Raw genomic sequence first — 63718 nt, forward strand, 5'->3', positions numbered from 1 at the left:
ATAGTCATATTTTTCTGGCCTACACCAAATCCAGCTACACTTTTAAGTGCTTACAAGGTTCTTTAGTAATTTCAAACACATAAAATGAGTAACATTCTTATTTTACTTAAACCAAATATCCACTGTCCCTGACTGAGGTGGGCTCAATAACCTGTCTTTCAAAAATGATACATTTGATCCATATATATTTTGAATCAAGCTTTTCCCAACACTTTCAACTTAGTTCTCTCAACTTGGTTCTCCAGTCAGGGACAAAGCCAAGAACAAAACTGAACCTGTGGACTAGGCCTAGCTAACACTGGCCACCAGCTGTGATGTGGAAATCTCTCCCCATTTGGGAAGCTCTGGATATAGCAGTAAACAAAGGGTCAAGCATAAATTACGTCCACAAAACGGAGATTCCTGTAGTCTTAGCTCATGAAAATTAATTTTAAAAGATAACAAGATGTTATAATTATTTTAGTTGTGAAATGTGAAATATCAAGGGAGTTAAGATACCAGGGAACTTCCCTGGTAGCCTAGCAGTCAGGAATCCACCTTCCAATGCAGGGGATGCAGGTTTGATCCCTGGTCTGGGAACAGGATCCCAAACTGTGAGGTTACTAAGAGTGTCCCAACTACACCCCAGCGCAGCAAACGAAAAAGGAAACCAGAAAAAGAATTCTTGAAAGTAATTTCAACTTTTTTATACAAAATTTCCTGATAATCAAAAGTCATCCAAGGGCCCTTCAAGAAGTCTTATCCTATCCATTGGCTGATGATGGTGAAGGTGATCAGATTCAGGAATATTTACAGATTTTTCCTTTGGAGATGCTGTTGCTCTTGGACTGAATGCCATCAAAACCATTATGACCTGGATACAGAGCATCTGCTGCAAACCTGTGTTTCCAGCCTGGCTTCCCATTTTTTCCCAAGTGCATACTTGAGGAATGAAATACTCATTTCATGTTAGCTGTGAGTAAACCACATTGGAAGCAAAGCAGACCACAAATTATTTAGTATCTCCTGCCTTCCTGTTGCTGACCCTACTCCATTTCCTGCAGCGTTCTATTTTCTTTTTAAGAAAACATTTCCCTGCATAATTCTCTTCTCCCAACATTTGGGAGAATGTGGGCTTTGCCCACCCCATCCTCTACCCTTTGAAAAAGACATCAAGCTAAGCTCCTGGAAATTTCAGGGGAAAAAAATCAGTGTTGAAACTTAAGACTCAGAGCTTCCCTGGTAGTTCAGATGGGAAAGAATCCACCTGTAATGCAGGAGACACAAGGGATGCGGGTTTGATCCCTGGGTTGGGAAGATCCCCCGGAGAAGGGAACGGCTACCCACTCCAGTATTCTTGCCTTGAGAATTCCATGGACAGAGGAGCCTGGCGGGTTACAGTCCATGGCGTCTCAGAGTCAGTCACAACTGAGCGACTAACACTTTCACTGACTACTATTCAAAGAGTAAATACTACTTTCCATGTACATTACCCAAAAGGTCAAATTTAAAAGGCCACAATTGATCTGATTAGCACCCTCTCCCCTTTCTTCTTGTCTCCGGTTCCAACAATGAACCTTAGAAATCATGGCCACTGGCAGATTGTCAGGGGCAAACTGAATGCACGCTTTACTCGTAAGTGTGGGGGCTCTGACTCCAAGTTTCTCTTAGAGAAAACCTGCATTTGAATGAACTGTTGCCAATGACTGTGAAGTAACCTTGAGTGCCACTCTTAAAAATAAATGGACATAACATTTCCAAATGTAAAGAGCCACACTTATTTTTATATACCAGATGAATTCCCTACTTAAAACAAACTAATTCCAAAGATGCTTTACAATCTTTATTTCTGATTGCTATCATCCAGCACCTTCTCTTTTCCTCTAGTTTTTCTTTTTCCAAGTAAATTCTCCAACAGTCTAATGGTTCTACCTGATACCCTGGGTGAAATTCTCAATCTGATCTTGCTAAATTAGGTTACTATAAAAAAAGATATAAAATGTATAATTTAAAGAAAAATATATTCTTGGATAAGAAATCATCTCTATGATGTATACACTGTTATAGTCTATGCAATTTTAAATTGAGGAAGCAGTTAAACTGTGCTATTTTATAGATGATGGTGAAGTCTTAAAAAAAAAAAAAAGGTAATCTTGGGAGTTCCCTGGTAGCCTAGTGGTTAGGATTCTGGGTTTTCACTGCCATAATCTGGGTTCAATCCCTGGTTGGGGAACTGAGATCCTGGAAGCTGCACAGCATGCCCCCCAAAAAAGATTTTTTCTATATCTTTTTAAAAGACTGCCATCAGAGCTTTGTTCTCAGAGATATGATTATCAAAACAAAATAGGAAAAGAGAGAATATATATTATCTATACACAGAAACTCATGTTCTCAACTTACTTGGCAGAAGAACCTAGTCATTTTCATTCACTACAAAGTTCTACTCCAAGTAAATGGAGTTTAAGCAAACATCAAGTAACTTCAAGTAAAAAGAGATAATGCAGACATTTAGTTTTCAAAGAACACTTGTTTGACAGGAAAAGGCGTTAAATTTTTTGGTGTCACTAAAATTTTTTAAAGTGTGGCATCTATGTTTCTAAATTAAAGAATGTTTTAAAACAACTTCATGAGCAGACAAAGGAATATGGCACTTCCAAGGCTTTGTCTTCCATCACGTCTAGTCACAGAAAAGAACTTTAAAGACACGCAGGGTTCACCTGGGCACACCTGGGTCAGACACATGAGAGACACTACATGGAGCTTATATTCAGTGAGGGCTCTGGGGGAGCTGGAAAGCGTTTCAGACACGGCAGCAGTGAAAGCTCGATTCTGATAAATCTAGAACGTGTTTTAGGTTAATATTTGTTATCCACTTTACAATTAAGTAACTTAAGTACTGCATAAAATTTTACACAGGGGAAATATTTTAAAGTTCTAAGTACTTCCTAATGTAATATGAAACCACTTTTTTTTATGTGAAGGATTAGATAATTGATGTTACATTTATAAATGTAAGAGAACTGAAATATCCCTAATTGTTTGGACAAAACCAAACCACTTAAATTATAATTTTCAGACTGAACACAGGAAGGAGGCAACTAAAGGAAAGGACTTCATAACCCTAATGCCAGAAAATGTTTCATATTATACTTTTTACCTATGTCCTTCTTCAAGTCTGAGGGCTCCAAAACATGCTAGTGAAAAAAAAGATCAAAATTAGCATTAACATAAGGATTTTCAGTCAATATTACAAATAGAATCACCAGGAGAAAAAAGGTCAGAATAAAGAAAACTCAAATATGTGACTTAATGAGAAACCCTTGAGATATACAAAATCAAACTGCACTACTTACCAAACCTCTACACCATCTCCTGATACACATCCAGGGAAAAAATGTATCATAAACAGGCAGAGCAAACACTTTAACAGCCCTCCCCTAAGTAACAGTTCAAAATGCAAAATTTCAAGACAAAACATAGGTCAATAAAGTACAATTATTTTGAAGCCTCTGATACAATTTCCAAACTAATGAATAAACTTCCAATTTACTGCTCCTGAGGATGTTGAAATATTTTGAAAAGGGGGAAAAACAGCAGAACTTAAATGTGTGTGAGAGGGGGGAATCTACATGGAACATGTGGTAGGCGTACGCTGCAGGGAGAAAAGGGAGAGAAAACACCAAAATTAAAAATAAAAACCTTTCTCCACTTTACTCTGGAGCTCTAATTTTTCCCTTCTAGTTTAGTGAGGTCCACAGCTCTGTTTCTGAACAGACCAGATCTTTAACATTTGAATGAATCATGACTCCACTACAAACATTCCTTCGTCATCTGTAGAAGCAAAGCTGTGCAGGTTAAGAGAACTCCTGAAAAGCACTTTCAGCAGCAGCTGACACGTAGAAGCACTTAACAAACGCTAGCCAGTGGCATTAAACCGAGTACATGTTTACTTAAATTTTACTTCCTCGTTGGCTATTATTTTTTATTTTTGCAAGGCAAAAAGCAAGGATCTCCCTGATGGGCTCTGTGAAAGGCTGGAATTTGAGCCCAGACTTTGCCAATGTATCTAATGATACTTAACTTTCAGAACAGCTTCAGGCAAATTTTTTCAAATGTTCTTTACGTAGAAGGAAGTAGCTGATCCAAATATGAGGTAGCACTCTTCCTGCCTGGCATCAACTATTACTATTAATAATAGGAGATGAAACACAGTATACCATATATTTTTATACACACACGGTGTTATGTATATGTTAAATGTGGTGAACTAGCTTTTCAGGTTTGCTGTGGGGATAATCAAAGTGGTCAGACTCTACTAGCAAGTACAAAACCAACTTAACCTCTTTTATCCCATTCCTCTACAAAATTACAGATTTGTATATAAAGAAGCAAACATGTATCAATCACAAAATGTAGAAAATATTCAATGATGCTAAGGACAGGGCAACAGAAGCATACAACAGCAAATAAAATTTTCACAAATTTAAACCTTACATTCTAGAATACACCAACTATTTTTAGCTTGTAATTCAAAACTCCCCACAATAAATCTAACCTAAAGAAAATGCTTTTCCTCTCGCTCTAAAAAGCAAAATGTATTTCTACAGAAAGATAAAAGTGAAAGTAAGTTTTCAGCACTAATACATGCTTTATTACAAACTAGCTGTACAACCCTGGCTGTCATTCAACCTCTCTGGGCCTGTTTTCCCACTGAAAACATAGATACTAGTGCCTAACACGGGGTTCCTGTGAATGTTAAAGATTATATAAAGTACCCAGCGGCATGTAGCTGGTACACAGTAGGAACTCAATGAATAGGAGCTACTGCTTGACCGGTATGAGAGGTGTTGGATATCAAGTCAAAAATTCAAAATATCAAGAAGCCTTTCTGTACTTTAATTTCCCCAGGAAGAGAGAGCATCAAACACAGGAGGCAGGTCTGACAGACTTTGTCTAAGGGAGGCTATCACCATGACTGAAGTGTAGATTTAGACAGTCTCACAAGTATGGACAACTGTTGCTATATGGACACGTACTGCAATAGTGTAACAGTGCCTTTGTTTTCAGAAAATACAAGAGTATGTGAAAAATCTATGCATCCACCTGTTCAACTTTTAGGCCAACTAGGCTGTTTTTCTACTGGTTGGTCTGTGTACTTTCAAGAAGTGGAATTCTGAAAACTTTAAAGCGAAAGATTGCTCTTTAATAGTCAAGAGCAGAGAATTTTAAATTCCCTTTGGGTCACTTGGTTCAGCCTCAAAACCTGATGCAAACTCCTAAATCCATATGACTAAATCTAAGCCTTCCACATTTTCTACTTACAGATTGTTACCCACTGGATCTAGATAGTAAGTTTCAGTACAACTTCGTTGGCAAATTGCCACTTAAGTGATTCCAAGTATTCCACGAAGTGGGCCACTGGTTGATATCTATAAATCATTATACATGGCAATTATCATAGTTCAACCATATATCCCTGTTATTTTCATGAATGATATATCACATTCCAATCCATGTCTCTTTAGAAAATGGAATAATCCCCAACGTAATTGCTAATAAATAGTGAGTTAGAGCAAGGTGGACAAAGGCAGTCTAACTTTCCTAAGGTTACCAGTAAAGGCTTGAGCAGAATCAGTGTCAGAATGGGAAAGGAATAAAAGGGCTGAAAGGAATGATGAAGATGCCTGGGAAGCATATAAAAGGTCTCAAATTTCAAGAATTTAGATTTGACATCATTATGTAATGGGAATGTATGTATTTGTGTGGTAATTATTACAGCAATTGTATAGGACACAATAGTGAGAGACATCAAGTAGGAAAATTAGGAACAGAGTTGTGACAAACTAGAAACTGACTTCTTAGACACACAGCAATGCCTCCAAACCTGTAGGTCTTAGATTTAGGGGTATATCAAGTCAACTAAATGTGAATTTCCTCCCTTAAGAGATTAGCTCCATAATGGGAGAAGACTGCCTTCTGCCCACTGCATACTTTTATTCTTTAGAACATTATTTAGCATAAAAGTGGCTCTCTAAAAGTATAGTCGAAATCTGAGTGTAAATGCTACTGTAATTAATTAAATAATTCACTTAAGAAGTATTGCTGAATTCCCACAATCTTTTAACACAAAATTTCCAATCAATTAACATAGTCAAGTACAATCATTAGTTCCCATGGCTAGTCTGATAAATGTCTTTCTACATTTAATCGTGCAAGATTAAGAACTACAATCCTAGGATAATAGAGAAAGTAAGTAGAAGACCTCAGAGAAGAATCAGTATGACTTAATCAACAGAAAATCCAACAGAACAACTATTAAGATTGCAACCCGGAAGATCAAAATGTGCTCCCCAAACACGTAATTCTTTCATGGTTATGTAAGAAGGAAATGGCAACGCACTCCAGTATTCTTGCCTGGAGAATTCCATGGACAGAGGAGCCTGGCAGGCTTTTTATAGACCATGGGGTCGCAGAGTCGGACATGACTGAACAACTCTCACTCACTATGTAAGGTTTTGTTCCCTTTGCCAGATGCTGCCTCTTGTTATCCCTAGCGCCAGCTGAGTGCCAGGAACACATGTACTCACTAAATGTTTGTTAAGTGACTGGCAACTGTTTTTCAGCATTATCAAGTTTCATGTGATCTGGAGATACGATAAGAGGCTGCGAGTGGAATTAGAGATATAAAATCCAGTGGCTCTGACAGTGGTTAAAGTCCCTAAAAAGGGACAAAAGATAAAGGAAGAGGGCATTACAAGGAACAAGGAAATAACACGCATAGTGGATCAGAGCCAGCAAAAGACAGAAAGTTTTGAAAGTTTCTCAAATTGTGTCAAATTTAACAAGATGATAAAGAATAATGATCAGGGGGGAAAAGGGCAACTGAAATGGCCTTTAGATCATTGCTGTCATTAGCAACACTGGTTTTGACTGAGCAGCAATTAAAATGATCTGTAATTATGAATCTCGTAGGCAGAACACAGCTGGATGGAACCCCAAAGCAACTGTGGGCACCTTGGTTTAGATGTCTATTTGGAATTCTGAACTTGGTCTTGGTGCTAAGTACAACTAGAGCCAGCATGACTTTGATTAATACCTTCCACATCCTAAATCCCAGCTCTGATACTGCAGAACTGTTTATTCACCAGCCATATATACATATATGGGCTGTTACTATCAGTGAACCGATTTCCCCAAAGTTCACAGGCAATCAGAATGCCACTCAACTTTGCTTATGCATGCTACCTATAGGCTTCTTTCTCCAGGAATCAAGGTATGTGGAGAACAATAAGGCAGTAAATTCTGGTTCCTCTATCTTTAATCTACCATTGAGCCTAGGCAAATCATGTTACAAAGTAAAATGGAAACAACATTTGTCTAAAACACACACACACAAACAGAAAAATAACAATTGCAGGTAATCAGAATGATGTTAGGGAAAAAAGGATAATCAATATTACACAAAGCCATGGTTATATGTGCACCCAGCATACTTCATGACCTTCCAGCAGCCACTTCAAAGACATAAAAGAAAGCCAGGGAAGGTACAAAACAGGGCAGTTAAGAAGTGTTCACAAAAATAAAGTGGCTTTTACCTTCAAAGAGTAAGAACTCCAATCTGGAAAGAAAGTTAAGATGATAAAATTGAGTTCCATGTAAAATCAAAGTGATTACAGATAAAATACCATAGTCTGGCTCGATTTTATTCAAAGTAACTTAAATCCTGAAACACTCACTAGGAAATGTTTTAAAACTGGTAAAAAGAAATCTCATATCACAAAATGTTTAGTAAACTAATGACAAAAGCCTCAAGTACAAAAAAAAAAGATAGTTAATTGTAAATAGGTTTAAGAAGGTTCAATTGATGAAGGCTACACTAATAGCAGTATTTACAAAAGGGAAGTTTCTCAGTTATTTCAAGGTTATCATTAATCTTACTATCACAACACAAAGTAATTCATACACTGCTATTTCTTTGAAAATAGTTTTTGACTGCACCCATAGTTCTGAGCTGGGAAAACTAACACTGTCTATTATTCAACATTTCAAAGGAGCCCAATAACAATTAATGGGTACACAATTGCATAAAGAGTGCATATAACGAGTAAAAGCCAGGAAGCAATACACACATAGAGGTGGTTAAAATGTGAGCTCTGGTATCAGACCAACCTGGGTTCAACTGAGACTGGTCACCTCTAGTCAGGAGGCCTTGGACCAAAATGTCTGTTTTCACATTTATACTTACTTTACAGGGTTAATTTGTTTAGTTGCTAAGTTGGGTCCAACTCTTCTGTGACCCCATGGATTGTAGCCCACCAGGCAAAGATACTGGAGTGGGTTGTCATTTCCTTCTCCAGGGGATCTTTCCAATCCAGGAATCGAACCCACCTCTCCTGCATTGTCAGGCGGATTCTTTACCACAGAGCCATCATGGAAGCCCCTTACAGGGTTAATAAGTTTAAATTTAAGACAATGACAGCCTGTTGGAAATATTCAACATTAGCTTTTCTGTCAGGTTTGCCTCTGACTCAAATTACAACCAGTTCAATGTGTTAACATCAGTTCTCTCTTACTAAGAAGTCCTGGCAAGGAATTATAGGTCTTAGAACTTAAAAAAAGAAAATGTTCATAGGTGAAAGATAAGAGATAATAAGAGTGTATTATCAGACACTAAATTAAGCAGTTTTGTTAAGACGTAACAGAGTTTGAAACAGCTTGACCTCATGAAGGGTCTTATGAATTACAGGCAATGGAGAAGTTATTTTCAGTAAATCCATCCCATTTGAACAAAGCAACATGTGTATGTCGATCTTCAGGGAGGTAAGAAATATTTCAAAGAACTGTTCATTATTTCAATCCTGACCAGGCATTTCTCACCTAAAGGCTTAGTTGTCAGTAAGGGGGAAAAAGAGATAAAAACATAAGGAGACCTACCTTCACATTTGTTCTGTCAGATTCATACGGTCACTCCATCTTTATGTTTTAAAGTTTGAACTGTATGGTGAAAATTCTTAAAATCAAGTTACTCTGATCATATCCACTGGATACTAAACTTAAGTTTAGTTAAAAAAAATTCATGATATATACATTTTACAAGCTTTTCTCTCTAGGAGAAATCTAAATCATACACATTGTTCCTGTATTCCAATTATAAGCTGAGTATTGTATTACCAGGAAAGAATACCTTTCAAACTTTCAAAGGTGTTTTTTCTGGAAGACTTGATTATTACTATTTATAAATAGTAAAATCAACCCTGAGTATTCACTGGAAGGTCTGCGCTGAAGCTCCAAATATTTTGGCGACTTGAGGCAAACAGCCAACTCACTGGAAAAGACCCTCATAGTGGGGAAGACTGAAGGCAAAAGAAGGAGGTGACAGAGGATGAGGTGGTTAGACAGCATCACCGACTCAACGGACATGAATTTGAGCAAACTCCAGGAGACAGTAGAGGACAGAAGAGCCTGGTGTGCTGCAGTCCATGGGGTCGCAAAGAGTCAGACATGACTTGGCGACTGAACACCACCATCACCATTTATAAATCTATTATTACCTCTTGGAATCCTCTCTAAATTCTCTGAGGATAATGATGACTTACTATTTTGTATTTCTAACTTCTGAAACATAAAACACTCAGTGGTTGTAAAATGAATGGAAAACACATCAATTATCAATGTTAGGGACAGACTAGACTTAACCTTTTCAATAAACAGTTGATTTCTAGCTAATTACCTAGATTTGGTTGATAATATATAAGATGAATCTATATAATTATATCCCTTCCTTATTAACAGGTTGATCAAGATGTTACTGTACTTTCTGAAAAGAAAAAGAAAAGTTAATTACTTTTATAATACTTCCCAAAGACAAATTCCAGTATGGGGAATTTTTGGTCATTCCTACTGTAATACTGAAAGCCCATACTACAGAGAAAGCAATTGTACATTTTGCAGTTTTTTAAGGCAAAAAAATCATATAACTTCAATAAAAATAAGACTACAGTTAATTTTCAATACCACATGTCATGATGAAGTTTCAACTTGGGTTTGCTATTTATTAGATTTAAACATTTCCCCCAAATACCTATTGGTAAACAAGGTCACGTAAAGTACATACTGAGAACTGATGCAAGCATTCAGCTGCTGGAAAAGTTACTCGAACTTCTTTCTTCAAGGCTACTGCATGACACATTTACAGACTGAAATGCGCTGCCCTAGACAGACTCTCTGGGTAAATTTTAAGAAGTCCTATCATTGCTTTGACCTGCTTTGCAGATTTAAATGTAAAGCAACACAAAAACTGATATACAAATATTAGGTAATATTTCAAATCATTAATAATCGTCTGGGGAATAGTCTACACCAAGCAAAACTAACCATGTGAAATTCAGTTAAAGACAGCTAGTTATCTTAGAGCCAGATCACCTGATCAGTTAGAAGCGCAAGTATGATAAATACAAAGCCTTCAGCTAGTCTCTTATATAGTGCCATGTTACTGTCATGGTGACCTTAAATTCAGGACTGGTGGGTACTGGGAATCCCTGATTCTAATCTGAAATACCCAATTATTTTTAAGCAATGGGCCAAATTACAGAATTCTAGAAGCAGGATACACAGAATTCTAGAAGCAAGACACTGCAGTCCTTAATAGGATTTTAACACAAACACTGGTATCTGTTTACCTATACACTGTTTTTTTTTATATGGCTCAGATTTTCATGAAACAGAATAGCAGAAAAGTCTGAATAATCTAAAGCCATTATTTTTTTTATTAATTTTTAAAGACCATTTTTCTTTTTTATTCAAGAGTGCATAAGGAAAATAGGATCCTCATATGACCAATCTTAGGACTGAGCGTACTGGCTTCTTTTATGTGTCAATTCTGTATTTTGCACACACACCTGCACTCACACACATACACTCACTGAGGTTTGGAAAGTGAAGGTTTTTAACAAACTTTTCCACCATGTCCTTGAAAAACACAGAAGGACTAAAAATCAAATGTTAAACAATGGGGATGGCTCAATATTAACAACACTTTAAAAACACTTAAATACTAGTATAGATCAAACTCAGTGATGAAGATTAATTTGAATTTTGTGAATAAAAAAAGTGAAATTTAAAAATTTGAAGTCAATCAAAATGTGGCATTTCCTTTTCAAATCAACTGTTTGTAAGTTTGCTTAATAAAAAATGGCTTTTCTGGAGATCAAAATTCAGTATGATATTTTCGCCAAAATTTTTATAAATGATGAAGAAAAACAAAACAAATGGCAACTGAACCGCCAATATCACTCACACACAAAATGTTAGCAACCTATTTTAATCTAGAACAAAATTACAGTTAACCACTAAACACACACACATTTGAACTGTGCTAGTGTACTTACACGTGAATTTTTTTCAATAGTAAACACTAGACAGTACTATACGATCTGTGGTTGGTTGAAACAGCGGAATATTCCTTTCCATACTTCATCGATAATATTTTCTTTTTTAAAATAAAGTCCTGGAGCTCAGAGTAAGATATGTTATCAGTTATCAAGGACTACTACCTCTACGCCTCTATCTAAAAATGGATACACCTGCCATTTCTATTCTTTGAATTTCCCATCTGTTGATCATAATCCATTTGAAAAATTATTTTTCAAATCATCTGCAACAATTTTCTTCTTTAATCTGCTTTTTTATCATCAAAGGTTTACTTTGATCTTATTAATGAATGTTAACTTTTTAAAGTCAGAAATTTAAAAAAATACCACCAAATGGGTGCTCTTTGTGACCTGTTAGCCTTTCCTTTCTGAGCCTTCAGAAGTTATTTTTCTCTTTTATGACTTGTATCTGTTTTCTGATCTAATTCCTAAATAAACATGCCATGACACTTCCTCTGAGATTTAAGTAATTTTTTGCTTTTTTCTTATTATCTTCCATCAATTCCCTAAAACTATTAATGCCTGATTTTCTAAACTCATTTCATTTTCTTGCAAAGTAAGCTATTAACCTTTTCTTGGGATCCTAAACACTATTAACATTTGTGGTGACTGTTAAATATTTTTAATCTCCAACTAGATCCACTGAGACCAACTAGTCTGTAAATCATTATAAACATCTGCTGTTGCTATCTTTTTCTAGTAAGGTGTACTCTCTAACACCCCCAACCCAAATGTAAAATGACCTATGACCTTGCTGTGTATTTAAGGTGCATTTAGGGACACTGGCACAACCGGAAGCACGTTAGGAGTCTCTTGCTCCATCTCAAATTACTGAATCAGAATCTGCATTTTAAAAAAATCCCCAGGGATTCCTATCCACACTAAACTTTGAGAAACACTGATGAATGGTGAAACTGTGACCCAAACAGTTTAACTAAAAAGTTAAAATAATTACCAGACGGTCTTTCAAAATTACTTTGATAAATGCAACAAATGGTCTCATTTATCATTGTCCCCACATTTGAAAAGTCAAGCAAAAATGATATTACAACTAACAAGCAAACTTATCTTTATGATTTAAAAAGACATCTCAATAACAATATTACTGGTTGTATTTAAATTAAAATAGACCACACTATTTTCCACACCAACTCCACAGAGATCATACTTCAATATTATTAATCTGTTAAGGTTATACTTCTTCATGGGAAGCATGGAAAGAAAGTTTCAATATGATAAGCAAATGCTAAACGTACACCATCTAACTAAAAAGTATGCCTGTCATTATGACCAATGCCACAGAGGTACTTGAATGATAATATATAAACATACAACATTATAATCAATAGGTTCAAATAATAAAGAGATTACTATCACTTATTATCAAGATTTGTCTCGATAATGTTTTTCACCTTTTTCCCCCACAAAATTTTCAAAATAGTGACTTAGGTGGTAAACAGTAACGGCCTTTTAAAATATATTAACCTCTGCTTAATCTACTTAAAAACCCAGGTAACAGAAATTTGCAGATTTAAAGAATTTCTGGCCGTAGCATGAAATTAATACCCCAAGAACACGTGTACAGGAACATCTGTGTTGCTGACTAAAAATCGCTCAGTATATGAGACCTTTAATAATGCAGTATTTTCATATTGAAGGAAGTATCCTTCTCTCTACATGTCTAAGGCCGAGCTTTTACCAATGTTACTGAACTACTGATCCCCATCTTTAATCCTGTAAAGAAAATTTTTAAGTGATCAAACCTCACTATTTTAAAAAGCATGGCAAAAACCACTACAATATTATAAAGTAATTAGCCTTCAACTAATAAAAATAATTGGAAAAAAATAAAAAAATAAAAGGCATGACTAAGAACTTTATGACTAATTTAACCTCTTGTCCTCTTAAAAAATGGACAGCCAGGCCTAAAATTACCCCTCGGGGGATTTTCATAATGGAATAGAACAACAGTCCTGCTTATATGTTTTTTGAGGAAATGTCTATAAATGACTGTGATTTCAGTCATAAATTCCAAGTCTAAATAAACAGCAATGTGATTTCTTTCACATCAATAGGAAGAGAGTCCCTTATGTGAGTAAAATATGGGAGTTTCCCAGGTGGACTCTAGTAAAGAACCTCCTTGCCAGTGCAGGAGACATGAGACTCGGGTTGGATCCCTGGGTCGGAAAGAGGACTTGGCAACCCACTCCAGTAATCTTGTCTGGACAGTCCCCGTGGACAGAGCCTGGAGGGCTACGGTTCAGAGTTGCAAAGAATCGGACATGGCGGAATCTACTTAGCACCCATGCAACAGTGTATTAACGTGTTTTGGGGGGTTTCCCTTGTGATTTAGCTGGTAAAGAACCCGCCTGCAATGAAAGATTGTGATTTCACTTATAATTTCCAAGTCTAAAACGAACTGTGATTTCTTTCACATCAATAGGAATAAGTGTGAATAAAATATACTCCACAAGAAAATACTTAACAAAAATCTTATTTCTAAAAATAAACTAGTAAATTCAGGGCTTTAGGTAGAGAAAAAAGACACCAATAGAGCCTAAGCTTAAAATGATCGTCAAGCAACCTCTTTTTATTCCTGGAAAAAATACCCCACAAACCAGTGAGCTGCATCACCCCCACCCCAACCCACCCCAGGCCCAGCTCTGCCAGTACTTAAAGGTGCCCAAGTTTAGGTACTTTTGCTGTCAGAATATTCTTATTCTGTCTCAGTGAGTGACTTTTTGATTTGAGGGAAATCAGAAACATTAAAATCTTCCTGGAAAATATTGACCAAAGAATTGTCTTTCTTGAAATAGGGTACATTTCTTCTTCCCCGTAGCTCATGTTTATTTAACAATCTTCATTAAAAGAGGGTAGAATGTATCACTACTCCTCTGAATGGTTTCTTACTTGATTTGTTTCCAAATCATCAGGTCACTTTCCTTCTAAATCCTGTTATTAACAGTGCAGTATTCAGAGGAATGAACTTTTATTTCAAGCAAATTTCCACTCTGACTTGCAGAACTTCTATCTTTTTGAAGAGTAAGGAATTAAGTATGCCTTCAAGGAAGACAAGTCACGAGAAAAATGACTAGATTAGGGCTATCTTCAAGAGAATGGATCAGTACAATAGAAACCCTTATAAAGTTTAAGAAATAGAGCTCTTGATGTTTCTTATACACTAGAGACATTCCTCAGTGGTGCACCTAAATCCTCCAACATAGCCTTCCTCAAACGTTCCCTCACCTTTCCTTCAGTTGCAGACACGTCATGTCAAGGGGTCAAGGACACTGGAGAATAAAATGCTTACTCAGAGCACTGTACAAGTGTTTCCCTCTGCTCACCTCTGTATGTTTTCCAGGATCATTTCCAATGTGAATATGCCAGAACTTCATCACAGAAGCTTTATAGTTAGCCTGTTATGCCAAAGACAACAATTCCACCTGACACCAGTTCTAACCCCAGTACAGCTACTTCCTGATGCTCTAATAAGCCACTGGAATTCAGTACTTTTATTTGTACTATCCCAATCCTTCTCTACCTTCATGTGGGCAGGTGCCCAATACCTAGTACTAAATGTGAGGAAAAGAACTCCATTTGACTACATAAGTCTCCATTACAGTACTACTGAATCTTTGTGGCACAATTGAACCCACCGCACCCCACCCAAAATCACCAACACAACACTTTGAACATGTTAGATTTTATTAAAAATATTTAACATTGTACAAATATTCCAACACAGTTATAGTACCTGAACACTGTACCAAAAGCATAATTTTTATTAAACTATTGATTAAATGGTCTTGCAAATGTACCTATTTCAATATTCTCATATTATTGTATGCTATCAGCAATGTAATGCTTGCAGGAGCTTTCAACTCGATTATAGAAATAGCCTTATAACACACTAAACATCATAACAGAACTCATTAAAGTACATTTCTATCTATGTTACTACACAGGCTAGAGAAGTCGCCTTTGTCCAGCCGTCAAAAATAAGACATCAAAATAAGCAATGGGATCCTGACGAAGTTACTACAGAAACTGAAAGCCCTTTTTTATATTTGAGAAATTTGTTTCCCCCCATAATGCCTCCTTCTTTTCAGTCCCATGAAATGTATTTTATTGTTAGTGTATAAAAGCCAACAAGTTTGCACTGCATTTTCCTTAACTTATATGAACCTTCAGCACTACTAGAGTGCTCCTATTGCTAATTATAAAACTTCCCTAGGATGATACAGTATTAGGTACAATCTAAAAGTTCTACACGCCAATCTGTTCTGTCACTGATACATGCATAAAATGTGTCAGAAGAGAAACATTTAACACAATGATGCAATCACTGCAGTTCTTAAAGTATAATTTCATGGTAGTCATACACCTCTGGTCTACAGCAAGCTTACAGATACAGATCAATATTCATTACACTGACTCGTCCATGTTTATTACCTAGGAGATTCTTTCTAGACTGATATACCAACCAACAAAGAAGGCATAAGAATACTGAGGAGGTTCTAGGCATAAAAATTCATGATTACTTTTAACCAGTGCTTACAATTATTTTTTATGTGGTAACCAGAAATGCCTAATTATTAATTCCCTCAATTTATACTGTACCATCATGGAATCCCCTGAGTATGACATTTTGCTCTTCAGTAATGACCTAAAAATCGACTGTAATTCTATCAATATCTACTTATCCCATCAGCTCTCCTGTGGTTTAGACAAAATACAAGTTGATAGACTTAGATTTGTTTCTCCTATATAAAAAGGTCCTAATATTTTACCTACATAATTTCCTCTTGACCTAAAGTCATCATATCAAATGTATCTGTAAACTGAGCCCACTTTTGTCATATTGTTAAAACTTTTAAGATGTATTATACACTAATCTATCCAATAAAATGTAAAAACACTAAAGATATTAGAGGGACTGAAAATCACATAAAATAAAGCAAATTTACTGTTTCTCCAAGAGAATTAGTCTATCTTGACCACTTATAATATACCCTGAGTATTTTTCTTTTCATTACTTTACTGCATACTTGCAGGCCTTTCCTGCTAACCTAAGAATTTGAGAATAAAGGGTATGAAATACTTTTTATATGTTTATATGTTCCTACTATGAACAGAATTACTGTGTTAAAGTCTTATTCTTCTACAAGGCTGACATAAATGCCCACTTATAGAACATGGGCATTCTCCCACACTTAATGCCCCACTACTGATTAAAAAAAAAAAAAACAAATAGGAAAAAAAAGTTCTTACCAACAATTCCACTGGTTATCGTCCCCAGCGAACCCCACCTAGCAAGTCGACATCATGACATGTCAGGTCAGGGCAGCCTCAACCTCGCTTCCCTGATAGTCAGGTGATAAAAGGAAGGAGTTAAAACAGGAAAAGTACACTTGCAGATTTCTGGATAACATCTGAAAATGATTAAAAAACAGAAACAAAACCAAACAAAAAACCCAGAGCTTCTGGTAACCTCTAAATAAAAAATATATGTATACATGTATATATGTAAAAGAAAAAACTTTCCTAAAATGATTAATAATGACCACTCCCAATTAAATATTTAAATTACTGATCAGTACATTAAATAAACAATATTTTTAAAGTTCAGTACTTGCATTTCAAAAATAAAAACTAATCAACAAGCTTCTAATGCAAAAGTAAAAATGCCTGGTCAGTGAACTTGTCATTCTGGATTCTCTAGTCAGTCACCCAAATCCATGGTCTTACTCAGAAGAACTAAGTTAACAGAAGCTCCCAATCTTAGAAAAACATAAACACACTTATAAATCCAGTGCACTCTTTCTATAAGGCTTTTTCTTAGACGTTCACTTAAGAGGCTTCACATAATAAAGGACAACACTAACATTAACAATTCTTCTACATACTCCGGTTGGTTTTAAAAACGCTGGATAATTCAATATAATAAAACCTCTTTGGAAAAATCAAAATGGTAAACTAACATATTTAGAAGTCTTTTAAATGGACAAATGATAGCCTTATAGCAAGTATTTACTGGAAGGGTTTGGTTTTACAAATAATACACAATTAATAAAACATAGGTATGATTATCCAAATGGGCAGGAGGCAAATGATGCAATGAGTTTCAAGAATATTATATGGCTTTATGCTAGGAATGGAATTTAATGTCCCTTCTCTTTTGGAATTTAATAGATATATTTTGAAGTACGCTGACCTTTTTAAAAAGAGGGTTCGCCTAAGTCAGATTTCAAAGCCAAACGAGAAAAATGATCTAACAGAAAGCATTGGGCTTTCTTATGCAGAATAACCCCAATAACTAGAAAAACTGAAAAACAATTATGCTGAACTCTTTTTAGAAAAATTAGCTACAGAACCATAGTAACTCAATTTCCACATCAATTGGTCAAATAAACTTGGAATTATTAGAAAACTGGCTAATTAAAACTTTTTTCCTTTAAAAAAATTAAAACACCGTCATATAAATATGTACATTTAAGCAACTGCTATAAATGAGTGATCAAATAAAAATTAAGATTTCACTATGGGGAGGGGGCATATTTATATCATTCTCCGGAGAGTATCAACAAAGAGGTCATCCTCAATATAAAGTAAAAATCTTTCCCAGCACGCATGTAGCAGGCTCAGAAATAAAAACAAATGAATTAGGTGGGAGAACAAAAAAGATGGCAGGAGAGTAGGAAATCAGATTTCCTAGAACTCATAATATGCGCCTATTTAAGAAAAAACCTAATGCAAACCTAGAATAAAAGCCTCTTCAGGTGACATTTTTCAGGTTTGTTTATTAGATTGTTAGATTTACTTCTGTGAGGAGTTAAGCTCTGAATCTATTTTCTGGGAATGCCGCTTATAGCAATAGCTTACAATAGCTTACATCAGTAAGGGAAAAGCTCCAGAGTAGACTGAATGCTTATAAAGTTACGTTTGTATGTTAAATAGCCACAAAAAATCTATAAAGTGCTATTAGAGGGGTACCCCTATAGGTATATTTTTAATTGGTGAGAGTAAAATATAATTTGCAATTAAAGAAAAAGATTTTGACATGGAACCTAGGTTTGATTCATGTTTTTGCTGGATTTACATTTTAGGATGGGTGGGGGAAGCTCATAAATTACTTTTTCAGAATTACTTCTATTCCCATTCCTAATTTTGTTCATAAGAACTTGTTCGCTGGTAACAGCTAAGAAATAACAAATAATTCAAATTTTATTTCTACAGCCTCTCTTCAAGAAATATTCTGGGTTTTACTTAAATCTAATTTAGATTTATAGCTACAGCTTCAAATTGTATTTTCAAAGTTGAAAAGACAGCATTTAAACAATGTTTGGTGTCTATACCTGCATACATGGGCATAAGAAAAACAACTGGATCCAAGCTTTATCAAATAGATACCCATGTTAACACCAATCTGTTATACACAGGAATTATATATAATTCCTCTACTGGTTTCCAAAAACATAAAAGGGATATTAACGAGGCCTGTTAACTTACTGAACTATATAATAAGTGTATTTTTAAAAAGAAATGATATACTGACTTTCATCAGCAAATACTCATTTTTCTCCTCAAAGTCAAAAGAGAAGTCATGAAAACCAAAATATGCTGACTGAGCTCTCAATTAGATAGCTTATAATTTTGAAATCTAATAGCACTCATAAAAGACACCAAACAGGAACAAAACACAAAATAAAGATGTGCCCATTTTAATTCTTCTCCAATGGCTTATTTTTCTAATTTAAAAACATTTTAGATCTGCCTAAGAATAAAATGGAAGGGAAAATTTTTATTGGTTATTTGAAAGTGATCCAGACTTTTCTGCGCTGTTTAGATTCTTTCCTTCATCTTATTCTCAAGCAAAAAAACGTTCTTATGATAAAGGAGAACTTCTAAAGGAAATGGAAATAGATGCTATGATTTGGCCAACAAAATTTTTAGCCATTTGAGTAGCAAAATAAATAAATAAATAAATAAAAATAAGAGGTATTAACAGGAAGTCAGAAGTAGGACTACCGGATATTTTTAAGCCTCTCTTACAAGGCCTGATTGTTTCTCAAAGCAAATTTACATAGTAATAGGAAATTATATTCCTAATTAGTAACTGAAGTGGTAGTCACAATCATGTATACTGAAAGTTTACATGAAGTTTAGTCCGCAGAGCAATTGACGCCACAGTAGTAACATTTTTTCCTGCTATGTACATTCACTCCAGCAAATAAGGTCTTCAGACAACAAAACATCCTTTATAGAAAGAATGTGGGTCAAAATAAATTGCAGTCTGCTTCCCCAACCCCATTTTATTTAATGCAAATTATCCAATGCCTGCAAGAATGTTCAAAAGCCTGAGCTTGTTTTTATAAGAATAAAGGATAAAATTGCCAAATTAGATGACTATGAAAGAACATCAATCAATGAAGTGCTATTTGGAATAAATATTAGAATTTAGACTAATCCTCAGTCTGATATCCACGATACATATTAGAATAGACAAGAAATTTTGCATGAATTTGATCACTCACATAGGCAGTTATAGTTTGAAAACAATATTCCTTGCAAGGATTACGAATAAAATAATGTTTTAGGACACAATTGAATTTGAAATAGGTAATGTTTTGAATAGATTTTTGAGTTTTATTGAAATCTTACATGAACAAGAAATTGGAAATACAATCACATCAAAGAACAAATTGTCACGGCTTTGACGTTTAAGCCAAACAAATTTTGTAGGGCAGGTTTCAAAAAGGTGTGAAGTTATAACAATTTAAAAACACAGTTGACCTACTTCTAGGAATGCAAAACATACAATCATAGGTTATTTTCAATACAAGAAAACTTAAATTTGTTTGCTTTTAATTTCTTCAAACTACTAAGACAAAGCACTAGCTTGTATTTTTATTTACAGCATACTCCATACCCCTATGTAAGCTATCCCAAATCCAAAAAATGAAACTGTCCAAAACCAAAGGTTCTGCAAAATCATGATTTTAACAGTGTGCTCAGCTTGTTTTGAAGCTAAAATGAAGCCTGAAACGATAAAAGCATTGTAACTCCCAGAATAAGGGAACTCTGCAAGCCCAATAATGTCCAAGAGCATTTATGAAAAGAGGAAAAAATAAAAAGACTTGAGTATATACACAATAGTGATTTCTTCAGCCAAATACAAATGGCAGCAAATTGCTACTTAAAGATGAAACAGATAAGCCAATTTTTTTGAAGGATGTAGATCTAGAGCCAATCGTATCTTGTCAATCATTTTCAAGCCCTCACTTGTCTATTTCCACTGTTGCCCATAAGTATCCTGATAAAATTCCTGGTTGTCATTATTGTAACCATAGTTACCAGAATAGTCACCACCTTGCTGAAGCGGCTGTTGAGCGATGGGTTGGGAACCCCAGTTCTGTTGGTTGTTGGTCTGACGGCGCTTGGAGTCAGGCTGGTTGTACCCGTCTGCCTTTCTCTTGCCTCCTACATTGCCCCCACGGCTGCCCCGAGATCCACGGGAACCACGGCCTCTCTGCTGTTGTGCAGGACCCCCTCTGCCACCCCTAGAGCCTCTTGGTGGTCCCAAAGGTGCCCCCCTCTGTGAGTAGCCAGCTCTACCTCTCGGAGGTGGTGCTCCCCGCCCCCTTGGTGGTGGTGGAGCACCTCGCCCTCCCCTTCCTCCTCCTCTTCCTCTTACTGCATAGCCATCATCATAGCCGTAGTAGGGATCTTCATAGCCTCCACGATAGTCGTGATAATCATAACCATAGTAATCATCATAGTAATCTTCATAGCCATAGTAATCTGGAGGGTATCCATATCCACCTCTCCCCCCACCACGACCCCGACCTCTAATTGGAGGTGGCATGCGAGGAGGAGGGTGATAGTAATAATCTTCATACCTAGCAATGGAGGGAAGGGAGAGAAGAAAAAACAAGTTAGTTTGCTTTAAGATTTTTCCTAACTTTTTAAACTACCCGATCTCTGACTTATTTATTAAATGAAGACTCACGCAGTACTCCTGGAGGCCTGTCTAGCAGCTTGGCGCTCTTTCCTTTTCTTGTCTGGTGGCTTGGCTAAGACTATTTCAATTTCTTCCCCTTCTATTTCTTTGCCATTCATTTCATCCATGGCCTATGCAAAATTAGAAACAAATTTATTTTATAAGTAACAGTACCTTAAATATAACATTGTTTGTACCATTTAACTATTTTACCATGTACACCTGATAAACAATTTACTCCACAACTGTTTTAATTTCCAAGATGAATATAGCCACCAAATATGTAAAGATACACAAAATACTTATTCCCCTCAACCTTACTTTATATGTAAGTTACACTGAGAACAAAATGGATGTCCTATTATTATAGTTAGAAAGATAAAACAGAGAGCTGCTTGTTGCTGCTCCTTAATTTCAAGTAACTAATTCCTTCAAGCTAAGGCCAAAACAAACAGCAAATTCCCATCTGGAGAACATGCCCATATTAACAAACTTTTCAGGATTAAAATTTTTAAACAAACACATGGCATTCAGCCTGTACATCTTAAAACTGTTCGTTCATAAAAATGTCAAGAATTTGAAATATAAATGAGACTATCGGTGAAATTTAACAAGATACTAACCAAAAAAAAGAAAAAAGCCTAGACTTCTTCCCCATCCCAACAATGTTTATTTTAACCTGGAATATATACTTTACCTGAATGGTTAAAATCACAGAGCCCAGCAAAGGCTTGAATTAATTAAGACTCAAGTACTCATCTGGAAAGCAGTAATCAAAAGTATCCCGGGCTCTAGTTTTTTATTTGTATCATTCCACCTATTAACTTCTGCCATACTTCAAGGTTCAGGTAATTCAGTAACCAAGTATCACCTCCTCACCACAGTTTTTCTGTTTCCCAATACAACCTTTCCCTCTCTGGATATACATGATAAAATGCTCTAACCATGAAGAACATTTTAGTGATTTACAAGTACCCAGACAAAAGATTAAATCAGTGTCTTCCTCTTACCTAGTCTTTTCCCCTTTACCCCCTTAGCCTTTGGCTGCTTCAACTAAAGCAATGAGTCTATAAAAGCTTCCTGGTGTAAACAAAAGAACAGAGCATCTGTCTATACTCTTTCCTCTGGCCATCCTCTGAGTTAGAAATCTTACAATTTCAGAAATCGCTTTGGCAAACCACCCTTGAAAATTATTTTCAATTATGAAAAATCAGTTATTTGATACCAAGTAAATCAAAAGGAATTATTTAGAAGGTATAAATTTATTAGTTATCTGTTCTTCCTATCACTCGCAATTCAGAAGCCAAACAAGTTCTGTACTAAGCTATGAATTTTATAAGCAATACTGTCTCAGTAATTAGCTTCCATTAAAAAGCACACCAATAAATTCTACTAGTCAAAGATTCTATAAGGCACATTTTAAAGCAGTACCCTGGTCAGGAAACAAAAACTGCCTTAATTAGAGGGTGGGGCCACTTTACCGACAAAACATGCAAAAACACCAGGCCTGAGTCACCAAGGGTTTTAGATCCATCTCCCCAATTATATAAAAAATCTTTTACTTTGTCCTGTCTTTTGTTTTGTCAGCCCCTCCCCCATCTTTTCTCCAGCAGGGAGAGAGGAACAAGAGGAAGAAAATGAACATTTCAGCCACTAAAGATGGTGTTGAGCCACTACCAATGGAAAGCAGCCGAGTACTCAGGCTAAATGCTCTAGACACTATATGAAAATACTTTTTTCCATACTTTTCAAATACTATCATCAAGCAAATTAACTATTATATGCAAGAAATATTTCTAACAACTATTGAAACTGGAAAAAAAAATACTGTGAGGATTCTAAAACGACCAAAGAAAGGCAAGACTATGAAGAACTAACCATTTCCTCAGAACACACCTACTGAATTTACACTGTACTAGATATGAAGCCATGTACACTACTCAGTTCCATTCATAGGTCCTTAAATAAGTAAATAGTTACAATATATTCACTATCATTTTGGTATTTATGGAAGCTAATTACTATTCCTTGTAACATTTTCAAGGTATCATGCTATCAAAGCTTAGGCTTACAAAAATAATACAGAGATTAAAAGTAACTTGCCTGAGGTCACAAACTCAGTTAGTAATAATCAGGCTTTAGAATACAGAGTCTTACCTTACCTGTTACATTACTACCACTTCACAGAGATTATTAAAGGAAAGCTCCAGAGTTCGGTAAAAGCTGAAAACCAATTTCATTTGTTTATAAAGTCACTTTGTGTGTTTTAGCAAGTTTCAACAACAAAATTCACACATCAAGAAACAAATATCAAATTTTTACCTTAACAGCTGCTCCTCTGTCTTCGAAATGAACAAATGCATAATCTTTCAACTTCTTCACTCTTTCAAGTTTTCCAAATTCAGAAAATGACTTTTCCAATATTTCTTCTGTCACTGTAGTAGCCAAGTTTCTCACAAATAAAACTTTCACCTAATATAACAAATATACAAAACAGGCATTGGCTACTTAATTTTAGCTGAAGTCCTATATTAAAGTATTTCTTCCTATTTTCATGGCATAGGCTTTTATTCTCAAAAACAATTAAGCTAAAGGTGCTATCACAAAAAGTATGAAAATGAGAAAATAATTGTTATCAATTTATATACATTATCAGTTTCTTCTCCTGCCATGTCATTAAAGTACCTAATACTGTGAACAGGACCTTCAAAGAACCAAAATAAAATTATTACTAAGTTACTTTACTAATTTAATATGGTCCCTTTGTTGCTGTTCAGCCATTAAGTCTTGTCCAACTCTTGTGATCCTGTGGACTGAAGCCCACCAGGTTCCCCTGTCCATGGGATTTCCCAGGCAAGAAGACTGGAGTGGGTTGCCGTTTCCTTCTCCAGGGGATCTTCCTGACCCAGGGATCGAACCCAGGTCTCCTGCATTGGCAGGTGGATTCTTTACCTCTGAGCCACCTGACGAGCCCAATATAGTTCATAAGTCCCCCCCAAAACAAGTTTTTCTGTTCCTTCTACCCCACCCAAGAACTGGATGAGCTCACGATTCTAAAATTCATATGAAAAAATAAACAAGCAGTAATAGCCAGGGAAAAAATAAGAACAACATTTAGAGTCTAGTCCTACTAGATAAAACAAACTCTATCAATTCACTGCTTAAATCATTTAATCAGTGCAGTGTTGATCTGAATAAAGATTAAAAGTGGACTCATACCTCACACTATATACTATGATAAAGTCCAAACAGATAGAAAATTTAAAAGGAGGGGGATGTTTAAAATATTAGAAGAAAATAATTACGTAACACTGCACTGGAGAAGGCTTTGTTAATTTAAAATCTATATGAAGGACTGAAAAATTCAACTACTAAAAAAAAGATTTCCATACGGTAGAAAATACCATAAGTAAAATTAAAAAAAAAAAAAAGCATCACAAACAGTTAACTTATCTTTTATATCAGAACTCTAGAAAATAAGAAAAAGATCAACAGAAAAACAAATGAATGAAAAGACAGGCAAAATTTATGAATACATGGTTCATACAAAGAAACATAAATAGTCCTTACATGCATAAGAAATGTAAATTCAGGCATGTACAGTAAAGAGAAACAAATCATAAAACAGCTATGAGATACCACTTGTTACCAGACTTGGCAAAACCAAGTTTGAGCCTATCCTCTTTTAATAAGGAGAGCAGAATACAAGTGCACCTCCTACAGAAAATATGGTCAGTATCTTAATAATAACAGATGCATTTACCCTTTGACTCACAAATCTATCCTACAGATACATCTGTATTTATATTAACTGAAATGATATAAGCTTACTCATTACAGTATTTTAACAATAAAAGATTAGAAACACCCAATGTCTAGTTGAATATACTATGGTACACCTACAGAATGAAAAAGTACAGTCATAAAAAATTAAGAGCTGATATTTAAAAAAAAAAAGGTGAGGATACACTGTTAAGATTTTTTTCCCCATTTTATACCTCCAAAATAGAGATCCAATTTACAGTCAATGTGACAGACAAGCACTTGTCACAGTTTAATTGGCAGCATTTTACAATTTCTTAGCGGTACATAAAATAATGGTATACTTCCTTAGAGCTGAAATATGAGATGAAATGAAATATGACAGTGAATAAAACAAACACAGTTCATTAACATAGCTACCAGTAACCATCTGTGTAAGTAGGGAAGGAAAGAATATATAATCATATTTGCCTGCGAAGCACCCCAAGGATAAACCAGAGACCACTAACACTGCGTATCTGCAAGGGACAAGGAGGAAACAGCAGCTGGAGCTGGAGGCAGAAATGGGAATTCCTTGGCTATACTTTTCCATATAATTTTGATTTGTGAACTAAGGAAATACATTACTTGTTTAGACAAAAAAACTACCACACCTACCAAACAAACTGTTGCCTTAGATAAAGGGCTAAGTAAAAAAGATTTGGGGAAGACACTAATTCAAGGGGGGAAAAGCCTTTCACCTCTATCTTTAACTCCTTTTTTTATGTTGTCATACTGACGTCTAATTCTACATCAGAGAGGCCTCCATTACTTTATTTACCTTCTTTTTTGAAACTCAACATAGATCTTTTTTTTTCTGAGATGAAACCAAAGTATCCTATATAAAAATCACTAGTTGAAATAATGTTTAAAGCACTCAATAGGAAAAAGATCCCTTTAAGAAAGCTGAAACTAACACAACATTGTAACTCAACTATAATCTAATATAAAATAAAAAATGCCCCTCTCAATCTATAATACTGTTTTTAAAATATTTTAGAAAATGCAATACAGGCTACAGTCAGTTTTTACAAGATAGATACAAAGTTGTAAGAGATCTTGTAAAGAGATTTATCCAATTCCAATAAAATAGACAACATCCAAAATCAGTAAGTTTGCTCAAAGTCACAACTGTATTAGAAGAAACAAGTGGAATTAAAATCAAGCTAGTAAGAAATAAAAATAATCAGGGCTCTTTAGATTTCCAGCCCCTCTGCTTGACTCCTATCTACTCCAGGAACACAGAAAAAGTGTGCAACACATCTGAGTCTCTCTGGTTCATTCTCAGTGGATCTTTGAGTAATCCAAGAATGTTTTTGCTTAAAAAGCTTTTATCATATTAGTATAAACCAGGTCCCTCCTCCAAATTAATCAACAGTGAGAACTGTCACCACAGATTCTGGAGTAAGAAGCTTGCGGAAAAGACTCTCAGTACAGAATAACCCAACCATTCATTTATGGCCATCCACAGAGCTGCTGCCCCCAAGAGGTCAAGAGACAAACACCAAAATAATCAAAAATTCACTAAAAGCAACAGAGATGCAACTCAGATATGTCCCTTCACCCCTAGGAGTCACCCAGAGGAAAGCCTAAGAACCAGGACTCACAGAACCATCCTTTACCAGGCCAAGATTCCAGCAATGAAAGTATAGCGCTTAGGAGGAAAGTGAAAGTCCACCACAGGACTTGCTATGCATATTTTGCCACTAAGAGCAAACATGATAACCCCTCACCTTTCTTCATGGAGACAATATTATAAGGAAGCTTGACCCATTAAAAAAGGAAAAAGACACTAAATCTAAATAAAATGTAGTTCATGGCCATGTAATAAAAGTCACAGTATGGTCAATGAAGACTTTAATTCATTATCTCCAAAACATTACTTCTCTCTTTATTCCATAAAACCTTGTGTTTTTTCTTTTCTTAACATTTTTATCTTTTTATATTTGATAGTGCCAAGCACTAATCGAACTCTCAGTAGGCATAGAAACACATAATTGAAGGGATTTAATTTCAGTTCTTTTTACACATTTATCTGCAGAAAAAGAAATGGTTAGTGGAAATTCCTGGATACAAGATAGGCTGTTAAATTGGTGCTAAAGCAGGTTGTTGCTTAAACAGTTAAGAGCTACAAGTTATATTTACTGTAAAATTTGAAATATTCAAGCTTATATTCTAAGTACAAAACGTAAATTATAACCACACCCCCAACCCAAGATATTGCATTTACCTTAGCCATGACTTCTGGATCTGGTTCTTCCACAGGGTCAGCCCATTCAACTGTAACTACATTTCCCCACACTTTTACTTTTCCACTCATCAGCCGGCGTCTGGCTTGTGCTGCTGACTTGTGATCCTCATACTCAAGGAAGCAGAACCCCCGATTCTTCTTTTTGTCATCGGGTTGATGATAGAGAATAACGTCCACCAAACCCTCTGTTAAACCAACAGCCAGATATATAAGCCAAAAGCATCCACCACACACTTAGCGATCAGGCAGACCTAGATCCACTTGCCGAACAGCAAAAAGTAACTGGAGATGCCTCATGATGACCTGCTAATTATCTAGCTAGACAACTAATCAGAATTATTAGGTATGGAGCTACGGACAATATGTCATGTTCCTTTTAATTTTAGGGGCCCTGAAAATATAGTCATAGACAGTAAGTCCAACTACTGTATTCTGACATATGACATTCTATTTTACGATGTTTTAAAGAGTGTTTGACATAACATGACCTTATTAAAACTTATGAAAATACTACCAAGGAACTTAAAAACCAAACATAAATCCAAGAGAACACTCAACAACTAATCATAACCAAAAATCATCTTTGAATCTTTTTAAAAGTTACTATTTTTACCAAGAATAAAAGTAACTGGTTAAAATGTACCTCTGATCTTAGTCCTGTACCCTCACCTTTCCACATATTATCCAAATCCTTAAGAGTAATTAGATTTTATTTCTAGCAGCAATATCCAGAATGTGATTTGGATGTGGGAGAGCGGAAGTAAAGGATAAGAGATGAGGCAGTCATAAAACTAGATTATGGTACTGGATGGTTCAGCCACATACATGTTGAAAGTACTAACAATAAGTTAATTCAGGAAGAAGAAAAAGACTGAGCCAGAAGCAACCTTCAATTAACACAAGACTGAAACCAGAAGAGCAACAAATAACATCTTGAAGGGAAAGGATTGTTTATCTGTAGTATGTCTGGACAACAAAAATGTAAAGAAATGGTTTTTATAGGGGATGGAGAAGCAATGGTCTAAAAGTTGCCTTTTACAATGCAGCTACCATTAGTGGATCTCCATCAGCATTTTAAAAATTGAAATGGAATAGGAAATATATGATTAAATCATATTTGATAAGTGAAAATGTAATTCTGCTAAATTTTATTACATTTAAATTTATATTTATAGATCTGTGATCTAGAATTTTCTTCTCAAATCAATTCCATGAATTTAGGATTGGAAATGTGGAAAAACCTGAAATAGACGAGGTGAGAGGAAGGAGGAGGAGGAGAAGCGCTCTCATCCCCTTGGCCTTAGAAGACTGAATCCCAGATGGGGAAGCCTTCACTTGAGAGCTATAGGGCAAAGGTTGTGTCAGAAGTTATGGTTCAACTAAGGAAAAGAAGTGAAGAGGACATCCCAAGAACTTGAGGCTACAAGAGAAGTTGTTTAGTCCAAACCACTAAAAAAACAGAAAGGAGGCAATTTAGACACCCAGTAGATATGTGAATTCTTAAGATTAAGATACACCTCCTTTTTTGCACTTATAATGTACCACAGATTTCCCAAAACTAATTTCTAAATACATTTTTGTTTTACCTGTGACTTTACTGAATTCTTCCAGAATGTTTTCTTTAGTCTTATTCTTCGGAATTGATCCAACAAAAAGCCTGTTGTTTGCCACAGAAATGCACACTCCAAGGTGTTTACCAGGGCGAATTTCATAGCTGTCACACTGAAAGGGAGAAAAGAACCAGACACCCCACAACCACCCCAAACTCAGAACAACTGACTTCAGTCTAAAAAACTGAACAATTCAAGGTCAAACACTCCCTCCTTCATGAACTCACCAAGTGCCCTCACGTTTGCCTTAATATAAAATGTGTATTTTTAACTTTTACAGCCTCTGTTTTAGTTTGGTTTCATTAACCTTCACTGCTCTATCAAATATAAATGAATCAAAAAATATATATAAATGAATCAAAGTTATTCATTTTATCTTTGAAAAGACCTGATTTCTTATTTCAATATTATCAATCTCAAGATTTTTTCCCAGAGAATTTTAGAAAAAATACCCGAGACTGGTAATTCAGAGCCCTTGGAGATGAAATGAGATACAGATAAGTCTCAGGAAAACAACAATATGTAAAGAATAACAACTATGTTTAATCAATGCAAAGAAACGTAGAAGAATTTCACATTTTACATAAAACAATTTTAAAAATTTAAACTTCATATTAAACATAATACTTTCAAAATTGTATTAAATCATAGAAATAAAAAGTGTTTTATTTAAATGGTTATGGTAATTATATCCTATGTAAACTTGAGCTTTTTATGCCTTAACATTACTTACCTATTAGTTTACTAAAAAAATATGGAATTAAAATCATCCACATGTTGCCAGAGGCAAGGAAATAAAAGTTTTGAAAACTTCTCAGTACTAAATAAACAAACTGGAAGGAAAAAAGTCCATAATAAAAAATCTGGGTCAAGTTAGAAGTAGAACAAATTTAAAGGCAACTAATCCGAAAAGACTGGTGAAACAGGTTACCATTCTAAAAGAATTAGAACTAGATTAAGTGAGGTCTTCAGCTGTCTGCCAAGAGTACCCCCCAAAACCAATGATACTGCTATTCTGAGTTACTGAGATGACTGTATCTTAACGCAGTAGGAGTGAAGTCATACTTAATTTGCATACTACTCTGAAATAAGTACAAAGGGTAAAAGGCGCTACAAAAAGGAGGTTCCTAGAAGAAGACTGTTTATCAAGTAAAAGAAAAAGAGAAAGATTAAAGAACTGGAGAGTTTGGAAACAAAAAGAAAAGAAGAATATACTTAGAAAATAAATAAATTGTATGATTAGGTTATGACAAAAACAAAAGAGATTCACAACCATTTCCTGAATCGTGTCCTAAAAGTCCATGTGGCCCAGTTATATTCCCCAGAACCCATTTCAGACTTCATCATACTTTAAGAACCTTACTCTAAAGTTTAACAGCAAGAATTGACATTTCTGTGTAAGATCAAAAGGAGATCTGCAAAAGCCAAATATTCAAATAAAACTTTAGATACTAATTGCTGTAATAAATAACTTCTTAGAATTATGGGAGACTATCACCTTATTTCTTGGGTATTTTCATTTATTTTTTACTTTCATAGTATGAAAAAATAGCCACCAGTCACATACTAACTTAGTAAATATAAAAACTTTCAAAACAAAAGCTAAAGTAAATGAAACAATGTTAACTGCAAATGTTTTTAATTGAGGTATTTTTCTCAAATGACTTGCCAGACAATGGGCATGTCTTATCACATACCAGTTTAACAGCTTCCTGCGCGGCTTCCTTTCCACAGAAGGTGATGAATGCATACCCTCTATTCTGACCAGACAGTGGATCCATCATAAGACGCAGATCCCAAATGGGACCAGCCTTTTCAAAAAGGGGCACCAATTCATCCTCGTATAAATCTCTTGGTATTTTACCTACAAAGACCTGAAATAAAACCTCTGTGTTAGAATCCCAGTGTAATAAGCAATTTGATTTTAGAGCCACAAAGCCTAGCTGCCTTTTTTAGGGGGTGGGGACACAAAGATGGTTAAGGAAAAATTGAGGCAAGTTGAATCTTACAAAGTTAACCCTAGGTTTTCATTATAATGACTTTCAGGGCATCAACACAGAACAATATTCTATACTGAAAAATGGAAACTAATTAATAATAGTAAGTGCTCAAAATTTGTAGTAACAACTCTAAATTTTAAATTTTTGTAATTTGTCCTTTGCTCACAAAAAATATAATAAAAGGCCTATATAAATCTTCACTGAAATACACGTGCATTTTTAGAAAAACAATAATTGAGTATGGAGAAGGGAATGGCAACCCACTCCAGTGTCCAGCCCGGGTAATCCCAGGGACAGAGCAGTCTGGTGGGCTACAGCCCACGGGGTGCAGAGCGGGACACGACTGAGCGAGCGACACTTTCACTACAGTATAAGCATGCCCATTCAGTAAAGTTACAATGAAAGTTAAATTAAAAAAACCGAATAAAAGATTGATGAGGTCTCTTTCAAATTTTCTCAACTCTAAAATCTTTACTACTTAAAACTCCACTGCTTTATCTTTCTTCATCAGAATTTCTTTCTCTATCAGAATATTACATTTTAAGATATGAAAAAAATTCACCATAATTTAAAGATTTTGTATCCTTAATTAAAATTATATAGTAAGTAGGATTAAGTCCTAATATACAGGAATGCTAAATTAGAATGAAACAATCAGAAACCCTCTCACTATTTAATATCAGATGACAATTTTCTTCAAATTTCTACCATGTCAGCAATACGGAAAATAACCTTTTATGTTAAAACATTTGCAATCCACACACAAAGTCGTAAAGAGTAAATTACTGCTTGCATGAGATGAATTTTCTAGTGAAACTCATCTATATCAACATTTCATATCCAGATAATTGATCTGAAGTAATGAAGTAAAAACTCAACAATCAGAAAACTAAGATCATGGCATCCTGTCCCATCACCTCATGGCAAACAGACGGGGAAATGCAAACAGTGACAGACTATTTTGGTGGGGGGGGGGGCTCCAAAAATCACTGCAGATGGTGACTGCAGCCATGAAATTAAAAGACTCTTGTTCCTTGGAAGAAAAGTTTTGACCAATCTAGATAGCATTTATTAAAAAGCAGAGAGACTACCAACAAAGGTCCGTCTAGTCAAAGTTATAGTTTTTCCAGTAGTCATATATGGATGTGACAGTCGGACTATAAGAAAGCTGAGCATCGAAGAATTGACGCTTTTGAACTGTGGTGTTGGAGGAGACTCTTGAGAGTCCCTTGGACTGCAAGGAGATCCAACCAGTACATCCTAAAGGAAATCAGTCCTGAATATTCATTGGAAGGACTGATGCTGAAGCTGAAGTTCCAATAGTTTGGCCACCTAATGCAAAGAACTGACTCCTTGGAGAAGACCCTGATGCTGGGAAAGACTGAAGGCAGGAGGAGAAGGGGATGACAGAGGATGAGATGGTTGAATGGCATCACCGACTTGATGGACATGAGTTTGAGCAAGCTCCGGGAGTTGGTGATGGACAGGGAAGCCTGGCATGCTGCGGTTCATGAGGTTGCAAAGAGTCGGACACGACTGAGTGATGTGACTGAACTGAAATGAATGAAGCAATGGACTTCCCTTGTAGCTCAGACAGTAAAAAATCTGCCTGCAACGCGGGAGACCTGGGTTCAGTCCCTGGGTTGGGAAGATCCCCTGGAGAAGGGAATGGTTACCCACTCCAGTATTCTTGCCTGAAGAATTCTAAGGACAGAGGAGCCTGGGATCGCAAAGAGCTGGATACGGCTGAGGGACTAACACTAACACGAATGAAGTAATACCTGCAAGCCAAAAGATGCCAAATTATTGGGGATTAAGTTTCTGGTGTTAAGTTCTGTAAGAGCTGTGGTATCTTAAGACAATCCTTTTCAAAATAATCAGGTTCACTTTCACTGCTATCTGGTAAAATCTGAGGTGGTCTTCTGAATCTCTAGCAAGATGCTTACACAACAGCTACTCTAATTTTTCTACTTCCTTAAAACCTCCAATCCTCATTCATGAAATCTCATTCTAAGAAGGTCGCCTGAAAAGTCATTGGTTTTCCTGACATTCTTTCCTCTTGACCTTAAAAACTTTTCTCAACATCTCTTCTCACTTCTTTCCTTTATACCTCAGAGAAAAAAATGTACCTCTTTTCCAGAGAGTAGCTCCTTAACCCTAATAAATAAGCCCATTTCTTCTTACTACTTTCTTCTGGAAATAATTTTAAACCTTTATTTCTTCAACTGTCCTATCTTGTTCAGTACACTCTTTCCTTCCCACTGTTCTCCATCTTCAAACATGCCAAATCTCCCATAACAAAATACAAAAACCTCTTCTTTAGCCTGTTACTGTTCCTTTCATTTTTAAATGCTTTAAACATATGGCCCTTACCTGTTTGATTTCACTCATGCAGTTATTCTTTTCAACACATCTGTTGTATGCTTAATACTGGGCAGCTAAGCAAAGTATAAATAACAGCTCGGCAATCATCTCAGTGACATCCCTGCAGAACCATCTTTCTAATGAAAGCTCACTCTGAAAAGCACTGGCATCTATGTTTTTTTTGCATTGTTCTATCATGTATTCATCGTCAAGTTCCGTTTCTATTTCTTTCTTACATTTCTGGGGGATCATTTTCTTCCCATTTTTTTTTTAATTGGAGGATAAATGCTTTACAACACTGTGTTGATTTCTGCTATGGAACAATGTGAATCAGCTATAAGCACACATATGTGCCCTCTCTCTTGGAGCTTCCCTCCCATATGCTTTTAAACTCTCTACAAATTGGCTTCTTCCAACACTAAATGGTACACCCAAATGTCACTAATGGACTTTTAAGGACCAATTCAAAAGTCTTCCCTTCCTCAATCTCTTCATCCTTGCCTTCTCAACAAACACTAGTGATGCTACCTTCTGAAAATTCTCTTCCCATAAGTTTTCAGTTCAGTTCAGTTGCTCAGTCGTATCCAACTCTTTGTGACCCCATGGACTGCAGCACGCCAGGCTCCCTATCCATCACCAATTCCCAGAGTTTACCCAAACTCATGTCCACTGAGTCGGTGATGCCATCCAACCATCTCATCCTCTGTCGTCCCCTTCTCCTCCTGCCTTTAATCTTTCCCAGCATCAGGGTCTTTTCCAGTGAGTGGGCTCTCCGCATCAGGTAGCCAAAGTATTGGAGCTTCAGCTTCAGCATCAGTCCTACCAATGAACATTCAGGACCAATCTCCTTGAGGATGGACTGGTTGGATCTCCTTGCAATCCAAGGGACTCTCAAGCGTCTTCTCCAACACCACAGTTCAAAAGCATCAATTCTTCGATGCTCAGCTTTCTTTATAGTCCAATTCTCACATCCATACCTAACTACTGGAAAAACCTCAGAATCTTCCACTAACCTGGTCTTTAAAGGTTAACTACTTTAACTACCTTTAACTACTTTAACTACCGAGTAGTTAAACTACTTAACTACTCCCCTATCCTTTCCATGGTGATTCTTCTTTCCAATTAATAATATAAGCTGCATGTTTCCCAAAGTTATGGCCCTATTTCCCATAATTCACTGTACTTCCTTCCCTTGTAAGGATCATATTCACATCCCAAAGCCCACAACGTTACAGTCACCTTCCAATACCTCCTATATATCTCAAGACCTAATTCTGTATCTCCAACTACCTATTAAACATTTCCTCCTGGTAGTCCTGATTTTACCTCAAATTAACAGTAACTTTAGTAATGTCAATTTTCATTTTTTGGGGTATAAATATATGTATAGATAAGAATAACTATGCATCAAAATGCTAAAAGTGGTTATCAATACATAAAAAAATTCTAATTTTATTTTCCTTATTATATTTTCTAAGTATTTTACAATAAAGATACTATGTATTTAGAACAAGTTTCCTTTGTCCAAAAATCAAAATAACTAAAACTGACCCTTGTCAATCAGTTCCTCTGACTTTTTTCCACATTCCTCTTGGGGAAACATAATTTTTCTTGGGAGAACATAATTTCTGCTAACCACCACCCCACCCCACCCCAGCCTCACCCCCGGCAAATGGTTGAGGAAAAATACTCTCATAAACAAAAAAACCTCAGGTATTTTTAATCCCTCCAATTCTCATCCATATCCATTTAATTTTTATTTTTTTAATTTTTTCATTTATTTTTATTAGTTGGAGGCTAATTACTTTACAATATTGTAGTGATTTTTGCCATACATTGACATGAATCAGCCATGGATTTACATGTGTTCCCCATCCCGATCCCCCGGCCCGCCTCCCTCCTCATACCATCCCTCTGGGTCTTCCCAGTGCACCAGCCCTGAGCACCCGTCTCATGCATCCAACCTGGGCTGGCGATCTGTTTCACCCTTGACAGTATTCTTGTTTCAATGCTATTCTCTCAGAACATCCCTGAGTCCAAAAGTCTGTTCTGTACATCTTTTTCTGTTTTGCTTATAGGGTTATCGTTACCATCTTTTAAAATTCCATATATATGGAATTTAGCGTTAGTATACTGTATTGGTCTTTATCTTTCTGGCTTACTTCACTCTGTATAATGGGCTCCAGTTTTATCCATCTCATTAGAACTGATTCAAATGAATTCTTTTTAATGGCTGAGTAATATTCCCTTGTGTATATGTACCATAGCTTCCTTATCCATTCGTCTGCTGATGGGCATCTAGGTTGCTTCCATGTCCTGGCTATTATAAACAGTGCTGCGATGAACACTGGGGTGCACGTGTCTCTTTCAAATCTAGTTTCCTCGGTGTGTATGCCCAGGAGTGGGATGCTGGGTCATATGGCAGTTCTATTTCCAATTTTTTAAGGAATCTCCACACTGTTCTCCATAGTGGCTGTACTAGTTTGCATTCCCACCAACAGTGTAAGAGGGTTCCCGTTTCTCCACACCCTCTCCACCATTTATTGCTTGTAGACTTTTGGATATCCAATTAATTTTTAAAATATCAGCTTAAGGGCTTCCTTGATGGTCCAGTGGTTAAGAGTCTGCTTTGTGGTGCAGGGGTCATGGGTTTGATCCCTGGTCCGGGAGGATCCCACAGGCCACCGAGCAATTAAGCACATGTACAGCAACTACTGAAGCCAACGCTCTAGAGCCTATGAGCTCCAACTACTGAAGCCAGTGCACCTAGAGCCCTTGCTCCACAACCCAAGAAGCCCCCACAATGAGAAGCCCGAGCATTGCAATTACAGAGCAGCTACCACTCTCTCCAAGTAGAGAAAGCCCATGCACAGCAACCAAGACCCAGCACAGTCATAAATCCACAAATAAATAAATAAAATGCCAGCTTGAAGTCACTCCAGTGCAGGTAACTGGCTCCCTCCCTATTCATAGAACTGGTCCAAATCTTTCATAAGATGTGGCCTCATATGCCATGTAATTTTTCTACATTCAAGAGATGAGTGAACACCACAGACAGGTCTAGATGTTCATGAAGCTTACATTCTACTGATAGAGACAGACAATTTAAAAGATAATACAATTTCAGGAGGAAATTATAAGATAAAAGCAAAGAAAAGGGATAAATGAAGAAGAGATTATATTTTAAGTAGGAGGGTCTCCCTGAGAAGACAAATTTGAACTGAGAACAGAGAGAGAAAATAAAGTAAAAGTATGAGGAAAGGGCATTCCACAGTGATAGAGCGAGTCTGTAAACACATCGGGTACAACTGATCTATCTGAAGAACAGCAAATAGGCCAGTGATTTCCACACAGGAGACAGTGACGAGAAAGAGAAAATGAGGACTGGATTAAGTTAAATCATGGTTGGAAGCTTAGAGTTTTATTCCAAACATGTTAGGAAGACATTAAGAGGCCTCTGAGCAGACAAATAACTAGGTATTACTTATGTCCTAAAAGAAATAAGACTGGCAGCAGGGTAGAAAATGGATCGTATGGAAAAAAACAGGCTGACCAGTCAAGTTAACAGTGCAAGAGATGATGGTGGCTTGGTGTAGTAGGTTGAAAGCTTAAGGGTAGGGAGAATGTGAGAAACGGTGAGTTTTAAGCTATGTTGGATTCAAATCTACATTCCAGTTACCGTGAACAAGTTTCTAAATCAGCGAGTCTCAAGATTCTCATCTGGGAGTAACAGCAGCAAGAGCATTCAGCTTCCCTGTATGCAGAGAGCCCACATCTTGTTCCTCATTTTATTCCTAGTATTGAATGCAGTGCCAGGGACATTAACAGCTGCTCATCTTTGAGTAAATAGATGTATGAACATCTATCTCATACTGTGACTTACAGGCTAGATTCCCTCCCTTCTTTCCTACTCAAGGACTCTTGGTCTGGCAACAATTTTATCATCAATTTCCTCCTTTATACATGGATCATTCCCATTAGCACATGGTGTATTACAATCTTTCCCTTAAATTTTATTTTTTAAAAAAATATTTATTTATTTGGCTATGCAGGGTCTTAGTTACTGCAGGGAGACTCTCAGCTGTGGCATGTTGGATTTAATAGTTCCCTGACCAGGGACTGAACCCAAGCCCCTGGCATTGGGAATGCAGAGTCTTAGGCACTGGACCACCCGGAAAGCCCTTCCTTTAAAATTTCAATTAAAATAAAAATATATCTTGACTATAAACCTTCTAACCACTGTCCCATTTCTCTGCTCTCCTTTGTAGCAAAATTGCTCAGAAGAACTATAATATTCCTAATGACTCAAATATACTCATCTTCTTAGTCTCTTGAATCTTTTCCAATCTGGCTTTTGTCACTGCTCTAGTCAAAGTCACTAACAACATTTATGCTATCACAATCAAATGTCGATTCTCAGTCCTCATCTTACTTGGGAAGTTTGATATAACTGACCTTCCTTCTGTGAATACTTTCTTCAGTTGACCTCTGGGACACCAAACTGCTGGTTTTTCTTATCTCACTGGCTTTTTTAAAAATGTATTTATTTGGCTGTGTTGAGTCTTTGTTTCGGCACGCAGGCTCCAGAGTGCACAGACTCAGTAGCCCTCCTCAGCATGTGGGGATCTTAGTTCCGAGACTAGGGATCACACCCAGCCCCTGCACTGGAAGGCAGACTCTTAACCACTTGAGCATCAGGGAAGCCCCTTCACTGGCTCCTTCTTCTCAGTCCCCTTTGCTAGCTCCTTCTCATCTCCCCATCTCTCTAAATGTTGAAGGGCTGAAGGAATTAGATCTTAAAAATTTTTCTCTAGCTATACACACTTCCTTGGTGACCACATCCAAACATGGTTTTAAAACACCACCATCTTAGATGCTTATGCCTCCCACATTTATGATGCCAGTCGAAACTCTCCTATGAACTCCAGGCTCACATAAGCAACGGCTCACTCAACAGCTCCATGTGGATGACTAAGAGACCTCTAATTCATACATGTCCAAAACTCAACTACTGCCTTTCAATCCTGCTAATTTGCTCTTCTTTACAGCCTTCCTCATTTTAATAAGTGGCAACTACATCCTTCTAACTGCTCAGGTCCTAAGACTTAAAGCCATGCTCTGCTCCTTTCTCTCATGTCTCTGTATCCAGCTTATCAATAAATCTTGTTAAAATATACACTCAAGTTATCCAGAATCTGACCCCTTCTCATTAGTCTCACCCTATTGCATTCACCCTATAGCATTCACAACTCTATATATTAACACTGATTAACAGGGCACAGCACTTAAAAAAAAAAAAAAAAAAAAAAAAAACCTACTGATAAAAGGCATCCTGAGACAAAAAATACACAAGAGTAGTTTAGTTCAGTCGCTCAGTTGTGTCAGATTCTTTGAGACCCCATGGACTGCAGCATGCCAGGCCTCCATGTCCATCACCAACTCCCAGAGCTTACTCAAACTCAAGTCCATTGAGTTGGTGACACCATCCAACCATCTCATCCTCTGTTGTCCCCTTTTCCTCCTGTCTTCAATCTTCCCCAGCATCAGGGTCTTTTCCAAGGAGTCAGTTTTTCACATCAGGTGGCCAAAGTATTAGAGTTTCAGCTTCAGCATCTGTCCTTTCAATGAATATTCAGGACTGATTTCCCTGAGGATGGACTGGTTGGATCTCCCTACAATCCAAGGGACTCTCAAGAATCTTCTCCAACACCACAGTTCAAAAGCATCAATTCTTCAACCCTCAGCTTTCTTTATAATCCAACTCTCACATCCATATATGACTACTGGAAAAACCAAAGCTTTGACTAGACAGACTTTTGTTGGCAAAGTAATGTCTCTGCTTTTTAATATGCTATCTAGGTTGGTCATAGCTTTTCTTCCAAGGAGCAAGCGTCTTTTAATTTCATGGCTGCATTCACCATCTACAGTGATTTTGCAACCCCCCAAAATAAAGTCTGTCACTGTTTCCATTGTTTCCCCATCTATTTGCCATGAAGTGATGGGACTGGATGCCATGATCTTAGTTTTCTGAATGTTGAGTTTTAAGCCAAATTTTCACTCTCCTTTCACTTTCATCAAGACGGCCTTTAGTTCTTCTTCGTTTCTGCCATAAATGTGGTGTCATCTGCATATCTGAGATTACTGATATTTCTCCTGCCAATCTTGATTCTAGCTTGTGCTTCATCCAGTCCAACATTTCTCAAGATGTACTCTGCATATAAGTTAAATAAGCAGGGAGACAATATACAGCCTTGACGTACTCCTTTCTCAATTTGGAACCAGTCTGTTGTTCCATGTCCAGTTGTAACTGTTGCTTCTTGACATGCATCCAGATTTCTCAAGAGGCAGGTCAGGGGGTCTGGTATTCCCATCTCTTTAAGAATTTTAAACAGTTTGTTGTGAACACAAGAGTAATTGGTATTAATTCTGAAACGTATTTTTTAGTGTTGCTAGGCTCTGGCCACACCTAAGTCTAGCCTGGTTAGAATATCTTTGTATTTGAGAATATTTGTTATTTGAATATTTTAAAACTGTTCTGGGAAGTAAATTCAGCTTTATATCATTTCTATTATAATGCAGTGATGCTTCATAATTACACCATTCATCATTCGTATTCTCTCCCTACCCATTACAAATGCATGCAAAAGCAAAGACAGCACATACAGTGGCACTATGAGAAGACTCTTGAGGGACTTCCCTGCTGGTTAAGAATCCGCCTTCCAATGCAGGGGACATGGGTTTGATCCCCTGTCAGGTAACTAAGCTCCCAAGACCACGTGCAGCAACTACTGAGTCAGCTCTCTGGACAGAGCCCAAGCACAACTGGAGAAAAGCCTATACACTGCAAGGAAGATCCTGTGTGCTTCAACTAAGACCTGGTACAGACAAAAAACAAACAAATATTTAAAAAATACACAGTTGAACACAGCTAAATGAGGAATCTAAGTGTCAGACTATTCTACCACTTTCTTAACACATGTGTATATTTTCAGAACCATTCAGGTCTACTTCATTAAGCATACTTGAAAAGATCTGTATATTCAGGAAAAGCAATTGATTGATTAGAAAGAAATCAGAACAGTAAGCTTCTTGTACTCTACATGATCATATGAATGTTAGAAGTCCACCTGACACTGCAGCTTTTTCACAAGAATACTGTTCTATTTTAAAAGAAATATCACGGAGAAGGCAATGGCCCCCCACTCCAGTACTCTTGCCTGGAAAATCCCATGAAAGGAGGAGCCTGGTAGGCTGCAATCCATGGGGTCGCTAGGAATCAGACACGACTGAGCGACTTCACTTTCACTTTTCACTTTCATGCATTGGAGGAAATGGCAATCCACTCCAGTGTTCTTGCCTGGAGAATCCCAGGGACGACAGAGTCTGGTGGGCTGTCGTCTATGGGGTCGCACAGAGTCGGACACGACTGAAGCGACTTAGCAGCAGCAGCAGCAGCAGCAGCAGCAATGTGCTTGAATACCGAGAGAAGGTTACACAGCTGGGAGGAGGGTTTGGTTACAGGTTAGCAATAAAATATACAAAATCAATGTCCCCACAAAAAAAAAAAAAAGAAAAGAAATATCAAGGAATTTTCTGGCAGTCCAGTGGTTAGCACTCTGCAATTCCACTGCAAGGGGCAAGGGTTTGATCCTTGGTCAGGGAACTAAGATCCCATATGCCGCACATGGCATGGACAAAAATAAACATATAAACAAAAATAAAAGAAACATCAACAAACCTATGCCCAATGTTATAATCACTGGGGTCCATGAAGAAACAGGCCAAAAACACTGATTTGCTTGAGAAACAGGAGATGGTCTCATTCAAGATCAGTTTAACTAAGGACTTTAAAAGAACTTTAAAAGGCTGAAAATACACAGTACTCAAAAACTCACTAAGCATCCCTCTTTTTAAAGTTTTTTAAGCTCAGTTTTTAATGAACTGAAATGTAACATAAATGGTTTCCTTTTATTACTGTGTTGGTCCCTGTGCCATTCTGGCTCCGTATGAGCCGTCCAGAGTAAACACTCAGTCATGTGCAGGTTAACCCTCCCCACCAGAACCAACAGAATCCAGGGAATACCCGAACAACTGTTCTCCCTTTACTCATTAGACATTAAGGTTTTGAACAAGTTTTGGCTGCTGTCTACCCACTGATTACTCCAACAGTAACAGAGGAAGCCCCGAAGGCTCTGGAAGGAATCAACGGAAGTAACCAGGCAGCTCCACAGTGCTTCTGATTATCTACAGCGGTTGCTCCACTATCCAGCTTCTACTTGCTATTTTTGCAAACACAGCAGCTTTTCTTTATATATAATGCAAATCAGACGCTATAAAGTCATATACTTATAGGTCTGTTAAACATCCTGTTTCTTTTCAACACTTCAACTAGCTAATAAAACAAAGAGTTAAATCCAATATACAGAGCTTATTATCAATATAGACATGATCTGCATGGAGATTACATTTATGTCAATGAAACAGAGTTTTACAAAACCAGCTGAAGAATAGACAGGCACTGTGACCCGCAATAACTAGACGTATGATGATCGTTCTGGAACCACAGGAATATCACATCACCATGCTGCGCACCTGGAACTAACAGTGTTAAAGGTCAACTAAACTTCAAAACCAAACAGAAAACAAACTCATACAAACAGAGATCAATTTGTGGTGACCGGAGGTGGGGTTGGCAGGAGAAGGATCTGGATGAAAGTAATTAAAGAAAGTTACAAACCTCCAGTTATAACTAGGGATACAATGTACAACATGATAAATATAACTAACACTGCTCTGTTATATAAGAAAGTTGCTAACAGTAAATCCTGAGTTCTCATCACAAGGAAAAACCATTATTTTTTTCTATTTAATTTGATAAGGTGACGGATGCCTACTAAACTTAGTGTGGTCATCACTTCATGACCATGTAAGTCAAACCATTAAGCTGTACACCTTAAACTTATATAGTGCTGTATGTCAAGTATTTCTCAGTAAAACTGGAATAAAAAGGGGAAAAAGGATACAAAAATACTATAGCCATACTAGGTCTGAGAGCCAAGGCACACCAAAAAAAATACTTTTCAAAATTGGTATTCTCATTCTTGTATATTTCTCATCTCAAGGTCAATGCTTAGCAACAAGGTCCATTAATGAGTATTCACCATACGGTTAATTTACAGTAGATTTTATCCAAAGATAAAACTTCATTGTCTTCTCATAACTTACTTTCAAAACTGTCAGTATGAGGCACTGACCCTAATTTCAACTTTCTCAATCAAGAGCTATTAGTAATTTTTAGTAACTGCAATGAGTCATAGAGGAACAAAACCCCAAATCTTGGAGCATCAAAAGTGATATCAATTAAAATCAATTACTTTACTAAATCTATCATCAATCCAATATATTAAAACACTCCTAATTTTCAAAACTTTAATCTTCAACAACTATGGGCCAAATCTCATGAAATCTGAACTTAAGGGAGGAATCCAAACTTTTACACTGCAATTTTGTTGCACCAAATTGCTTGACAGGAGTGCTTTAGGCTGCTGATCTCATATAGGGATTTTTGCTGCAACCATATCTGCTGCACATAACTAACATACAGAAAAACACATCTTTCTTCTACAGAGGGAGTGAAATATAAAATCTGCAAGAAGATCAAACCAGTCAATCCTAAAGGAAGTCAGTCCTGAATATTCACTGGAAGGACAGACACTAAAGCTGAAACTCTAATACTTAGGTCAACTGATGCGAAGAATTGACTCATTAGAAAAGACCCTGATGCTGGGAAAGACTGAAGGCAGGAGAAGGGGACAACAGAGGATGAGATGGTTGGATGGCATCACCGACTCAATGGACATGAGTTTGAGCAAGCTCCCGGAAGTTGGTGATGGAAAGGAACGCTTGGCGTGCTGCAGTCCATGGGGTGACAAAAAGTCGTACATGACTGAGTGACTGAACTGAATTGAACTGAAAAAAATTTTACATTTAAAATACGATTTGTTTTTAACTGGGTACTCAGAACAGTTTATTAAATGAAGAACTTCCAGTGAAATCTTAAAAGTACTAGCAAATCCCTCCCTGTCTACATCAGTTCAGTTCAGTCGCTCAGTAGTGTCAGACTCTTTGCGACTCCATGGACTGCAGCACACCAGTCCCTTATCTACATAGAGCAAAGATAAAACAAGTCTCCATTAAAGAGCTCATTAATGAACCTACCTAACAGGCTAACAAAATTTATTTCGATTAATTACAAAATAGATACAACCAATTTTACAGTAGGCAATATTGGGCACTGTGAAGAACAAAACTGTATGACACAACTTTTATTTCTAAGGATTTTATAACTAGCCAAAGAAACAAGACTAAGAAAGTGAAATAATTAATAAGGATATCATATGATGAATGGTATACTACAGATAACTTTTTCAAAATGTATTCCCCTCTTGGAGGTGTTTCAACTTGTCTCAGGAACAAGAAAAAGGCAAAGGAACAATTCCATTTTTTATTCACTTTACATGAGGGCTTAGGTGCAAATTTAAAACCATTAGAAAAAAAACACATATAGTACAGGAGTCCCTGTAAGAAAGCTGAGTTATATTTCCATACTGTTTATTATTCTTTTGGCCGCACCACGTGGCATGAAGAATCTCAGTTCCCCAACCAGGGGTTGAGCCCGTGCCCCCTGCACTGGGACCACAGAGTCTTAACTTACACTGGAGTACCAGGAAAGTCCCTCCATATTCTTTAAAAATGAAATGTAAATGTAGATTTGAAAGGGTTCACAACATAAGTGGACTTCCCTGGTGGCTCAGACAGTAAAGCGGCTGTCTACAATGTGGGAGACCCAGGTTCGATCCCTGGGTCGGGAAGATCCCCTGGAGAAGGAAATGGCAACCCACTCCAGTATTCTTGCCTGGAAAATCCCATGGATGGAGGATCCTGTTAGGCTACAGTCCATGGGGTCGCAAAGAGTTGGACACGACTGAGTGACTTCACTTCACTTCACAACATAAGCAGAACATTAAAGTATGGTGTCAGGGAATTAACGAGAGGACAACCATGAGTATATTATGTTTCAATGACACTTTCTCCTAAAAGGAATGTAGATGGCTTAGAGTCCCAATCCCAACTCTATCAATAATTATATAGCAGCAAGTAATTTACAGTAGTTTTTTTGAAATTCAAAAACAAGCATATGTACCTGATTCAGGTATCATAAAAAGGCCTAGAGTCCTTTTAATAATGTTAAATATTAAGAAACAGAATACTAACTATAATAAAGCATAAAAGCAGCTCAGGGAACAACCACCAATAAATGTATGTTTATATACAGAGAACATAATTAAAATTAGTTCTGATATAGATCTGAAAAGTTACATTAAATGGTGATGTCTTTATTTACATACTCACAAACTAGAAATAACAATCTGTGCTTTGGGCTACCTCAAAAGTTAAATTTCAGCACTCAGAAGGGTGTCACTGATAATGTTTGAATAATAGAATTTCTTAAAATTCTAATAAGTAGGAGATACATAATACCACCTAAATATTTTAACTGACACCATCACTTAAGGAACTACCCCCTTCACTCTGCTTTAAAGAAAATCCTGTTAAGATTATCATTTAATCTAATTTTAAGTTATGAAGTCATGATTACAGTATTCAAAGAAAACAAACCATAACCACCAATTATCTGTCCTACTATACTCCTGGCATTATGCTAGGCACTAAAAAGACAATGGAGACATCAAATCAGAAAAGGTACCTGCAACAACAGGACTTCTCTTTGGGCATTCAGTGTTCTCCATTTAAAGGATTAGAATAGTCTAACATAAAAGCATATGAAGAAACCCTCATGAACACACAGATGGAGAAGGGACTCCTTCTTTCAAGTATAGACCAACGTGCTCAACCTTTTATTTGATTCTACATCGTTCCCATGTGCAACCCATTCCCTTCAATAAATCTCTCTGTAAACACAGAGAGGGGAGGGTCAAGGAGAGATGACAAGCACCATTTTGACATAAAAGAAAAACAGAATAAAGCAATTGCTTCTCCTTAACAACCTCATCCCAAGGACCTAAAATGCTGTGTCGCCAGTTGCATAGTTCTAGCAACCAGTTCCAAGAACTCTATACATTCCTTTACAAAGTGTTTAGGTATCTACCATTCACAGGATTATCCCTACTTACGATGACAGCAAAATACAAATGGATACCAAAGCAAAAGTTAGGGCTACTCTTTGAAAAAATGGAAGTTATTTTTCCCATCATACAATAGACAGAAATATTTACAAAGTGGAAAGATTTCAGCCAAAGGCTGAAGAACACTTACTTCTGTCCCGATTCCAGGTTGCACGCCAGAATACACACTGTCTGGGGGGGGACCACCATACTTCCTCTGTCCTGTGGTCACATCCAAGGTGTAACCGGTCCTTTCAAGTAAGGCCTACAGACAATTATACATAATCGTTAATATCTGAGTGTTAAATATCACACAAATACACACACAAATCAAAATATAAATATTTTCCAAAAGGCATCCCAATATTTTAGTATTTTAGTCAAGGGGGAAGAAAAGAAAAAAAAAAATCACAGAATTCACACTGGTTCTTCTCACACACATAGACTTTTACTTCTCCTTTCCAGACATTTAATGGAGAACTGTAGGCAAATTAAGTCTCTGAGCACACATCGTCTTTTTTAATGAGAAAAGAAAAACAGGGAGAAGGATTACTAACACTTCAACATAAGCTGACCCCAAGCTATCTGTTCATACTTACATACCACAGTATGCCTCCTTTTGTATCCCCTCTACATCAGATTTTTCCCTTATTTGTTCCCTTTACATACCATACTTACATCCACAAGTGATTCTTTTCAAATAAAATGTTCTCTATCCTTAAAAACAAGAAGAAATCAGAAGTCCTAGGTCTTTTAGGCAGCTACTTTCATTTACTATTTCTCACATCATCCTACTCTGACTTTCTATTGTACTCAAATAATTTAAACTTTATTTTGTTTGATCCTGTTGTTTTGTACTCCTATACCATAAGCTTCGTAAGAACCAGACCATTTCTCATACAGCACAGACTCAAAATACTTGGCAATTACCAAAGGAATATACTCTCAGGTTTCAAAAAATAAACTGTTTCCTCATTTCCAACCTTCCTCACAACATCATATGAGGTATTAAGAGGAATCATAGAAAACATGATACTGTCCTTGCCCTTAAGGGTTTATGTTCATATGAAAGGCCTACAGAACAAAGACATAATGGAAAAAAAGAAAGGCAATCTATCTAGGAATGGGAGGATTTCACACTTCAGGTTTTAAAAAACCACAGAATGTTAGAGCATCGAGAAATTTTAGATGACATCAAGTTCAATAGTTTTAAAAAATACCTCTGGATAGCCCTGGGATTACAATTATCTTAGACCCTCCATTCTTCTACCATTGACACAAAATATGTATATTATCCATTACTTGTATAATATGTAGTATACACATATTACATATGCAATATGCACCTTCTCAAGAGCAGATAGCCAGTTTTAAGGAAATAACATATACCTATTCTATGAACAGAAGTTTAAAAAAAAGAATAACCATTATAGCAAATAAAGTTCTCACCCATTATTTAAGATATAAGAATGGAAGTGTGCCATTTTCCACATGAGGAAAAAAAGGTACAAAGGGGTAAAAATTTTAAGTTGAATTTCTTGTCTAAAACATGATGGAACTGTACAAACTTCAACATTAACTATTTCAAATTGAAAAGTCTATCACTACAGCAAAACATCAATACCCATTTAACCAAAGTATGTGGTTCACTCAGTTCAGTTCAGTTCAATTGCTCAGTCATGTACAACTCTTTGCGACCCCATGAACCGCAGCACGCCAGGCCTCCCTGTCCATCACCAACTCCCGGAATCTACCCAAACCCATGTCCATCGAGTTGGTGATGCCATCCAACCATCTCATCCTCTGTCGTCCCCTTCTCCTCCTGCCCTCAATCTTTCCCAGCATCAGGGTCTTTTCCAATGAGTCAGCTCTTCGCATCAGGCGGCCAAAGCATTGGAGTTTCAGCTTCAACGTCAGTCCCTCCAATGAACACCCAGGACTGATCTCCTTTAGGATACACTAAAGGCCCTGTATTTTCCTTTCAGTTTATCTAAATAATAATAACAGTAACAATAATGGCTCATAGTTATACTGATCTCCCTACGTTCCAGGCATTATGCACTCTGTCAGAGCACTGCAACTGCAGAGAAGCCCTTGCACCGCAATGCAAGACCACACATCATGCAAGGAAGATCCCTCGTGCCACCACCAAGACCTGACCCACCCAAAGAAATAAGTATTTCTAGAGCATTGGGTCTCATAATTACATTTAACTTCATTACAACTACCCAAGTCAAGTTTTACCTTGATCTTTGCTTCATCGGGTCCCTTCGTGGACTCTTGCACCTTGCTCCCCTGTTTCTCCCTTTGCCTGTAGGTCTTCATAACTCCACATAAAAATGCACTTTTGTTCTAGAACAGCCAAGTAATTCAATGAAAAAGAATTATCAGGAATTGTTGAAGGGTCAAATATACAATTAAATCTAAATTTCAGAAGAACAGAATTTAAAGAAAATATTTACTCATTTATTAACTCAACAAATACTTGATGAGTGGTTGCTATGTGCCAGAGACTGGAACTGACAGCACTTAAGACATGTAAGACCTCTGGGGAGCTTACCTTCAGCACTGGCAAAATACTCTTCCATTTGCTGATATTTAAAGGCATCTGGGCTATTTTTGCCAGATGTCCTGAAACTATTCCTATCTACACTCTTTCCCTCTAAGATAACAAAACAGTTTCACATAATCCAAAAATGTCACAAGAAGTGGGAGACTTTTACTTTACACTTGCATTTCTGAAAACTTTTTGCCATGTAGATTTTTTTAAGCTAACTTTTTTAAAGAAGAAGTAGTCACAAATAAAAAATACCACTTATCCACAGGAAAAAAACTAATAGTAAAATAATTTCAGATCATTAGTTGCTCAAAGACTTTTCTGGATAATGTCCTTACCTGAACATGTGATAAGTCACTTTCCTTGAACTGCTGTAGTACAGACAGAGCTCCTTCTTCATTAAATTCCCTGAGAGCATCAATTGCTCTTTCATCAAGATCGACATAAGCTACCAATCCTAAAAATTAAATTGAAAACGGGTAACATTATTGTAACAAAGAGGATAGTCTAAACTGTGCTATCAATGTTCCATCAAGAATTGCTATATTCAATACTATCACTAACTACATTTTCATTCAACTATAAGCATATAGGTCAGCTATACAAATACTATATAGAAAGATCAAGAGTACAAATATGAAAACAGAAGACACAATGTTAACACCTATAAACATAAATCTCAATCCCCACATCCCACAAAAAAAAATTCTAACCCCATTTCCCACTCGGCAAAATGTTTAAATCTTGGAAGTTAAATCTGATGTACATACACACTGTACTACAGAATAAGCATTAAAATAATAACTTCTGATTATGTTAGAGTGGTTTAAAAAAAAAAAAAAAAAACACTACTTCCCAAGGATCAATCTTCAAATTATATGGACTGCTGGAGTTGTTGCTAACCACCCAAGAAGTGGGGGAAAAAATGAATTATTTTTGTTAAATAATTCTTCCCACTCTCCAAAAAGTGTCAAATGGCTTTCCCTCCTTAGCACCAAAGATAAAATGAAATTTCATTTGTTTTGAGCATCTACTTTGCTGCAGTCAGAATGTGGAAAGGCATATTTCACATTAAATTTTAAATTTTTCCTATAAATGCAAGTGCAGCTTGACTAATCAATTCCGAAAAGTCATATTTTAAGGCATTTTTTGTTCTTCACAAGTGTCACGCTGAGATTTTAAAAGATGCTGTAGCATTAACAACACTGTCAACAATGACAATTTTTTTTTCAAATGGCATTAAAAGGACTTTACTATGGACTTACAAGCAAAGTATACAGAAAATATATGCACTGCATTCTATATATACATATACTATATTTAACTGCACACAGAACATCTACTATGTTTAAATATAATTTAAGTCTGTTAAATTTTATATTTCTGAATATATTTCAGAACTGACCCAACGTAAAATGGAAATATTTGGCAGATTAAAAGCCCCAAGTCCATATGAACTAACATCAAAAGTGACTCCATTTTGGTAAAGCCAAAAAGAACTTTATTCCATAATAAATAATAACACTTGCAAAGTTACTTAAAGAAAAAAAAAAGTCATGATTTAAGAGCTCAAAATGAGCATGCCAAAATAATTGGCCATTTCCTTACCTGACTATTCCATATCACCACCCAAAGTCACAACTCAGGATACCCATCAATCCATTCTGTCAATCCAACCCTACACCCAAGCCATCAACCTCTTATCAATAACAAAACACTCTACAAGAGAGCATCTCTAAGCAGATCACTGCCAATTCTCTATGGCAGAACATCAAAGAAAGTTCTTGAGCACTGATTTTCAAAGGGACCATCACCCAGGAGTCAGTCTGAGAAGACATTTTAGTGTCTAAATGAGCTTTAGCTTGAGCTTCTCGGATTTAAAAATAAATAAATAAATAAGGACAAAAAGCTAGGTATTTGTTACTACAGTACTTAAGACACAGTTTGTGAGACAATTCCATTTTCTCTCCCAAAATCTGGACAGGCACACAAAACACAGAGGAAGAACGTTTCCATCTAATGGCCCCAAAGGGGGAGGACACATTTATTTATGAACAATGCTCTCTAATGGTATATATATTTCTCTCCCTCTTTAGAACTTCAAACCACTTACAACAACCATATTAAAATTTTCAAATTTGCTTAAGCACTTAACCATGGGATTCTAGATTAAAAAAAAAAAAAAAAAAACACAGCTGTTACAAGCCAAACACTTCCAAATTACTGAGAGTTGTAGATTTCTGTTTGTTACAAACTGGACAGGCCACAAACTCTCAAGGAGTCTGACATTTTATTATCATTTCAGACAATACCATCTAACTAGTCCTCTTATTATGCCACCTAATAAGACCTAAGCTATTTTTACAATCATATTAAGAAGCTAAAGGTAGAAAAGTAAAAGCAAAATGACAACTGATTTAGATTAAGAAAAAAATGTAAAATTTGATATGCTGAAACACATTTTAATTGATGGTAAATCTAAGACAAATTGATGTACTGTTCTGAAACAACTCAGACTGCATATTCAACACTAAGGCTTCAAAATAATGAAATAAGAATATCAAAGTCAAACCCAATATGCCCTCAATGAAGGGAAAGTAACATTCAGCTCTACACAGGTCAGAAACAGTAATATTTAACCTTAAAAAATCTATAAAATTCAAAGTGGTTTGCCCTCACTTTCATAACCAGTCAGAAACAAGAAATGTATATTATACCTGTCTGAAATATTTCATCAAGTCTTTCTGCCACCTTCTGAGGGAGGCCTGCCTCTATCAGTGTCTTGTAGTGTTCTGTGTGATTTACACTGGAAGTATCCATTGGTTCTTCCTCTTCTTTTAACTGTACCGCATTACCATTCACCTGATTAGCCATTTTATTATGCTGCTGGAAAAAATTCAGGAGCTATATTACATTAAGCCAGAAATAACTAGTTTGTAGGACAATGCATGATTTATCTAATTTGTATACATGCTGCTAATAACCTCTATCGAATATTATTTCTGATGGCTTTTCTGATGTATCTGACCTAAATTTGCGAGAATTCTGTAAAACCATGAGAAATGTACATGGAAGTGTTGCATCTTTAAGGAACTTCATGTACACTAGGTTAGATAAAAGCTTGAATTTATTTAAGATAGAATCACTGATTAACAAAAGCAGCAGTTGTGTCCTGACGAGCTCATCAACAGATCACCACAAAATCCTAAAAAGCCCCTCGGCTCTCAATTCTTAAACAGTTTTAAAAAGTCTGGTTTAAAAACAGAATGAACACCCACAGACAACTTAAGGCTCAAGGACTTTCCAACTTTACTAGCTCTGCTTCAAATTCAACATAGGTGTGAAATAAATGCCCTGTGGTCTCTAGTTCAACATGCTGCTGGTTTGGGTTTTCTCCACTTAACTTAAAAAACACAACTTGACATTAATTTTTGTTCTAAAATTAATTTGCTATTCCCATTCACAGATTTAAAAGAAAAAATGACCAGGTTTAAAAGCTAAATGATTGTTTTAAGTCCACATAAAATAAAAAGTGAGCTATAGTTAAGGTTGCTTCTTTTTAAACTTAGGTCAGATGTCTCAGATTTACCTACCCAAATCATTTTGGGTGTTCAACTTCTACGTAATGCTGAAATGGATCAACTCCCTGAAGAAAGATTAAATAATAAAACCATACAAGGCCAGTCTCTATACTAACTCCTCAAAACATAGGGAATTAAAGTGCATTTGTCTGTGGTGAAATTATAATGTAATAAAGATAATAAGCAGCAGAATAAAGACATTGCAACAAATACTGAAATAAAAGACATGAAGGTGGATTTCAAGGAAAAGCCTACTTTTCCTGATGAAACTGAAGATACCTAGACAGCTATAAAGAAAATACAAGTTTCCTAAAAAGCACTGAAACCCATACATAAGATAACCACACGTCCAGACTGCTTCTCAAAACACTGTGCAAATGCACCAGGTGCAGTTTTTCTGACTTAAACAACTTCAAAGGCCACTGATATTTAGTTGAAATTAATGAAAAAGGAAGACTGAGAAGGAGATAATAGAAAGCAGGAAGAGAGGAAAATGCACAAACTGTTACTCTCAAAATAAGATAAACAGTATTATAACTTCTTATGATTACAAAACATTAAGACTTACTAACCCACTAATGTCTATATAGAGGCAGACTCAGTGGTTCATCTCTGGGTGGATAAATGTTTCTCAAGGCAAAACTCAAATTCTGATGAACTGGCAAAAACAAAAACATTCAAAACTGGCACTTTTGATAAAGAAACTACTTATAGTGTAAGATGAATAGTTTACTGATTAGTACAACCTACTTCTATAAAGATGCATTCAAGTCCAAAATATTTTTGGGAACATATAGTTGTTTTCCATGCTCACCCACCCTCAAATACGACCATAAGATAGATCATTAGAACTCAAAAGTTCTCAGTATCACAAGACCCTTGCGGTACTGCACCTGGGAATACTATCAATCACGGAAAGAAACCAAATTTTTAACAGAAAAGTTCAATGAACATCTGTTAAGGTGGTATTTTTTAAAGTATGTGTAAAGCAAAAAGACAAGTTGTGTATTAAGCACAAGACAGAAATATTTATGACTACCATTCATTGCAAAGGTTCTCTACAAGTTGATTCTGAAATCAGTTGAAATTTTCAAAAACATGTCAGAAAACTTTAACAAAAAAGTACAACTATTAAGAGAGTCCAGAAAACAAAACCTTGCAGATCAAGGAAAAAGCTCTCTTCAAACCAAATTTAATGTGCTCATTTTAAAAAAAGACTTTGATGCCATATGAGACCATTTAAAACTCTTGTGTCAATTCAATGTCACACAGCCAAACCATATTTCTGGATGCAGCAAATATACTAATGTGATTGATGTTATTTGATCTAAACTTCTTTTGCAAAAAGGAGAAATTTAAAACAGGGTTGCTGGGAGATTTGGGAAATCTGGCCCTAGCCCTTCCCTGACTTTTTTTTTCTGAACATCTCGTGAAAATTCTTCTCATTTTAAGAGACCAGCTTTCAAAGATCCAATGAAATGAAAACTAACGGTTCTCTCATGGCTTAGGAGTGTCAAGCCCTTATCCTACTATGACTGACTCATGAGACATAAATTTAGACTCCGGAGGACAGCAAAAAATCTGAAACAGGTAGTGTGGAAGGGGCTGAACCCTTCAAGATCCCCGTGGCTTCTTCGAGTCTTAAAATTCTGGCAATACGGTTTCTATCGCAGAAGAAAAAGAGTCGCCTTTCCAAAAGAGTGCGCCTATGGCATTTAGACTGCGATATCTCAGGCGCCGCTCGAAGCCTAAGTTTCATGGCCTCTAGTAGTCATTTTTTCCTTCAAATCTCGACTTGCAGCATGCAGAACTGGGGTGGGGGGGGCGGCTGGGGAAGGGAAAAGGAGGCTTTTTCCTACACACACCGGCCTCTCGGCCGCTGCTTCATACAAAAGTTTTCTCCCGGCTCGGTTCACCCGGGTTGGCATCCCGTCCTCGGCCCACCCCGGCCCATGCCGGTCCTGACCATCAACAAACCCCACGCGCGGCTAGGCCGGCTGAACGGGGAGCAAGGCGGGGCTCCGGCAGGGAGAGGCGATGGGGTCTACCTAAAACCGGGACTGAAAGCGGCCGACTCGGCCGCGTGGAGCGGCAGGCGGAGGCGGGAAAAGCGCGGCGGACCCGGCAGGCCGCGCGGAGAGCGCCCGACGGGCCGGACCATGGGCCTGGGCTGGAAGGGGAGGCGGCGGGTGGCGGGGGGAGCGGGGAGGACGAGCGAGGGCGAGGAAGCTCTTCGGCGGCGGCTAGGCCCTCCGCTGAGCCGCCGGCCGAGGCCGCGGCCGCCCCCAGCCCATCCCCACCCCCACCCCGGGGGCCTCGGAGCGAAAACGAAACTGGGGAGCAGGCGCCGAGTCCGGGCCGGGCCCGGTAGGGTCGGATCGGGGCTCCCGGCCCCTCCCCCCGCGGGCCGGCGCGAGACTCACCAGGACAGAGCTGGGGCCGGTGGCCGGGCCCGTGAGAACCAGCGCGAGGCGCTTTGAAAACGACTAGAAATGGCGCGCGCGCCACCCCCTCCCCCCCCGTCACGGACCGAGACGCGATCCCGGCAGCACGCGGGGTTTCCCGGAACTGCTTCCAGGGACTCTGAGCGGCCGAGCAATCACTTCGCGCGGCGGCCTGATGAGCAGCTCGCACGACCAATAGCAGCGAGAAGAGGCGCCCCGCACCGGACGGCTCAGAAGCCAATCGCGGAAGCCGTCGGCTGAGCCAATGAGGGAGCTCAGCGCCGCCGGCTGGTGCGCCTCCGGGGCGGGGGCAGGAACACAAAGGGGTCTGTGGTGAAGCCGCGAGTGGTAGGCGAGGCTGTGGCGCCGCAGGCCCGAGTGCCCGAGGCCCGCCCCCTCCCCCGTCCCTTCTCGTCTGCCGCCTGCGCGAGGCCGCTCCCGGAGCCCCGCCCCCTAGGCCCCGCGTCGGCTCCGGCGGCCGCGGGCCCTCCCGCCCCTCCACCGGCGCCTTAGCGCCGGTAATCCTCCTCCCTGGGGTAGCCGCCGCCGCCGCCGCGTTCGCCCCGGACACGCCCACCGCCACGCAGCCAGGCCTCCTCTGGGTCGTTTTCTGGGCTCCAGTTAGAGCACGCTGTAGGCGTTTGGCTCGTCTGTTTTGCTGGAGAATTTCTTCGCGAAGAAAAATCATCCCTTGGAGCACTCAGAAAACTCCCTCCTTGGCTCCCTTCCACACATGGTTGGGAGCAGCTCAGGATGTGAGGGAAATCGCTCAAGTGGGCATTTACTCAAGAGTCATGTTAGCTACAAATGACAGAGCTGAGACCTTTCTGCGTGGGGTTTGGAGCTAATTGATATTCACAAAAGAACATTGGGCAGGTGTATGCATCTACGAAGCCAAAGGAGCCGTGCAAGGATAAGAGCTAATTCCCAAAGGAGGCTAACTCCCGTTTTTCCTAAACGTTTCTCACCCTCCACCCCTACTTGTTTGTCCCCTGTTCCTCGCCTTAGTCCGAAGCTCTCTCATCCCACGGCTATTCCTTCCGCATCTCCAATGCCCTGTCCCTCTCCAGGCGAGAAGGAAGCCAAGCAGTGGCCTCAGAGATTTCCAGATACACTTCAAGGATAATTTAAATTTCCCGGAAACTATCAACCAAAAATTAGCTGTTGAAAACCTATGCATTCGGTACTGGGCTGAACGTCATGGAGAACCCAACTTTCGCAGCGTGCGGTGTGAAATTTATGCAAATAATTTTATTATTTAGTAGCTAAGCCGTGTCCCACTGTTTGTGTACCCCGTGGACTACAACACAGCCAGGCTTCCCTCTCCACCATCTCCCCGAGTTTGCTCAGACTCATATACATTGAGTCCGTGGGGCCATCCAACCATATCATCCTCTGTTGCCGCCTTCTCCTGCCTTCACTCTTACCCGACATCAGGGTCTTTTCCAAAGACCCTGAATCAGGTAGCCAAAGTACTGGAGCTTCAGCATCAGTCCTTCCGATGACTATTCAGGGTTGATTTCCTTTAGGATTGACTGGTTTGATCTCCTTGCTGTCCAAGGGACTCTCAAGAGTCTTCTCCAGCTCTACATTGCAAAAGCGTCAATTCTTCAGTGCTCAGCCTTCTTTATGGTTCACCTCTCACATCCCTACCTGACTACTGAAAAAACCGTAGCTTTGACTGTAGACATCTTTGTCAGCAAAGTGATGTCTCGGCTTTATAATACACTGTCTAGGTTTGTCATAGCTTTTCTTCCAAGAAGCAAGCATCTTTTAATCTCATGCAAATTATAATGCAAATTAAATGCTAATTTTATAATTTTAAATGATTAATATAATTTTGTAATATAACTTTAATACATATAAATTATAAATAATTCCATAATGCAAATTAAGATGTATATGCTAGGATCCTTAAGAAAAATAATATAAAATGATGAGTACAATTTAGGAACAGAATCTGGAAGGGCATGGTAAAGGGACTTTGAAGTTTAAACTTTATTAGCTTCACATAAATCTGCCTCTAACTCGAGGGTTCTTAACCTATTTTGTGCCATTTGACAGTCTGGTAAAACTATGGATATTTTGCATTTTTAAATGAGCAAAGTAAAATACATAGCATTATAAAAGAAATTTTATGTTGAAATACAATCAGGAAATACATATTTAAGACATTTGTGATATAGTAATCTTTTTATTTAAACATCAATATCTTGCAGCAAGTTAAACTACTGAAATTTTAAAGCAAAAAGAAGGTATTTCAAGAAATCCCACAACTGGACTGAGATATGAAAATATCTGTTATTCCTATTGGTGAGAGAGTGAAAGTTACCACGAACTGTGGTTTGTTTCCTGTATTCACAATGGGAAAAAATGCTTAATTTCAGCAGTATATTAACAAAAATAGTTATTTTTTTTTCTTTCAAGTTGAAGAACCAGTGAATTCCAGTCAGAGATCCTTCTCCATTTAACATAGAATGAAAACTCCAGGACTGGATGCTGTAAGTAAAGTGATTCTATCATCAAGTATTTTCTGAGGTCAAATACTCACCTGTATGGTCCTAAGTATACTCCACCTTTTCAGACTGTGTATCTTGGTTTTTTAAAATTCAGAAATATGGGCATCTGAGCTTTGCATTTCAAAAAAAAATTGTATGTGTGTGTGTATTCATGAATGTGATATTATACAAATATTTGTTGTATGCCCTCTACATATAAATCACTGTATGAAAGTATGAAATATAATTGCTGTCCTTTAAGTGGTTACATTCTAGTTTACAAGGCAAGACAAGTATACAAATAAATATAATAAAATGAATTGCTAGGGAGAGCTCCAGCTATATTTCTAACCTTTTTAAGATGAGGTAGCACAACACAGCTAGACCAGTCCACAGCTCTTCCCTGTCACAGAACAAATCTGTGGTCTAACTGGTATGTCAATGAACAACATGCTTTTGCTTCTTTAAACAATTACAGAGCACCCAAATACTCAAATTGAAGCTTTGACTTTTACTACTTACAACCTGAAGTAACAAAGAATGTTTAAAATTATCAAACCTTTTTATTGGATCCATAGATTAATCTTTTGTCTTACTTGTTCCTTTCATGATTCTAAAGGAAATAGTCTATTCCTCAGACTCCAAACAAGATTACATCAGTTCAGCTTCTTCAAAAATGCCTTCACTTGCTACTCATGAGGTTAAGCCATCTCAGCCACAGTTCAAAGTCACACCCAGGGGAAATGAAAACGAAATAATATAGAAAGTAAGAATGAGGAGAGAAAAATGGAAAATGAAGAAATACCATGTATAGAATGTTAGTGAAAAGGACATCAACAACCAACTCTTATTAACAGTTTTTAGGTGCCAAGAGGTGTCGACTCAGGGAAAGCCCAATGTGATGAATAAGTTAGAAAATACGAGTTAGAAAACTTCACTTCTACTTGGAATTCTCCCACTGTCAAATAGAACTGTTTATTTCCTCCATCAAACTTTAATAGTTACCATTTTAAGCCACTTTTCAAAATGGTAGTGCTCCAGTCAAGACTGACCAGAGCTAGACTGTGTCTCATTTATACCTTCAAGGATTACCCTTCTTTTAAAAATAAAGTGCCATGTGGCCGACATGCAATAGCTTATAATCAGCTGACTCCAAGACCTTACTGCATGCCTGCTTTATCGTTTTTGCAACATTGTTCTCTTGAAGATTATCCTAGCTGACCCATCAACTTCCCTTCAATTCTCAAATTCATCCATCTGTTTTAAAACAGGAAGAGTGCTTCTCCATCTTAGTGACAGCAGTGTTTTGAACAATAATCACTACCATTTATGTAGCTCTTACTATGTACTGGGGCTTCCCTGGTGGCTCAGACAGTAAAGAATCCGCCTCCAATGCAGAAGACCTGGGTTCAGTCCCTGAGTCGGGAAGATCCCCTGGAGAAGGAAATGGTTACCCACTCCAGTATTGTTGCCTGGAGAATTCCATGGACAGAGAAGCCTGGCGGGCTACAGCCCATGGGATCACAGAGTCAGACATGACTGAATGACTAACACTACTATGTATTGAGTGCTTTATATATGCTGTTGCTGCACGAAAACTTAAAGGCTAGTAACATTCCATTTTTTTGAGGAAACAAAGCTCAGAGAGGTTAAAACATTTGCTCAAAGCCACACAGGTGAATTAAGACTCAAACACAGGTGTGAGCTACTTTATCAGGCCCCTTTTCGATTGAAGTCCTAGTGTTGGCAGACTCGTCGTTTGTAGAGATAGATATTTTACCAGTCAAACACACACACACACATACACACCCACAGCATCATTTGGCTTCCTTGGTGGTTCAGCAGTTAAGAATCCACCTGTCACTGCAAGGGACACAGGTTCAATCCCTGGTCCAGGAAGATTCCACATGTCACAGAGTAGCTAAAGCCCATGCTCTAGAGCCTATGCTGCAACAAGAGAAGCCACTGCAGTGTGAAGCCTGAGCACTGCAACTAAGAGTAACCCCTGCTCGCTGCAACCAGAGAAAGCCCACGCCTGGTTTTTACTCCGCACAACCAAAAAAAGAAAAAGAACCACCATTGTCAATATGATGAATTTTTTTTTTAATATGATGAATTTGTTGTTTAGTCGCTAAGTCATGTCCAACTCCTTTGTGACCCCATGGACTGTAGCCTGACAGGATCCTCTGTCCATAGGACTTCCCAGGCAAGCAAATTAGACTGGGTTGCCATTTCCTTCTCCAGGGGATCTTCCCAACCTAGGGGTCGAACCCACGTCTCCTGAATTGCACATAGATTCTTTACCACTGGGAGTCATCAGGGAAGCCCCAATATGATGAATAAGTTAGAAAACACTATTTAGAGCCAAAAGCAAACTGTGATATAAAATAATGAGAACATTTTCCTATGTCCTTTGCAGATTGGCTTCTCAATGCAATTTGAACACGTTCTGAGAAATGACAGTGTTTAAGAACAAAATTGTGACCTCACAAAATGTCAACATTGAGGAGCAACAGTCGTTTGAGTAGCTTTGTTAGACAATTTCCCATAGAGGTTATACCTATATAGACTTCACAACACTAGTTAATGGTTATAAAGCACCTATCATGCTATCTCATTTAATATTCACAACAATATATGAGGCAAGTAGCAAAAGGTATCATTTCCATTTTGCAAATGAAGAAACTAATTCCCAGGTGAGAGCTGAGACTCAAACTATGACGTAAGTCCAAATTACAGTCTCATAATCCTGCTACATAGCTAGAGCATAATTGGTTTGATTCATTGAATCAAAACCAATAAAGTTAAACCTTCACCTTTCTAAGACTTAATATTTCCAAACTTGTTGGTAGTCTCTGATTTTTTTTTCTCTTGGTGATACTTCATGGCTTGTGGGATCTTAGTTCCCAGACCAGGAACTGAACATGGAGGCAGTGAAAGCATAGAATCCATACTACTCGACCACCTGGGAATTCCTGGTAGTCTCTGATTTTTAAACTCTTTTTTGTACTCTTTTTTTCATGATTTCTCTGCTTTCCTGGAGTTTTGTTGAGAGAACATAGGAAAAGTGAAAAAGAAAAATAGCAAAATGAGCTCTCCTTTCCAGCCTTCCATTCCCTCAATCAAACTCAAGATAGCAAGAGTCAAATTTCAAGGCCAATTAGGATTGCTGAGTCCAATTTAAGAGTTATGAACATTTAGTCTTTGGAGAAATTTAACATATTTGTTCAGAGAAGGCAAAGGCACCCCACTCCAGTACTCTTGCCTGGAAAATCCCATGGACGGAGGAGCCTGGTAGGCTGCAGTTCATGGGGTCACACAGTGTCAGACACGACTGAGCGACTTCACTTTCACTTTTCACTTTCACGCATTGGAGAAGGAAATGGCACCCCACTCCAGTGTTCTTGCTTGGAGAATCCCAGGGATGGGGGAGCCTGGTGGACTGTCGTCTATGGGGTCGCACAGAGTCGGACACGACTGAAGTGACTTAGCAGCAGCAGCAACATATTTGTTCCGCTTGGCCACAGAGAATTCCCTGGAGAGTCCCCACCAGGACCTTGGTCATCTTTGCACTGACGCTGAACTCTGCAGCTGGTAAAGAGACTGGCACAGGCGGTGGTAGCAGCTTCCACCTAAATTCAAGAAATCAAATTCTAGGAGACTGCTGAACATAACATTTGGTCCATTGACTTCTGATTATTTTAAGGCTTCCCTATGAGCAGACAGAAGAGTTATATGTGGCAAATCTTTTAGGAAGTGTTACTATATAAGCTTTTAACTGAAATCCAGTAGAATTCTAAGTATTATTACCCATATTCCAATATGCAAGTTAAGTATAGTTACACAAATCAAATTCAACAGGGATTGGGAGTCCTGCTCCCTAGGTATAACTTTTGAGAGTGCAATAAAATAGTAAGAATTGATTATAAATAGACAATATGTGTATAGCTAAAGTTTCATTACCCTTAAGTTAAAATATCCATTAAAGGGACTTCCCTGGCGGTCCAGTGGTTAAGACTCCAAGCTCCCAATGGAGGGGGCTTGGGTTCAATCCCTAGTGGGGGAACTAAGATCCTACAGGCTGCATGGCACAGCCAAAAAATTTAAAAAGAAAAATAGGAAGAAATATCCCTTAGAATAAGGGGGAAAGTGCTCTGAAATTATCATTAATACAATCTATAATACCGTATGTTTGCATGAAGTTTTTCCATTTACAAAGAGTTTCAAATAGAGTATCTCACTAGATAGCTACTACATTTGAACATCTTGAAATGTATGGCCTTTGCCCTGTGACGCTCCTCTCCTGATTCTTCTGTGGGTTCTGTAATACTCCTCTCTTCTGCCCATCATTACATATGGGTGTTCCCAGGATTCCACCTTTGATGCTGTTCTCACACTCTTATCAGGGCCACCCCAGTCACCTGCATGGTTTTCACTATTCATTTCCATACTCACTATTCTCATTTTTTTTATTTTAAAAAATTTATTTTTGGCTGTGCTGAGTCTTCTTTACTGCGCTCGGACTTTCTCTAGCTGTGTCGAGCAGGGACTACTGTCTAATTTTGGTACATGGGTTTCTAATTGCGGTGGCGTCTCTTGTTGTGGAGTATGGGCTCTAGAACGTGCAGTCTTTGGTAATTGCAACTCCTAGGCTCTAGAGCAGGAGCTTAGTAGTTGCGCCTCACAGGTTCAGTCGACTCATGGAATGTGGGATCTTCTCAGACAAGAGATCGAACCAGTGTGCCCTGTGTTGTGAGGTGGATTCTTGACCACTGGACCACCAGGGAAACCCCATCACTATTCCTACTTACCTACTGGCCCCTTTTGGGTCCTAAGCTCTGAACTCATTCTCAACTACCTGCTGGGCATGTGAGTGTGTTTGGATGTTAAGAGGTTCTTTGAACTCCACAACTAGTCTCTAAAAATGGTTTTTATCTTCCATCATTTGCCCCCTTCCTCACTGAGTTCCACCCACCCCAACCTGGTGCTATTCCTCCAGCATGGCAACCACTGCCTCAGCCCCTCACGTTTGCTCTTTAGTAAACTAAGTACTTAGAACACTTTCCTCCAGATAGCCTGACACCTTCAGAACCCCTCTAATGTCACCACTTCAGAGAGTCTTCACTGTCTCCTCTAAAATAGTAGTCCCTCTTCACCCCACCTCCCTTATTTTTATTTACTGCATTTGTTATCACCTCACCCCATGTATGCCTTTGTCCATCTCCCCCACAGAATACAAGTTCAGTAGGGGCGGAGCCTTCGTCTCATTCCGTCCTATACCAAGTATGCTGTTGGTGCTCAACAAGTTTTTATTAAATGAATTAACTTCTATGCTTTGTACCCTGACCAGATTTCTCCTGTTTGTATGTCCGGGTTCCACTCATAGCATAATCATCCAACAAATTACTCACCTCAGAAATCTGGATATCATAGGTTTTGACTCCTAGTAAGTCACTGGTGTAAACAATTCATTGTATGCCTGGAGGCTGGGACTAGGACTTGAGCTAGAGTACAAATGAAAGCTTGTCCCCCTTCTTTTCCTATTCTGGCTTTGTCCTCTTCCAGGAGGGCCCTCATGTTCACATGTGTGGCTGCAGGTCCAATCGCTGTCCATCTTCCCAAACCAAGGGCTATGTGTACACACATGGAGCTTGGTTTGCCTTCAAGAGAACAAACTTGGGGAAGAGGCTTGAAGTGGGCTGTGGGGGCAAAGGTGCCCAAGGCCCTAGATAACTGAAGTTGGTGATCTAGAAGGGGAGACAGGAGTATGAGTTCTAGATGGCACATTCCTCTGCTCCCACGGGGAAAGGTGCAGCTGGAGGAGGACCCTTTAATATACGGAGCTCAGAAAGATGGCCCCGTTGCTCTGGTATAATGGCAGTATTACCTGAGCTAAAACCCAAATTCCAATAGAGTGGATGTAACCAAATGAAGGTGAAATCTAGAAAGCATGCTTCTTCCCTCCCTCGTCTAAAAAACAAAGATAGAGTCTTGTAACTTGAGAACTATCAATAAGGAGACTTAGAAAAGGAAATCTTGGGTAAAAATCCTATTAGAACACAGGACTTCATCAAAATGTGAAACTTTGGTTCTTTGAAAGACATTGTTAAGGTACTGAAAAGTCAAAGACTAGGAGAAATATTTGCAAATCATGTATTTGATAAAGGACCTGTATCCAAAATATATAAAGAACTCTCAAACAAAAGAGCCAAAACTTTCATTAGATTCTCAAAGGAATCTGGATCCTCCTTAAAATATTAACACCTATTGGTTTATAATGCTCAACTTGGAGAATTATCAGCTTGGAGAGTTCAGAGGTTGACCGATGGCCAAATCTACAGCTGGGAGGTTAGAATCCTGCCCAAGCTCCCTGTATTGAGAGCTTGCCTTGCAACATTTTACCAAAGTTGCCATAATGTCTAAACCTAGATAACCCTTCAAAGATGACAATGATTCATCAAATACTGACGCTTGAAGAGTAGGTGACTTTATCCTCGTTTTACCTTGGGAGGACCACATAGCCTCTGGGAGTCTTTTTCCCTCTTGCTTGAGGCCCCACCAGATATGCAATGACAGAATAGCTCCTGTTTCTACAGACTTTCTTTTATGAGTTGCTTGTGTGGTGAAAAATCAGAAATGAAGTCACCAGTCCCACTAAAGGGAATGAAATTGATACATCAACTCCTTTCATTTATCCAAGACATATTTGTTGCCTCCCTATTCTAAGTCAAACATTTGCTAGGGACTGAAGATACAACGGTGAGCAAGACACAGTGATTTCTTGGAGGATATCAAAATCTAGTGGAGGAGACAAAGAAGTAAACAGGCATTTACAAAACAGGAATAAAGTGCTTTGACTGGGATAAACCCAGGGAACACAACAGGAACACTTGATCCTGTCTTGTGGGATCAGGAAATGTTCCTTGGAACAAGCTAGGCATGGAAACCTGAAGGATAAAGAGAAGCTGACCAGAAGAGTGGAGAGAAAGAGATGCAGCTTGGAGAGTGCTGCAAGTGCA

General features: G+C 37.8%; 1 protein-coding gene across 2 annotated transcripts; it reads right to left on the bottom strand.

The window, feature by feature from the left end:
* Positions 1-20033: 20033 nt before the first annotated feature.
* On the bottom strand, positions 20034-54315 carry HNRNPR (heterogeneous nuclear ribonucleoprotein R). 2 transcript variants are annotated; one of them, XM_065930029.1, is made up of 11 exons: positions 54181-54303; positions 50894-51062; positions 48515-48633; positions 47864-47971; positions 45771-45884; positions 30768-30944; positions 29047-29182; positions 27440-27645; positions 23731-23880; positions 21418-21539; positions 20034-21307 (listed from the first exon to the last, which is right to left on the bottom strand). In XM_065930029.1, the coding sequence occupies exons 2-11, from the start codon at positions 51048-51050 to the stop codon at positions 20695-20697; spliced, it is 1902 nt and encodes a 633-aa protein (XP_065786101.1). In that variant the 5' UTR covers positions 51051-51062; positions 54181-54303; the 3' UTR covers positions 20034-20694. The 2 variants fall into 2 exon arrangements, with proteins under 2 accessions (XP_065786101.1, XP_065786102.1); XM_065930030.1 differs by lacking the exon at positions 50894-51062 and having other exon boundaries at positions 54181-54315.
* Positions 54316-63718: the final 9403 nt, after the last annotated feature.

This window comes from Muntiacus reevesi, chromosome 3 (assembly GCF_963930625.1).
Source record: "Muntiacus reevesi chromosome 3, mMunRee1.1, whole genome shotgun sequence".
NCBI classification, from domain to species: Eukaryota; Metazoa; Chordata; class Mammalia; order Artiodactyla; family Cervidae; genus Muntiacus; species Muntiacus reevesi.

Coding starts and splice junctions, on each gene's coding strand:
- HNRNPR (XM_065930029.1), bottom strand. CDS start 51,050: ATGGCTAATCAGGTGAATGGTAATGCGGTACAGTTAAAAGAAGAGGAA. Junction 48,634..50,893: donor TGATGAAATATTTCAGACAG/GTATAATATACA, acceptor TTTAATTTTTAG/GATTGGTAGCTTATGTCGAT. Junction 45,885..47,863: donor CCGATGAAGCAAAGATCAAG/GTAAAACTTGAC, acceptor AATTGTCTGTAG/GCCTTACTTGAAAGGACCGG.